Source organism: Lissotriton helveticus, chromosome 11 (assembly GCF_964261635.1).
Source record: "Lissotriton helveticus chromosome 11, aLisHel1.1, whole genome shotgun sequence".
Classification (NCBI taxonomy): Eukaryota; Metazoa; Chordata; class Amphibia; order Caudata; family Salamandridae; genus Lissotriton; species Lissotriton helveticus.
The window spans coordinates 1,165,346,417-1,165,418,505 of record NC_136072.1 but is presented as its reverse complement, the minus strand read 5'-3'; positions in this window follow the sequence as shown (position 1 = coordinate 1,165,418,505).

Sequence of the window (72,089 nt, the reverse complement as noted above, 5' to 3'; positions counted from 1 at the left end):
AGCGAGTTAAAAATAGCGGAGCGTCAGCAGGGCTTGTTCAGTTCCACAGAGGGCGTGCTGCCAAAGGCAAGCCCGCCTGCGGTCCATCCATGCCTGGACCGCACCCAGCGCGACAGACCCTGGTTCTTGAACCTTCCACCGATAGGACGCCAGCACCATCTTTGGACCGACCACCACTGTGCTAATTTCACCTTTACCAAACCCACCATAGACCACCGCACCCACCGCCCCCGTAATAACTGGAATTTGGTCACCAAAGAAAATCTCAGTGCCACCCTCAGTAGAACCACACTGGCGACATCCACAGATGCCAACACCGCAGCATATAACCTCCACCGATAGATCTCCAAATGCTCCAATGCGCTGGTGCCCCTCAAGGAAGCACCCAGCAAGCAACAATCCAAGAAAGCCAGTTAGTTCACTGCCACCCTCAGCAATTCCAGACACACCTATAGATGCCTCAAGAAGACATGGATGAACAACAAAACCCCCGGAAGCCCACGCAGACTTCAAAGCCGCCGTCACAGCACACCACCTCCTCCTCTAATCTACAGAGAAAAAAGCCCTCATGACAAAATCAATGCCAACACACACAACAGTTAATAACTCTTCACCATTGTCAAAGAGTTCACCAAACCCAAAAGTGAGACCACAGAAGTCCCACCCTTCCAAGACCTATGCAACAAACTCAGCACCTACTTCAACCACAACATCAAGCAGATCTATGACAGCATCCACACCCAAGACCTGCCCATGACCTCCTCCACCACCACACGTGACGACAACGCCCGCCAACAGATTCTGCTCATATGGACCCCAATCACTACAGACGACACTCTCAAGACCATGAAGAGCATTCACTAAGGAGCACTCTCGGACCCCTGCTTGCACCACATCTTCCACAGAACCGCTACCTCCATCGCCCCTGAATTATGCCACACCATCAAGTGCTCCATCGAGACCACACCTCCACCGATGACTGGAAGCACGGCGAGATCAATCCGCTGCTGAAGAAACTGTCCGCCGACTCAACAGACCTCAAGAATATCAGACTCATCTCCCTGTTCCCATTTCCAGCCAAGGTCATTGAGAAGGCCATTAACGCCCAACTCTTCGAGTTCATTCAAGCCAACCATGTCCTGGAATCCTCTTAATCCAGCTTCCAAAGCAATGCCATCACCAAGACCGCCCTCCTCACTGCCACAGATGACAGCCACTTCCTCCTCGACCGGGGAGAAGCAGCAGCTCTCATCCTTCTCGACCTCTAGGGCGCCTTTCAATACCGTCTTTCAACGCACCCAAAGCACGAGACTCCATGACACCAGCATCCACAACAAAGCACCGGACTGCTTCCGTTCCTTCCTCACTGGTACAAAACAGCATGTCAGACTACCACAGTTCCTCTCAGAACCCACAAAAATTGTCTACGGAGGCCCCCATGGCTCCTGCCAGAGACCCACCTTCTTCAACTTCTAAATGGCCCCACTTCCAGCCATAGTCGGGAACCAATGACTCAACATCGCCTCCTATGCGGACGACACCCAGCTGATCCTCTCCCTCACCATCAAGCCCACAATCGCCAGACTTCCATGATTTAATGAAGGCTGTTGCTACCTGGATGAGAAATAGCTGCATCAAGTCCTCATCCTGGAGCCCAACACCTCTGCTTGAGAAGACTCTTGGTGGCTCACCGTGTTAGAAGCCCCACAACACCACAGACCATGCACAAAACCTCAGCATCATACTTGACTTCTCGCTCACGATGAACCACCGGATCAAAGCTGTCTCCTCATCATGCTTCCGCCTTCTTCACCTACTTCGATAGACCTTCAGATGGATTCTCACTGAGGCCAGAAACACAGACACCCATGCACTCATCAGCAGCAGACTCAACTACGGCAACGCACTGTATGCAGGTATCACCAAGAAACTCCTCAGGAAACTACAGAACGTTCTGAACATCGCAGCCAGACTGGTCCTCAACATCCTTCGCCACAGCCATATCTTAGAACACCTGCGAGAGCAGCACTGGCGTAGTTACATTCAAGCTCCTAACACATGTCTACAAAGCTCTCCGTGACGCCGGACCAGCATACCTGAATCATCGCCTCTTATTCCACGTACCCACCAGACACCTCGCTGCGACAATCTTGACCTTGCCACTGTACTCCTGATCCGCAAGACCAGGACGGGAGGAAGATCCTTCTCCTACATTTCCGCCAAAACCTGGAACCTCTCCACCTCAGACTATAACCGTCATTGACCTAATTCATGAAGGATCTCTGGACCTGGCTCTTTGATAAAAAACTCTGCGCCCATCAGGACCTGCAGCCCCCCCCCCAGCACCTTGAGACCCTCACTGGTGAGTGGTCATGCTTAACAAACACTAATTGATTGATTAAAGACAGCGGATCCTTGCCTGACTTAGGGAGCACTGTGATGACAGCCTTGTTGAAAATCGGGCTAAGGCCCCCCATTCCCCCCTCCTCAGTGTAGGCCACCAAGAGAAAATGTGCCACATAGTCGGAGGTCCATTTATAAAATGTCAAAGGGAAGCTGTCCTCTCCAGGAGTCTTTCTGTAAGGAGTGGTGGAAATTGCCTGCATGACCGCCACTTAGGTTATTGTGTTTGAGAGCAGGGCCCTTTTGTCCTCATTCAATTGAGGGAAAGTAAGCACATCTAGGAAGCGGTGGATGCACGGTACGTTGGCAGGTGGACTTCAAAACTGAATTTGCCATTGAGTTATGGGACAAAATTTGGGCAAAAGTTCATTCCACCCCTCGTTATACTCAAACAGTATTTTTTTATTCACAATTGTTTTACACTTGATACATTGTTTAGAATGAAAGTTCTTCCATAGGACACCTGTTGATCATGACATATTTCAAATTGGCTCTTCTATGCACCTGCTATTTATATGCTCTACTATCTGACAATTTTGGGTTCAGGTCTGGCGTAAGATAACTGTTATTTGATTTTGGACGCCTTTTTTTCATTCATTAACATATTCTTAGGAGGGTGTCATGATCAGCAGCACCACGTACACCTATTGCTAAGTTTATTGATATGTTGATTGCAATTGTTATTTAAGTTATCACCTCAAACCGGATAGTTTGTAAAATATTTGTTTAAAAAGAAAAGAAACTGATTTCAATCCCATCGTGTTGGTGCCTGCTTTCGAATTCGGAGAGGCAGGACTGTATATATATATATATATATATATATATATATATTCACTGAAAAAACCATAGGTTATAGACCATATATAGTTAGGAATTAGCATTTAAAAAACCTTATTTTACTCACACAAAACCATTGAAATTCCATATATAGTTAGTTGCACTAACTATATATCGCGCACCCGCAATCCACTGCTGATCATGTCACATATTACATCATTCATGACATGGTCAGTGACATCACTGATGACATCACTGATGACATCTCAAATGACATCACTGATGACATCACTGATGACAACATCCAGTGACTGTATGTTTCTGTAAAGTTAAAATATGTCTTACATATTGAAGAATGAGTGGATGTATAAGTGTCTGGATGAAGGATTTAGTAGGTGCGTGACTGACTGTATGAGTGAGTGATTAAATGTGTCTCACTGAATGCATGGGTTAGTGACTAAACTGTCTTAATTTGTGCATTATTATGTCTGTTGTTCTGTAAACTGCTGCATGTGTTGATCATTAGCTATACGAGAGGCTATATGTGTTATTAATTGGTTGCCCAAGTATTTCTATGGGAGATTGAGTTTGTGTAGGGGTGGCTGGAAGGTGTGTGACTCTATGCATAGATGTGTGAGCAGTTTATTCACTAGGTGTATGAGTTCAAGAGTGCATGTGGAAACAGCTACATGGGCAGTTGACTGTGTGCATGAGTGTATTGATGAGTGAATGGATATCTCAATGCTACATGTCATAGTAAGTACATATGTAAAACACAGTACATGTGAGAGTTGGCATATATAAATAACTGTGCATGAGAGCCACTGAATGAGTGAGTAGTTGTATCGATCATTGTGAACTTGTATCAGGGATTGTATAAGAGAGTAAATATGTGTTAGTATATGTTTCAATAAGTAAGGTGTGTTTAACTGTATAGTTGAAGAAATGGAGGTGAGATTGTTTCTTTGCATGACTGACTGGGTGTGTGAGTAACTCCATGGATGAGTGGCAGTGTGTGAGTGTCTGTATACACTGAGTGTATCTAAGGTTATATTAGAGTCTGAAGAGGTTTATCGTATTAGCACAAGAATGATGTCAAATGAGATGTCATCAGTGATGTCATCAGTGATGTCATTTGAGATGTCATCAGTGATGTCATCAGTGATGTCACTGACCATGTCATGAATGATGTAATATGTGACATGATCAGCAGTGGATTGCGGGTGCGCGATATATAGTTAGTGCAACTAACTATATATGGAATTTCAATGGTTTTGTGTGAGTAAAATAAGGTTTTTTAAATGCTAATTCCTAACTATATATGGTCTATAACCTATGGTTTTTTCAGTGAATTTTCAAGGTTTTGTAAATGCTAATTCCTAACTATATATGGTCTATAACCTATGGTTTTTTCAGTGAATTTCAATGGTTTTTTAATAGCAAATATCATAAGCTGTCGAATGTCAAGTACGTGGTAAGTGAAAACATTTTCGTGTTTATGCACACTGATCTGCTTTGAATGGTGCCCCCCCCCCTCATTTCTATTAGGAGTACTCTCTCTTTGCAGATAGTGAAAGGTAGTTAACGCAGGCCTTTGCCCCCATTGTAATCCGTCGTGCCTGCTTCTCTCTCCATTTAATTGATTGTTATCCAAGTATTTACTGTTTTAGAATTAGTTCTCTTTGGTTCATTCTCTATTTACAAACAAACACAGAGTCGCAATACTCTGTTTAGTCTTTGCAGATAACGAAAAATCGTGTAAAAAAAAAGAAAAGGAATCGAGCAAAATCAGTAGGCCACTAATGGGATCTCTTTTTGACCTCGCTAAAATAGAAACATTAGGAACAACCCCTCATGACAAATACAAAACTAGTGAGATGAACTGAACTCCACACAATGATGGCTGCAAAACAGCTCGGCTCCGCCACCCACCCCGCCCAAAATAACGATAAAGAACGGCTGCCATGATTGGTTGCGGAATGACCACGACGGAGCTACGAAATGGTGCTGCTCTCATGCTAACCCCAGCTTCAGTCTGAAACATCCAGAAACACTGTAGACTACCAATTCGATCAGTTCCGGTAGCGCCCCAATGTAACCCGGTAGAGAAGAACTAGCCCTCCCCTCTTTGACTGATGGTTCTTGTTGCCTGTCCCTTCTGTTGTCATTTAACAGAACTATTTAGCCTGCTGAAAGGGGTTGTGTTCCGACCGCTGGTTGGTGGAGACATTTTGACTATATTCTGTACCTGCGTTGTCGCGTAATGCGTCATATGACGCGCCGCGTTAGGGCATCCGGAAGTCATCCGGGGCGCGCAGCGCGTAACGTAAGCATAACAAGTCATGTGACTTGTTAATAAAACTTTTCATTGGTTCATTTTACTTTTCTTATTGTAATGATGAAAGGCTTGGTCATATGACCTAAAAATTACGCTTTTCATTACTTCCGAACATTATTTTTTCTTAAATATATGTTATAATGTTCCAGGCTAATGTACTTTCCCGGAAATTTTACAACTGTCCTGCAAGTAAAATATATTCTTTTTTCGAGAAAAAGAGCGTTTCTTCGTCCCATGACGGAGCCGTTGAGCAAAAGAGGGTCGACCTGCTGTCTTAGTCGCCGATACGCCTGAATATGAGATTCTTATCGATCACTTTATGTTGCAGGAATAGAAAACACAACAGCCCTTGACCATTTATCTTTACTGCGTTCCTTCGTATTATACCTTTTACCCTTCATGTAATTGGTCTGCTTTATTTCACTTGCCTTTTAATGATTCTAAAACAGTCACTATTATTAAAAACTTTACCAATGTATATACTACTACCATGTTTTCTTTTAAAAACCTTTATTGTGAAAATTTCATTATACAAATACGAGCCTATAACCACGTGGGCCTGCCACAGAGCAAACTGTAATCGTATATGATGAATAGACATTTACACTGTAGAGGAACGTAACGGGCGGGCCATTAGGTTGCAAGAACTAAGGTGTCTAACAGTTACGGAATCGGTGGACGTACATTTTATAATTAAAATACGACAGGGCCAGTTACAATAAAATTATCTAGATATACATTTGCGGGCAAGTACCATGGGTGACGTTAATTCAAACTTTCAACAGTACAGTAATCAATAACACATCAGAACTTAATATCAATAGGGATGTCGAAATATTCAATCAATTCTCGTCCCCGCCCGCCATGTGCTTCAAAACTGCATACGTATCTCGTGATTTCAAGGTTCTGCAACCAGTACACAACAAGGAGTTACGAGTCCCATTTATTCCGGCGCCATTTTGGGCGAGGACGGGCAGGTCCAGGATATAGTCAAAATGTCTCTACCAACCATCGACTATGATGATGTTCATATGCTGTATTTATTAGAGTAACACTCATCTGTCCACATGAAATTAATTTGCCACAATCTAAACATGTCATTTTAATCTTTCCAAAGTTCTTCTAAATATTTGGGACCGTTTCCCTTGCCTCTGAAGCTCTCAGTGCCACTTCTTTGATGAATGTACTAGCAGGTCAGGGGTTCTCCTCCAAATCTCTCTTTTATGCAGCACTATAATTAATTGGTGCCACCTCTCCATATGACGATGCATGGTATAGTTACCACAACTATATTTTTTTTCGGTTCCTCTGGAGAGTTCATCGTGGCAGATGAAGCGTGTAACGTACCGGGCATTTACCTTTATTTGCATGTACAGGAAAGGAAAAAAAAATCGAGCGTCCGAGTTCTAAGGTGTCCCAGGGCCATTTTAGTGGACCAGGCCCAAATCCAAAGAACAGGCCGCCATTTTGAGAGTCCTCTTGCAGCCGCCTGTCGCTGTAGCATCAAGAGCAGCCGAAACTCAGCTGAATGGCAACTGAAACGGTAAAGGGGCGCCCCACTACAGCAGACGAGCCTCCACCTAGGAAGGCCCATTCACGCCGGCTCCCCCCCCCTTCGGGCACCCCACGCCGTTATTCGGAGCAGTATTGTAGGATGGCCACACCAGTGCGGCAACTTGCTAGACATCACCTCGGTGGTAACCGAATCTCAACGCCTTGTGGTGTCTCCTATTCAGAAAACATTGTTATGCTGCCTTCGCCCTATTCGCCGCAAGTGCGCACACAACTCAACTGCATAGCTTGCTAGACACCACCTCGGTGCCATCCGGATCTTGGAATGTCAGCACCTTTTGGTGTCTTCTCTTCAGAAAATATTGTTGCGCTGCCTTTGGCCCCATTCGCACATCGGTCCGCTACTGACGCCATCTCACAGGCTAATGGGGCGCCCCACGCCGAGTTTCAGCATTGTAGAATAACCACACCAGTACAGCAACTTGCTAGACATCACCTCGGTGCCATCCGGATCTCGGCGCCCCACTGCAGATGAAGTGCCTCTCAACTATGAAACCACCACGGTGACATCCGGATCTTGGCGCGTTTTGCTGCCTTCGGCCTATTCGCACATCGGTCCGCTACTGACGCCATCTCACAGGCTAATGGGGCGACCCACGCCGAGTTTCAGCATTGTAGGATGACCACACCAGTACAGCAACTTGCTAGACATCACCTCGGTGCCATCCGGATCTCGGCGCCCCACTGCAGATGAAGTGCCTCTCAACTATGAAACCACCACGGTGACACCCGGATCTTGGCGCGTTGTGCTGCCTTCGGCCTATTCGCACATCGGTCCGCTACTGACGCCATCTCACAGGCTAATGGGGCGACCCACGCCGAGTTTCAGCATTGTAGGATGACCACACCAACTTGCTAGACATCACCTCAGTGCCATCCGAATCTTGGCATCTCAACGCCTAGTGGTATCTTCCATACAAAAAATATTGTTACGCTGCCTTTGGCCCCATTCGCACATCAGTCCGCAACTTAGACATCACCTCGGTGCCATCCGGATCTTGGCATCTCAGCGCCTTGTGGTGTCAGTCAGAAAATATTGTTGCGCTGCCTTTGGCCCCATTCGCACATCGGTCCGCTACTGACGCCATCTCACAGGCCAACGGGGCGCCCCACGCCGACTTTCAACATTGTAGGATGGCCACAGAAGTGCGACAACTTACTAGACACCACCTCGGTGCCATCCGGATCTTGGCGCGTTGTGCTGCCTTCGGCCTATTCGCACATCGGTCCGCTACTGACGCAAACTCACAGGCCAACGGGGCGCCCCACGCCGACTTTCAGCATTGTAGGATGGCCACACCAGTGCTGCAACTTGCTGGACACCACCTCGGTGCCATCCGGATCTTGGCGCGTTGTATTGCCTTCGGCCTATTCGCACATCGGTCCGCTACTGACGCCGCCTCACGTGCCAACGTATTTTCTCCGCATTTTATACCCTATGCCGCATAACAGGTCATGTGACTTGTTTATAAAACTTTTCATTGGTTCATTTTACTTTTGGTTTCCTAATGATGGAAGGCTTGATCATATGACCTAAAAACAACACTTTTCATTGGATGAAAACTTTTTTTTTCCCCCAAACGATGAAAGCCCCACCTTGTTTCTGGATGTTTCAGACTAAACTGGCGTCAGCATGAGAGCACCACCATCTCGTAGCTCCGTCGTGGTCATTCCGCGAGCAATCATGGCAGCCGCTCCCCACCAGAAGCCTGCAGGAGTCGGGGCCCCCAAAACTTTTGATGAATTCTCAAGGCGGAGGGGACGCTTTCGAGAATGGGGTCCAAGACCTAGCAGACAAGCGTCCGATTTCCAAGGTGTCCCAGGGCCATTTCAGTGGACCACGCCCAAAAAGGAAAGAGCCTGCCGCCATTTTGAGAGTCCTGTGGCAGCCGCCTATCGCTGCACCGCAAGAGTGGGCGCAACTCAGCTGAATGGCGGATTTTGACACAGTGGACCAAAAGCGGACGGAATGGCAACTGAAACGGTAAAGGGGCGCCCCACTAAAACAGATGAGACTCCACCTGGAGAGGCCCGTTCACGCCGCCTCCCCCGGGGCGCCCCACGCCGTTATTCGGAGCAGCATTGTAGGATACCAAAACCAGTGCGGCAACTTACTGGACATCACCTTGGTGCCATCGTTCTGCTGCCTTGGAACTATTCGCACAACAGTTTGCTACTGATGACCCACCCCCCGCGACGCCCCACGCCGTTATTTGCTGGGTGGCAACTTACTAGACATCACTTTCGTGTCATCTAGATTTCGGCGCGTTCTGCTGCCTTGGAACTATTCGCACAACAGTTTGCTACTGATGACCCACCCCCCGCGACGCCCCACGCCGGAAATCTGGACGTTGTGCTGCGTTGGGACTATTCGCACAGCCGACCGCTACTTCGTTGTTTTTCCCTAAAAATGTTTATATGTTATTACTATTTTTGTTTTCTTGTATATATTTATAAATTATTAAAGTTTTATAATCTTACTACTTTGTCGGAGTGCTATATATTTTTAATGTGACACATAATTGTAAAAACTTTGATGTACAAAGAGTCATCCCTGGAATCTTCCGCTTCACGCTCGGTCCCCTCCCCAATCACAATACAGGATGGTTTTCAGATAATAGCAACGCTTCTGCTGTGACGGATCTCATCGAGTGTGGGCCTTGATCTACTATAACTCCTTTGAAGAGGGGTGATTCTTTACAGCTGTGGCCATAAACTACATCTGCAGGGCTAGCTGATAGCCTAGGACCGGCCTGGACAATCGGACACAGAGGAAAAGGAGTGTCAGAGGGTGCGGTAGTGAATAGGGCGAAAGGGAGGTGTCGGGCGGGCACAGGGTGTGATTCTCAGGGAAGAGCAGCGCAGATGGGGGGAGGTTTATTACCCATGCATAAGACAGAGAGCGGGGGTGACCACTGCCTGGGTGAGATGCTTGCGAGGGTGGGGAGCCATGCTAAGGATCGACAGCGTGCACAGAGTGGGTCTGGTCAAGGCATCTAAAATGGCTGCCGTGCACGACAAAAGTGTGGCATTTGAAAAAAGACAAGATGGCGCACACAATGTTTTTCAACAATTCCTGATTTCCTTCGAATCGAACGTTAACAGACGTTGGGGCATATTACCAAAGTTAAGCGATATTTATCCCTAACGATGCATTGCAAAGATTTTTTTACCGTCAGAAATTATCGGAGATAAACCTTGCTATTATCAAGGTTTATCGCAAATACGATAAAAAACGACCGCAATGCATTAATATCGCTGAAAACTCAGCGATATTCATGCATTACCGAGCTAATGCTCTTAGCCATGTTATCCACCTCCCATTGGATAACATGGCTAAGAACTGCTCAGGGCAGCTGTTACTTTTTGGAGATATTCGCGCTTATCTCGAATATTTCCAAAAGTTGATAATAGGAGATAGCGATGTTAGCGACTGTTTCCAGTCGCTAACATCTTGGCATGCCCACTTTGCATGTCATTAGTGATAAATATCACTCACATGCAAAGTGGGACCCAAGATGGTCGCTATCTCCTACTAGCCGTCGCTAACTGGTGTTAGCAACAGCTAGGTAATACAGATATAATTTTATCTCCGCGAAGCGGAGCGCTGTTACAGATATATATCTTGTTTTTGAACGTTAATTTCTCAAAATGCACTGAAGCACATATATTGAGACATAGCAAAGGCACATCGGGCTACCAGTCCCTAGGAGATAGCGATGTTAGCGACTGTTTCCAGTCGCTAACATCTTGGCATGCCCACTTTGCATGTCATTAGTGATAAATATCACTCACATGCAAAGTGGGACCCAAGATGGTCGCTATCTCCTACTAGCCGTCGCTAACTGGTGTTAGCAACAGCTAGGTAATACAGATATAATTTTATCTCCGCGAAGCGGAGCGCTGTTACAGATATATATCTTGTTTTTGAACGTTAATTTCTCAAAATGCACTGAAGCACATATATTGAGACATAGCAAAGGCACATCGGGCTACCAGTCCCTAATATTTTACCAAGTTTCGTGCAAATCCATTCAGCCGTTCGATTATTATTATTATTTTTTTTTTTTGCCCCGCGGGGCCCTTTTAAAACCTCCACATCAAACCTAGGGGGTCAGCGAGGATCTACTATGCCCCCTTATGGTCATTTGCCCCTTCGCTTTGGCCTCCTCTTGTCTCTCGATCCTACCGAGAGACAAGATGGCGGCCGCTACGTACTGTTTGGAATGTTTACAGACACCGGAGAGCCAATCAGCTTCGCTTCGCAAAGCTCCGTAACGCGAAAAGTACGCGAAGCGGTGCGCTGTTACAGATATATATCTTTTTTTGAACGTTAATTTCTCAAAATCCACTGAAGCACATATATTGAGACCTAGCAAAGGCACATCGGGCTACCAGTCCCTACAATTTTGCCAAGTTTCGTGCAAATCCATTCAGCCGTTCGATTATTATTATTATTTTTTTTTTTTGCCCCGCGGGGCCCTTTTAAAACCTCCACATCAAACCTAGGGGGTCAGCGAGGATCTACTATTCCCCCTTATGGTCATTTGCCCCTTCGCTTTGGCCTCCTCTTGTCTCTCGATCCTACCGAGAGACAAGATGGCGGCCGCTACGGACTGTTTGGAATGTTGACAGACGCCAGAGAACCAATCAGCTTCGCTTCACAAAGCTCCGTTGCGCGAAAAGTACGCGTCCTGGGCCGCTGCCCGGTCCGCTGTTACAGATATATATCTTTTTTTAAACGTTAATTTCTCAAAATCCACTGGAGCACATATATTGAGACCTACAAAAGGCACATCGGGCTACCAGTCCCTACAATTTTGCCAAGTTTCGTGCAAATCCATTCAGCCGTTCGGGCTAAAAGTGAGGCCAACCGCCCTATGGAAAACTCAATGTTAAAAACACGTTTTGGGACCCCCCTTTTTTCTCGGCCCCCACTGGACGAACCCCCCCCAAATTTTCAAGGGCTGCTCAGAAACAAAATGTGCCATTTTCCTGAAAATTTCAGCCAATTCCGTCCACAAACGCCAAAGTTATTAGACATAGAATTTTCAAAAAACCCATAGAGAAAAAATCCTAACTATATATACCTACTGGCGACCGCCAGTAGGTAATATATATATATATATATATATATATATATCCACTGTTAGCTGCGCCCCTTCTGAACCTCAAGGACCCGTGAAGAGTGGCGCGAACCCCGGCGGAGCACACGGCACAATAATCCTTTGTAATCCACAACAAGTAGTCGCGCTCTCAGGATACACAGACCACAGCAAAATCGGAGTTCGAAGAAAAGTTGTTTAATTCACAACGCGTTTCGCCACACACGATGGCGTGATCAAGCCATCGTGTGTGCCGAAACGCGTTGTTAATGTGTAGGAACTGGGGCCACCAGTTCCCCAGGGGTAGCCTGGCACGAGCAGGTAGGCACCCGAAAGCTTAGGTGTTAAGTGACTACACAGCACACACAACCATCGAGACAATAAAGGCACCCGCAATGACTGACGCCACTCCAGTGAGTTTGATTAAAAATCAAATAACTTTTATCTAAGCTCAAGGTTCAGGAGTGGAAAATCACAGTATCAGTTACTCATCAAAACATTTCATTGGAGGGGAGAAAAGGGAGCAGTTCAATATCCAATTTAACATGTTGCAATAACATTTCATTAGAGAATTAGCATTTCATTAGATAACAATGAACATTTCATGAAAGAATTAGCATGGACAACCAGCTCATCAGGCATGGATGAGCAATCCTATAGCAAGAGTCCACAGGTCTTCCGGTAAGTAACCTGTTCAGAAGGTAAATCATTTAACGTCTCACCAAGCAAGGGTGAACTTTACATAAAACTCTTTAGCAGGAATAAACTTTCCGAATAAACATAAGAAATCAATTCATAGACAACATCTCATTACAAGAGAACAAGCATCTCATTAGATAAGGATAAAGGTACTTATGCAAGAGTAAAACATTTCCTTCAGCAGGAATAAGCAGTGCATTAAAGGATAAAACATTTCATTAAATGTCGAACATTTCATTAGCCCGTAGTAAGCAGTACCTTAGATAACTGTAGACCTGGAGTCAACAACTTCCTTTGCAGGCCTAAACAGTTTAGGGAGAATCAGCCAACCTCTCATTAGGTACAGCCCAAACATTTCCTAATCAGGAGTAAATAGGTCATTAGAAAGTAAAACATGTCCTCAATCAGAGGGCACACTTCATAAGGTAAACATGACCATTTCATCATCAATGCAGCACATTTCAATAATCATTTCCCTGCAGGAGTAAAGGGTGTGATTCTCTAACCGCCACAGCATAACGCAATAACCCTGTCAGGAAAGAAAACAGCGTTTCTCTACACAACAGTAAACATGTCAGTAGGTAACTGTAGGCTTCCTTTAGCATCTCATTAATCCGGAATAAACCATGCCTAAGGTGAGAAGGAGCATGTCGTTAGGTAAAATTAACACTTTCACTAGGCAAGAATCACCAATTCATCCAGCCAGAATAATCCTGACATGAGGTCATTTGAGACAAGTCATAACAGTGCCTACAGTAACATGGGCATCTCAGTAATACATGTGGCCTGTCACAATACCCAGTTCATTAGATAGTTGAACGTTGCACTGCTTCAGCAATAAACATTTCAGGGAGGGGCTAAGGCCCTTGGGAACACTGCATTAGGCAAGCACATATAACACTTCACTATGCAGGCGTACATCAGGTCACTGAAGACCCAGCAACCCCTCACTCGGTGGAGCACCCATTTCATTATAGCCCCACAGGCATTTAGTCAACTGTTCTTTCAAGCAGATCAAATACGTGGAGGCCTAAATAAGCCTGGAACCTTACCCCAAGCAGGTGTTAACTTATCCCGCCCCAGGTCCAGGAGCCTTCCGGAGTCTTAGTCCAGTTCAGGGGGGACTCTCTGGGGGCTAATTAGGGCCAGCAGGGCCCAACTTCAACTTACTCCCGAGGAGGGGCGAACTCAGGGCCTCCCCGGAGTTACCTGGCTTCTTCGGGCCTACATGGCCCCTTGCGCAGATTCTCAGGCGAGGTGGGGGGCCCCCGAAGGTGTTTACGGTGCCGGGGGGAGGGCTCCTACTCTCCCTGGAGCCCTCCGGCAGTGTCAGCAGGCCTCGGATATGGTGGGCCAGTCAGGGGAGGCCCGCGCGATGCAGGCACTCTCCCCGGGCCTCCCTTCAGCTCCAGGGCAGCTCCGGCTCTCTTCTCGGAGCCCTTCGATGTCTCCTCCGGTCCTGGGCCTTCCTTTGCCTCCTCGGGCCCGGGAACCAATAGCCGGCCTGGATTAGGGGTATGTGGCGCCGGCCGCCAATCACAGCGCGGCCGGCGAGGGAGTGCAGACTGGGAAACCAGCCAGTGTGGGCCGAGGCGGGGCGCGGCCTCGAGACCCAATCGGGATGCGGGTTTGGCGGGGGCGGGGCTTGATGCGCCCCCGTCACGTGAGGGTTGAGGCCGGCTTCGGGCCTAGTCCGGCCCTCAAGGCGCAGCACGGCCTGTCTGGAATTCGCGGCGGCCCTCTCCTGGTCCTTGGGGCCGCCGCAGGGACTCTCCACGTTCGGGCAAGGGCCGCGGCGGTAAATCAGGGCCCTGGGCGCACCGGGTGATAGCGCCTCACACGACCACTCTCCTGGGCCGGGCGCAGCCCACAGCAACACGGCGGCGGCCCTCTTCTGGCACCGAGGGCCGCCGGGGCACACAACAGCTCTCCGATGCCGCGACTGGGACCTTGGGAAGGCGGCAAGGGCCGCGGCGTTAAGTGCTTCTGCAGCGCCTCGGCAGGGGGCACACAGCGCCTGAGGCCAATTGGCCCTTAGCAGTAATAGTGCTAGGAATGCCACAGCACCCCTGACAGTGCAGCGCTTGGGGGCAATTTCACAGCGCTTAGAGGCACAACAATACTAGCAGTCCACAGCGCTTCTCAGGGGCACCATAGGAGAGCGCTGATTAGGCAGGACAGTCAGATTTGCAGATCAGAGGAGACAGGACAGGCCACCCGACAGTGGCAGATCAGCAAAGGGGGTCCAGGTGGAGTCAGAGAGCGCAGGGGGTGACACAGCGCAAATACCTGGTTGTTCCCCCAGTAGTCCTGTGGTGATTAGAAGGTCTTCTTGGCGCTTGATGGTTTTTGCGCCCTTGTAAATATCAGTTTCTTGTTTTCTTGAAGGGGGGTTGAGTTGGGGGCTTGTCAGCAGGTCACTGTAGATGGTCCCTGGGTTCCCCTCTCGCCGGGCCAGATCAGTGGGTTAGTTCAGGGCACCTCACTCAACTTAAGAGACAGCACCTAGGCCCTGTCACTCTCAGTGGCATAAGTCCCTGACTAGGCCCTACCGCCTAAATCTCCTGCGTGGGTCCCACAGGTCAGTGATACCCCAACTGACTGGAAAGTTTTCCTCCCTTTCCTTTTATAGGCCCAGGTCAGGTGACCACCCTCTAAGGCGGGAAAACTAAGCTCCGCCCCTATTCTAGAAGGTGCCAGGAGCTTCCCTACTCTAACCGTGGGCTGGCAAGGCAGGCTGGAATGGCAACAATGTTTGGAGTCCCTGCCAGCTCCTGGCAACTAGACCACACTGCAGTAACAGGGGCCTATGTTAGCCATGTTGAGGGTAGAGGGAACCTGCACCTAGCATGGATTTTAACATTACCCAGGGCATTTTAACCTCACAGGGCCTATACAACTACATTACAAGGGGGGACTTCCTGAATTCGGGGAAGCAAAAAAGCGAAAAAAATTCTGGGAAAAGGGCCAAGTCCAACAGAATGAAACAACTTTTCTTCCAACTCCGATTTTGCTGTGGTATGTGTATCCTGAGAGCGCGATTACTTGTTGTGGATTACAAAGGATATATATATATGTGTGTGTGTGTGTGTGTGTGTGTGTGTGTGTGTGTGTGTGTGTATATATACATATATCGTTTGGGGTTTTCCCCGAGGGAAAGTTTCCTTCGTGCACTCTCAAGCTAGTATGAATAATATCCAAACAATATCTGTGGTTAAGAGATTTATTAACAGCAAGCCAGCAGCATTCTCCTTACGCGTTTCAGCCTCACCAGAGACCTTGCACACAGGACTGTTAGCGAACATATATATGTCACATTTCAGTAAACGGTGGAGCTGCTGGGACGCCGTAGTCCACCTGGTGGTGCCGGTGCCTGCCATGGTAGGAGCAACCATCAAACATAAATACCAACAAACCATTCCTGCATTCCAGAATGATAAAAGCGGCACACCAAGTGAAGAGCACAACGTTTATTGTGCAAAACAAGCCAAGGTTGATCACCACGTATAACAAGAGATCTCATAAGTTTAGACAGATTCTAAAACAACATTGGAGTTTACTAATGACTGACCCGGTGATTGTTAATACAGTAGGGAACACAGTAGGCTGCTGCACTTTTACTTTTTAATGAGGATCTGGACTCTGATAAATTGGGCACTAAAACGAATATCACCTCCAGCATCCAGGAGTCGTCATTGAAACAGAACTTGGCACTACTTGAGAAATTAGCAAAAATGCTAACTGAGCAAGTGGTGGAAAGTTACTTCCGTAACCAATTATGTAGAAGTGGGAAGGGTGCAAAGAGACTTGGGAGTTTCAATTGTTCCTACATATGAGAATCCGAATCCTGACCTTTTAAAAGAATGGGCAGTTTATATGGCTAAAACTTGCAAAGGGATCCTGGAACTCTTGACCAAAATGCTAAAATGGATTTGAAAAACAGCCAGACAAGAACTAATAAAGGTGAGATCAGAATTTGACAAATATATGGATGACAATACTGTGATTGAATTTTTAAAAGCCCTCGAAGTTCGTTTGAAAACATATGAGGATACTATAAAATCCAAAAAGCAATGAAAATTCTTGGTTGACAAGAAAGATTATGCTGATGGCCAAATCCTAACCTGTACCAAAAGATTCCATTGGGCACAAAGAGGTTGTATCCACAGGCTCCAGCTCAGATTTGAGTTCAGACGCAGAAGGGTCGGCAATCCCATCAGGTTTAGGCCCGCTGACCTTAATCCACGAATTCCAACTAATAAAACAAAAAAAGAAGGAACAAATACCAAATGACCCAAGGGTAACAAAGGGAAAGGGACAAGGAAGAGGAAGAGGTAATTGAAAAGCAAAATGATCTGAGAAAAACAGAGAATAACCAACAGAAGGGGCGGAAGGACCACAAAACCGAGGATGTGCTTAGCAAAGGGACCTGACACTGAGGACGACAAAACTATGGTTAACCTTTCATTCTGATCCCCCACATCGGAGGAGGAATCATTGCTAACACTTGGTCTATGTTCTTGTTATACCCATGATATGAATTATATGGACCTTAGGATCGATTTGTTTCTGTACATTAGGAAATTGAAACTCATGAAATTACAGAAAATGATAATGGTCTCATTAGATGTATGTTTCTTGTATACGTGCATTGACCAGAATAAGGGTGTCGATGCTTGCATGCATTTTTTTTAGGGTAGGCCAATATCCATGCTAGATCACACAAATATGTTGCAGACCATGATGATGTATTGTCTAGAACAAATATTTTTCTATTAGAAAAAAACACTGTATAGATAGAAGACAGAGACAGCTATGGGCACTTGCTTTGCTCCCAGCCTGACAAATCTTTTTCCGGGGTGTTGGGAAGAGCAGGTGGTGTTGGTTGAGACCAAAGAAAAAAATACACTGAACACGTCCCTATTTGGATAAGGTATATTGATGATTCATTCCTGATTTGGCATGTGAATAAGAACTTAGAAGTAGAATTTATCAATGCTTTAGCTACCAATGATTTGAATTTGAGTTTCACTCAAAGTATAAGTAGAACCTACTGTGCATTTTTGGATGTAGCTTTTACCGTCTCTAACAACAACCAACATACTTCACTTTTTAGAAAGGATATAGCCGGCAACAGTACACTGCATGCAAAGAGTCATCATCCTGCTCCACTCATTCATAGCATACCCTATCATGAGTTTCTTAGAGCACGACGCAACTGCAAAATAGATCATACTTTCAATAAGGAACAGGATGCTATGATACACAGATGTTCCTTTCACACACCTCAACTTACTTTTGCTGGAACACTACTTGGTCCTATTACCTGTCTCTATGACGGCACTATGTACACATATATTACCTACTGACAATAGCTATATAGTTAGGAACAAAGTTTTCATAGGAAAAGCATTTTTTATTTATAAATATATTAATCTGTATGTGTACATTTATATAATCTACTGATTATAGCCATAAAGTTAGGACCAACTTTTCCTGGGAAAATATTTTTTGTTTTGACAGTAACTTTGGCGCCGCTTCACGAATCTTAGAATAAAATCCAAAAATCTTCCCCTTTTGAAAGTTTCGGCTGAACCATCAAGTGGGGTCCGGGGAAAAAAGAGGGCTCCCAAAACGTATTTTATCCATGTTATGTCTATGAAGCTTTTTCCTTTTTTGAACACTGGAGCCGGTACCGCCTAATGGAATTACACAAAATTTTGCAGAATTCTATATGTTGTTCCAGAAAGCGTGCGTTTTGTGATTTGGTGTAAATCCTTACAGTAGTTTTAGAGACATTTTAGTTGAAAAAATATAGATATCTGGAAGCCCAAAGTCGTACTGAAACCCTACTGAAATTTGATTGGCTGTCAACACTTCAAATCAGGAAGTGTTGGCAGCCATCTAATGATTCAGTTGAACTCAGTCACAGAAAAAAAGCGCAAATATGAAAAGGGGGCAGGGTAGAAACACCCTGATCCCCAAGGACTTTTTGGAAAAAAACAAAGCCAGGGCTCCCATGTTTAGTTATTTATTGGCCCAAGGGTGGGCCAGGTCCTGGGGGCATTATGCAAAAACAGGAGGGGGGCTCAAGAGCCACCCCTCCTGGTGGTTATTGTGCCCCAGGTACTACCACCTTCCAAGTGCTTCTTTACAAATGAATACAGGGGAGGCCCATACGGACTCCCCTGCTGCCCCAAGTATTACCCCCTCCCTGCGGCTTATTTCTTTTAAATCGGGGGGCCTCTTGAAGTCCTCAGCCAAAGAGACCACCACCTCTTCAGTGCTTAATGCTAAAACACATCAGGGGGGCTTATGGACCCCCCGCAGCCCTGGGGGCAGCCACCTCCAAATGATTTAATAAAAAACATGCTGGGGGACCACAACACCCCCTTCCATTGCTTAGGGGAGCACTTCAGGAAACATGAAGAAAGGAGGGGGCTATGAGACTCCCCTCTTGGAGCCATACAAGGTCCTGGGGACACCCGCCACCCCCCCAGGGCTGGCTACTGCTACCTCCCGAGGTGCCCACCCTCGGGAGGTAGCGGTTTGCTATGGATTGGCGGGAGCATTACTGCGCTCACCAAGCCATAACAAACTCAACGAATGTATGACGTTACAGCGCATGCTTTTACCACGCATGCTGTTACAACGCAGGTTTTACTACGCATACCATTACAACGCATTACACTTGGGGGTTCTGGATAGTGAATAGTTTAATTTACTATTCCAACTCCAGTCCCCGTGGACACTAGGGAAGGTGTTGGATAGTAAATTAAACTTATTCATTATCCTAGAGCGCCCCCCAGTGTAATGCGTTGTAATGGTATGCGTAGTAAAACCTGCGTTGTAACAGCACTGCGTGGTAAAAGTTGCGTTGTAAAGGATGTATACCAACTCAACTCTTCTAAAAATGCTCTCACTTACTAGAAGCGGAGCAGACTTGCTTTTGGACAGAGGGAGCTGCATGTTCCCCAGCTACCACTTTTCAATAGCAATGCCAGCTCCTGCAGAATGTGGGGAGCTAGCTGGGACCGTGAGGGCCTTCAGGCTTCCCCTGCCATACCCAATGTGAGAAACGGGGTGCCCTGGGTTGGACCAGGGCACACAGTCTTGTGGTCAGGCCCGGGGGATGGGGTCCCTACGGCCAAAGTAGGTCTGGGAGGAGGACGAGCAGCCCTTCTCCCATGTCTTAAAAAATAAATAAAGGGCAGACCCCGGGGATGGGGTCCTTAGGGCCTAATTTGGCCCAGGGAAGAAGTCTTTGTTAAAAAAGAAAATATTAAAAAAAATGAAAAAGCTGTGCCCTGGGGGATGGGGTCCCCTGGGTTGCAATCAGCCCAGGATGGGGGGACAGACAGCCTCCCTCCCCACACTAAAAATACTTGGCCCTGAGGGCCAAAATCGGCCCAGGGAATGGTGTCCACACAGCCTTCTTCCCTTATAAATTAAAAGAAAGACAAAAACATGAACAATCTACAGGCACTAAGCCAGATGCCCTGAACTCTTTCTGTACCACTCTGCAATCGGTAACATAGATACTTGAGCTAACTATAACTTAGGCCCCCACACCGCACTGTTTATGACCTCACATATTACAACACTCATGACATGGTCATTAACATCACTGATGACATCTCAAATTGCATCACTGATGACATCATCTGCAGAACCACTCACATACCTACATGCACCTACAACCTATCGTACCCCCACTCACACAAATGCTTAACCACTGATATACCCTCTCACAGACCTATTCCAGTACTTACACACCCACTCATTCCTCCAACGTGCCACTCACACACCCAATCACTCACATAACCATTCACGCACCAAGCCAATCATACATCCAGTTACTCAACCATACAGCTACTCACACACCCACTTATTTACCTACAAAGTCTCACACACACCCACTCAACCAATCATCCTCTCAACACAGCCACTCACTCACATATACACACCCTCACACACTCACACTACCACTTACATACCCATTCAAACATCCATACACACACACCACACATCTCCCTACTCACTCATGCAGCCATTCACACAGACACTCACTCTCCAATACAGCCACTCACACACCCACTCACTTAATGAAACACCCAATCAAACAGCCACTCACTCACACATACAGCCCCTTACACACCCAGACACTCACTCATACAGCCATGCAGACACTCATTAACTCACCCATACAGTCACTATGCACCCACTTACCCAGCCATAGAGCCACACAAACTGCCATTCACCCACCCATACAGCCACTGACATGCCCACTCACTCACCAATACAGCATCTCACTAACCCAGATTGCTATTCACACACCCACTTATACACCCATAAAGCCACTCCTACACCCATACGCACAAGGATACAAACAATCACACATCCACTCTCATGATATATTTTAAAAGTTGTATCACTCATTAGAGGTACATCTAGAATACTACCTTAACTTTGTAGTACTTAAGTACAGATGCTTAACAATCATAAACTCTTACAAAATACATACAATCACTGGATGGTAACATCAGTGATGCCATCAGTGATGTCATTTGAGATGTCATCAGTGATGTCACCAGTGATGTCACTGACCATGCCATCAGTGATGTAATATTAAGGTCCTAAGCAGTACATTGTGGGGGTTTCATTTATAGTTAGCTCAGTTAACTATGACTGCCAAATTTCACTGGTTTTGTACGAGTGAATTCTGAGCCTACCTACAACGTTCCTGTAACCTTTCTTTTGTTTGGTTATAAAAATATATAATTGTATATATATTCACTGAAAAAACAAAGATATATATAGGAATTCATTATTTTATTTATTTTACACTGTTTCATATGGGGTGTTAGTGTAATAGACTGGCTGGAGCAAAATTAATCCTTTGTTGTCACTATTATTGCTAAAGTAGGATTAGAAATGTAGAATACAAATTGTCATGCCCTTAGATGGAGCTGTGTTTGTATTAGTATGTCTCATCTAAACCTCTCCTTATATTCCCCTTAGCCCACCCATTTTGTATAAATTATTCCCCATTTTCCCAGTACCCTGGCTTGTATCTCCCATATTTACTGCTATATCCTGTATGCACATGTAGATGTACCTACATACAGAAAGCGGCGTGGCCCGTGCAAGTTAGAGAGGTGGGGTGGTGCGACCGGGTGGGTGAGATTTCGACAGACGACAACAGGGAAAAATTAATTATCTATATAATTTGTCCTCATTGACTTCTGTCGAATCCCCCCCGACCCGGCCCCACCACCCCACTGCTCTCACCTGCATGGGCCACAGCTGCACAGAAAGGAAGGAAGTGAAAGAAGAAGCAGAATTGGAACTACTTCACACACATCTTGTAGTGCCTGAAGTAGTATTAGGTACTGCAAAATGCCTTAAGTGCATCAGGACTAGAGTCTCTGACAAGATAACAATGGCAGATATTCCCTATAGTGCGACTAGGGAATGTGTCTCTTTTCCAAGCAATCTTTTGGCCAATCAGGAGCTGTTGCTGAGTTACAGCTCTCTTGCAGAGCTGGACACTGAAGTGATGGTAGACGCAGGCAGCACATTCTTTCTTCAGATGACTGAGTCCATGACAACCTTTGGTGCAGATATTGTTTCTTGCAGGCAGACATATTGAACTTATACCAACCAGTGGAACACACAGAGACCCTCTCTCCACTACTTTTAATGTTCCATTCAGGAAGAGAGAAGAATGCCCAGTCATGTAGGGGGACGAAGGGAAGACAGCAACAAGCAAAGGCTAAAGCAACCTCAAACTGAATCACAACATAGGGCTACACTACACACACACACAATCACAAGCACACACACATATATGCATGCAAACAGAAGCACACACAAACTCTCTCACACAAACCTTGCACTTAGAATTGGAAGTGAGAGATAACATTCATGTTAGACTGCAGGGATTCACCAGGAAGGGAGAGTGGGGCACTTCCCCACCTGATACAGAGGCAAAAATGTCAGTAGATTGACATGCAAGGGTCAGCAAGAAGCAATTTATTTATTTATTTATAGTCTTGTATCGCGCTTGAATCAGCCCCGAAGGGGTATCTCCGCGCGTGGCTTCTGAATGAGTAATGCAAAACTATAAGTCGGAAAGGGCAAAGGGGAGGCTAAATTAGTCCTGTGTAAATAAGTAGGTCTTTAGTTTCTTCCTAAAGTTCAGAAGGTGAGGAATTTGTCTTAGCTGGGGAGGGAGTGAGTTCCACAGCATTGGACCTTTAAGGGAATGTCTACAGATGCCCTTAAGGAGACCCATTTCTTGGGGCTATACCCATATGTGGGAATTCCGTCAAAGGGATAACTATGCACGCACACAAACACCCATGCACGCCCACGCACACACGCACACACACACACACACACACACACACACACACACACACACATATGTTTGCATATGCATACATAAACATGCACACACACATTCACACATTCATTTTCTTTGCAGATGGGGTGGCAGGTGAGAGGTAGCTTTCATGTCAGACTGCAGTGATTCAGTAGGAATGGCCAATGGGCCACTTCTCTTCTTGGTACACAGGTAAAAGGACTCATGCATGAACATGTAGTGGAGACAAAAAGATAGCAACAACCAAGGTCTACAGCTCAAATTTGACTCATACTTGGTGCTACACTCATGTGGACTTCCGGTCAGAGTGCATTACACACACACAAACACAACCACACACACACACACGCGCGGACACACACACACCCACACACACACACACACACACACACACACACACACACACACACACACAACCACACACACACACACACAACCACAGACACACACACACACATACACGCACACACCCACACACACACACACACACATGAGGTCCTGTCAGAATTCAGGAATTCACCAAGTAGGACCAGTGGGCTACATTCCTACCTGGCGGGCAAGTAAATAGTCCTGTATTCCATGAACATCATTCAGCTGTCAACAGCTGTCAGTGTTGTCAAGGTTTTGGACACAGAGACAGTAGTTACTTATTGAAATAAGGGTCGCTTCAGCACAGTCAAGTGGAGATGTAAAACATAAAACAAGTGGAGTGAGGATTCAATTCCCTTGCACGGGACAAAATATTAAGTCCACCAAAACTATAGGAATCAAGAGCACGGTGGTACAAGGTGACTGCGCCATGGACTTTCAGCACTACATGGTGTGAGCCCTATAGTGCACAAACCTTGTCTGTAATTAGCTGGCGCATGCTCTTAAACATCATTTTGAATGATATAGGAATGCATGAATTAAATTATGGAGCATATCGACCAAATAGATATAGAGGTATCCACATAAAAATATAAATAAATAGAAAAGGGCAGGAATCGGAAACATGAATACAAAAATTATACATATTTTTAATTTCCTTCGGAATCTCCAAGCTACTCTAACGGAAAAGTTCTAAATTAACTACAAACGTTCAATAAAGTTTCCCAATAATTCTAGATAGCAAATACCGATTCTGTATTTAGTCTGAAACCCAAATTGCAATTTCGTAATGTGTTACCAAAATCACAGTTTGGGTTTTCCATATTTAACAGTGCCATTTTACAGTAGCAAAATTCAAATTTGAACTTTGTGACCGTCAAATCGCTTTGTACATCGGGCCCCACATTCTGTCTGAGACATGTGTAATAAGCTACAGCGTTCCTATTGGTCCGGTAACCATTTGGCTATATATTTCTGACCAGTCTTGGCCAGTAGGGGTTGTAGACTAGGCCTGGGCAGTAAATTCCGTTCCGCTCTCGGAATTTGCGGAATCTGGGTAATTTCGTGTTCTGCGGAGAACGCGAAAGTGCCCAAAATTCTGCGTTCTGCGACTTCGTGAAATTTTTTGCTTGTTCGCGTTCTCAAAATGCATGTTCACAAGATATTTTCCCCCGAGCATGCAAACAGCGATTGCGAACAGGGAAAAAGCATCGCGAACAAGCAAATCCTCCTGTTTGCGGAATTTATGTGTGTTCGCGGAGATTTTGGACCGTTTTGCGAAGGTTTGCGTAACGCAATTACGCGAATTACGCCCACCCCTATTGTAGACATGGGTGTATGGTTGGAAGGCAGAGAGAGCCCAACATGTGGCTTCTGTATGGGTGGTTTCATTCACTTCCTTTCCAAAGTTTGGGCACTTGTTACAGAATGATGAAACAGGTTAAAGATATCTGTGATGATGCTAGTGAGGGGACACATCATCTGGGGATTTAATAGACAGGAGTGATTTAAAAATGTGTATCTTGCTGATTAAGAAGAATAGAATTAATCAGAGAGGTATCTGTACTTTTTATAACAGAGGAGCTGAAGTAGACAACTGTGTCAGTTGAAGAATTCATGTCATCTTTAATTGGCTTAATCATATTAATAAAGCAATCAGACAACCTATCACAGAATTACTGAGAGGTGGTAGGAGAAGTAGTTAGACAGCAAGGATTAGACAAATATTTCATGACTTAACGTCTTAGAGGTATTAGATGCAAATGAAATAAAAGAATCAAATTAACTTGTTCCAGTTCTTTTCAAGCGTTCTTGAGAGTCATTTCGCTGACATTTGTAGGGGAGCGAGGTGTCTTCCTTATATGATCTTCATCATGTTCTTTCCAACTGCCAAAGTTTGAGTCTTTACTAAGCCACAAACAGCCCACTATGCATGGTTGTTATGTTATGTTATGTTATGCTAAAATTAATTTCTTGAGCGCACGTTCACCAGGCGGTTTCTTGGCACTATGAAGAGGACCGAGCGCCATGCTGAACAGAAAGTGAGTGTCAGTTGTACGCATGGGAGAAAAGCCAGGTTTTGAGAAGTTTCCTAAATTGGGTATAGGAGTCCGCCGTGCGCAGGTAGGGGGGAAGGGTGTTTCTTCGGTTTAAAAGAGTGGGACACCAGTAAGTTCTTATTAGAAGAACGAAGGTTGCGAGAGGGAAGATACCGCTGGATGTTTAGGGCAATAAAAGCAGGGCCACGTCGTGACAGGGCTTTGTGAATGGTGCAGCCCAACTTGAACAGGCAGCACTGGGGAATGGGTTGCCAGTGAAGGCTTTTCAGCAATGGTTTCACGTGGGAGTGCTTAGGCTGTCCAAGAATGAGTCTGGCCGCCTGATTCTGAGCACGTTGCAGGCGGAGTGCTTGGTAGGCAGGAATACCCATGTAGAGGGAGTTGGCGTAATCGATAAGTGCGATGACCAGTGCAAGAACCACCACGGTCAAGGCTTCGATGGAGAGGAACCTGCTGATTTTCCTAATTTTGCGCAGATGAAAAAAGCATGCTGAGACCACCGAACTGACCTGGACCTTTATGGTAAGATCGCAACTGATCATAATCCCCAGGCTTTTTACTGACGAAGACGGGGCAGGGGGGATCCCTAATGAAATGGGTCAAAAGTTCGAATTCCACGGGTTGTGTGGCTTAGTAAAAGAAAATTATGCATGGCATCAAAATTTCCCAAAATAATGAACTTGTCGTTATTAGCTGCTAATAAACATGCAAATTCAGCAAAAAGTTTTCAAAACAAAGCTGGATCTTCAGCTGGTCTGTAAATAGTCAGTAAATATGTTGAGCTTAAGCTGAAATCGATATCCTAAGATCAATTGCTTTATTAAACTCAATTAAATGATCAATTCTAAGCTTTAGAGAGGTCTTAAAAATCACTGCGACCCAAACCCCTTCACAACTGATCCCACCTTTGTGGATTATACTATATCTTTGGGGGATGACAGCTACAATATCTGTGTAGGAGGCCTCATTCATCCAGGTTTCAGTTAAAATGGACACATTTACTTCAATATCGAGTAGTAACATTCAAAGTTCATCTGCTTGATTTGACAATGACTTGGGGCCATAGTTATGTGCTGTATTTAGAAGAATATGATGCATTCCTGTACTCGTCTCTGCACCGGCGCAGTTTTGGCAGACTGGTTCCGATGCAGACACTCGTGCATCATGGTGCAAGGGTGCCTGTGTTGCATGCAGGATTATTGTTGTGCAGGAAGGGGCACCTTCCTGCATAGTAACAACTCTGGGAGACATTCCTGTTTCAATGTGTGCTGCAAAAGGCAGCACACATGGAAAGAGGAAGAACACAAGGAGAAATGGAGATAATTCTCCTTGTGATGCCTCCCCATGAGAATGTGTAAGTTTTTGCCGCATCCTTAGGTTTGCAAGCTGGGGACGCGTGAAAATCTATAGGAGTTGCGCAGGAACACCAATGCAAACCCCATAAAATTCCTTAAGGCTCGACCGCCTGAAAGTAGCACAAACAGGTGCAGAAATGTTTTCCTTAGGCACACCTTCGGCACACCAGCGGCACATCCACACATTGCCGCTAGCCAGTGATGTATGTGATCACAACGCATGCTTTTACTATGCATGCCTTTACAAAGTAGGATTTACAACGCAAGTCATTACAACGACTTGCGTTGGGGGGTGCTGGATAGTGGAATAGTTTAATTTACTATTCCAACTCCAGTCCCCGTGGATAGTAGGGAAGGTTTTGGATAGTAAATTAAACTATTCCCTATCCTACAGCGCCCTCCAGCGCAAGTCGTTGTAATGACTTGCATTGTAAATCCTGCGTTGTAATGGTAGTGCGTTGTAAAAGTTGCGTTGTGATGGATGTTTCCCCTAGCTAGGCTTGCACATGCTCTGAGTGAGTGATCTACAGCTGGGACACTGACCTGGTAGAAATGGCCAAGAGGCTATTTGGAGACATGTCTTATAAGAGGCTGAGGCTGTTTTGGTTCTTTGCTATCTTGAACTATATACTTGTTATTTCCAACATGTTTAGGGGTTGATGCTCAGCCTGTCAGAAAGAGCTTAGGGAATGGAAAAGGGACACTTCACCTGAGAAGCTGCCAGAGTGACTCTTTTAAGTGTACTTGTTATTTAACAGAATAACACTCCACATGCTGAACAGAGTTAAAAAGCTGGAGGTGGTTAAAACTCTGTGCAAGACTTTCTGCACTAAAAAATTATGAAGACCAACAATATACCGTCAAAATTAACCCTCTGACTGCTGAACAGATTGAGGTTGCCAAACTTACACTTATTGGGCAGACAAGAGTACCAGCCTCCAAAGGTCAGTAAAACTGGGAAGACTGACCCACTGCTTAGTGGGCAGAGTGAAAGAGACTGCCTGTTACACTCACACAGATGAGTAATGCGTCATGTGCCCTATAAGTGTAAAATAAATACTTTCTTAATTGCTACAATAATAACAATTACATTATATTTCCATAATAAATAAACAGTTTACTAATTGCCTCCTGCAAGTAAATAGAGCAGCAGCAAGCTCTTATTACAGCACTAACACTTCACAGAATAATAGCACAAAAGCTAATTATGTCTCTAATCAGCAGTTACTTGTAATTTAGAAAGGCTGCTCTGGAATTTCCCTGGGATTATATTGAATATTAGCTGCCAACTCACTGCCTGTGAGACCCCATCACTACAGTCCTTTAAAAAGAATCCTTCTCGCCCTACATCAGTGTCTTCCTATCTGTTCAAAGCTACTGCTCAGTCAGCCTGTGCATATATATATATATATGTGTGCTTGATGTAGAGTTTGGCAGAGGGGTACTCCTTTCGTTGGATTACAAGTGGAGTATATATGAGATAATGTACCCCCTTCCGTACATTAGAAGCATATTACAAGTCACAGCGGAGTTCTGCGGCCATATAAAAGCAATGAGGAAAAAGTCCAAGTTCCTTTATAAGGTCACGAAACTCTGAGGTGTCTTGCAATATTCTTATACAGTACAGTACAGCAGGCAGTACTTTATTCCTTATAATACCTTGCCGCACCATCACCCTTAAAATAAACATTTTAAATCCTTAATGTGTCACTTTTTTCAATGAATGAGGTAGGATGTTTTCAAACATTAGGAATAAAATTTGACTCTCTAGTACAAAATTAAATGTACCAAAAAGCAGTTACATATTGTCTGCAAAAGATATCAGAATCAGTTTAATACAAGTCAGGTGTTAAACAATGCTGTTGCTCAGAGTTTGTAGAAACATGCCAATAGCTTCTATGTTTCATATAATTATCCAAAGTGTGGAAAAATGAGCTAAAGGTTGCCATATATATCTCCTTTCTGCTTAACACTGTTTATTTAGTAACACAGAGGATAATAAGAAGACAACTCTATGTTTTGTTTTCGTTTTTAGAACTGCAGCTTTAATTCTGCTCTATGACCTGCCTTTCCCCTTGTCTGGTGGCTCTGGCAGCAGGTACTGTGATGTCAGAACTCGACTGTTATATGTTATTACAGTTGAGCCGTTATTTTACTGCTTTATTGCAGTTATTACAGGCAACAACGTGCATTACAATTTGCTTGTAAAAAGGAAATTGCAGACAGGCTTTTATACAGGGATTGCAGACTCCCTGGTATTATTTCATAATGCACTTGTAACAAGGACATGATATGGTTCACAATTGTGATTGACTACTGTCCACCAAACATTAAATGAGGCCCTTGGTCTGGTTTTCATGTTCCTTTCCTATTCTTTAACTCCTCTCTTTCTCTCCTTCTCTCTCCTACCTCTCACTCAAAACAGTACCCCACCCAACTCAATCGATGGCTCATCCAATGGTTTGCATCCCCAATTGAGGTCATAAACCATTGATGTATCACTCACTATCCTCTATCGCTATCTCCCTTTATATTTCTCACTTCTGCCTTTCCCACACTCTGCCTCTGTCAGTCTTTGTCTCACTCTTTCTCTTCCGACATCACTGTCTTTCCATGTACATCTATCACTCTCTCATTGTATCTATGCTTTAAACTCTTACAGGCACATGCATCATTGTTGGCTTTTGCGATTTCTTAATTGCGATTTTTAAGGAATCGCAATTATGAAATCGCAAAAGCCTATGCATGAAGAAATCGCTGAAAAATTTGCGATTTCTAAACATTCCTTAATTGCGACTCGCAAATTGCGAGTCGCAATTAAGGAATACCTCCACATTCATTCCTATGGGCCTAGAGGCCCATAGGAATCAATGGGAAGACATTCTCAATTTGCGATTAGCAATTAGTGAATCGCAAATTGAAAATGCGATTTCAAGGGTGCAGGGGTGTCCAAAGGACACCCAGTTGAACCCCTGAAATTAATCTGTACACATGTGTTGTGCACAACATGAGACTTTGAAAGATGCACAAATGTGCATTTTTCAAAGTTTTCGCAAATTACCATGAGGTTCAACCTCATGGTAATTTGCTCCCCCTAATTGCGAAATTGCTATTTTTAAAACTTTCATGCATTGCATTTAAGGAATCGCAAAATGCGATTCCTTAAATGCAATCGCAATTTGAGAACTTGCAAATATTTGCGAATTCTCTAATTGCGAGGGCCTTCACCCTTTGATGCATCCCGAAAGCTGATTTTGCGATCGCAAACGGACGATTTTTGCGATTTGCACCATTTGCGATCGCAAAAAGCTTTGATGCACATGCCTGTTACTCTCTCTATATATCTCTCTCTCACTTACTCTCTCTCCCTGTCAAGTGCTTGCGTGTCCCTTTCACTATCTAACACTCTCTATCTCTCATCTGTTTTTAATCCATACGTACCTAGTGATGCAGCAGTCACACACCCTGCAAGTGACTAAGTGACTTATTTATAATGCCCTTTTGCAATCACAATCCCTGCAAACAGCAAAATCAGAGGGTCTGTAATCACAAAATGGCTTTCATTTAAGTACAGTAGGTCTTTTAGATGTCAAAAAATGATTTCCAATTCTTGAAAGGACTTCTGTGAGCCTTTTTGAATCACAAATAGGACAGGGAATGAGAGGGATCTCCCATACGGTTTCTGTGCTACGTTTAATTGAAGGAAGAGAGCAAGACAGTGCCACCTCTACTGAGATGTAGCGCTGCTCCTTTCTTCCCAGGACTTACTTACTTACCTACTTTCATGCCTACTGACATACAGGGCAGCAACGTAGGACCTCTACTTCTGCCTGTCTTGCACAAGTTTCTTCATGGTACCCCAGCTATGGTTGTGGGTCTTCATTTATGTTTCCGCACTTTGACTCCAGGTCTTCTTTTGCCTGCCTCTCTTCCGTTTGCCTTCAGAGCTCCAGTGGAGAGCTGTTTTTGTGAATGTCGTGTTCTTGTCTGATAGTGTGTACTATGCATCTGCATCTTTTGGTGTCCAAGACTAGGTAATCCGCATAGTAAAGGTCCTCCACTTTAAGAAGGTTCATCTGATGCCTCTGGGTTGGTCTTCTGCCGATGACTAAGTTGAAGAGCAAAGCTGACTTCATGCATCCCTGTCTCACACCAGTCTTGATTTCCAAGCTATACTCAGTATCTCCCACACTGGGTATCTTAAAGACTCTCAGTATATGCCAGAGGCTCTCCTGGTGGAAACTGTCAAAAACTTTCCCAAAGTCAATGAAGTTGATGTCTCTGCCACTCCGTGCACTGTGCTATGATGTTGCGTAGAGTAAGGATATGATCAACACACCCTCTGCCATTGCGGAAACCAACTTGCTCTTTTCTAAACTGCTTCTCTACAGCATCAGAAATGCGCTATATGATGCTTGTCACCAGGATTTCAATCAGCATTGATAGAAGTGTGATTTCACACCAGTTGTTATTGTTGGTCGATGCTCCCTGCTTGGGAATATTGATGATGATGCTTTGGTGCCGCTTATCTAGTATTTTCTTTTCCCATGAATCTGATGTAAACTGTGGATGGAGGATCTTGTCTGATGTTTCAAGGTCTGCCTTGAACATTTTTGCATTCAATTGGCATGGCTATGAGCTTTCCATTCTTGAGAGAACACATGGCATTGACAAGTCCTTCTTTCTGTTGTAAGGCAGTGTTGACATCCAAGTCTGTCTCTGCTTCTTTGATGTCCATTTTGCTTGTTGCCACTGGTCAGGGTCAAGACTTCTTTCAGCCCTGCATGCTTCCTGCTCTTTCTCTGTTATCTTCCCAAGAGCTGGTGAACAATCAGACTGCCTACCATCTCCCACCCCACACACACACCTTTGCTCTGTAGTGTAAAGGTATGTGTCTATGAAAGATTGTGTAGTGGAAGGGCACATTTTCGAAAGAAAAACTCTCTGCTCAGACAAACTTTAAAGATGTTTCTGCTGTTTATATTTGCTGAACAGTGCAGCACACATGCAAAACTTAGAAACAGTTGGAGAAGTGAAAACATTTCTCCTTTTTACACCTTCCTTGGGAAGTTGTATGTTTGAGCGCAGAGAGTTTTTTTGTAGAAAGGGATCTGCATATAAATCTGTGCATGAAAGTGTGGGAATGTGCCTTTCATATATCCCCATGACACAAAGGAACCCAAAGCAGTGCAAAGGGGTACTTTCCAATAATTGTAGGCAAAGTTCCAAAACAAATTACTGCAAAGTAAATATTTTTGCATTGGTTTGATACCATTTTGTGACTTTGCACCAGCACAAAGTAATGACAAATCTGGCTCGAGGTCTCTTTAAGATATAATAAAGTCAGCAAAGATGTCTTAAGAGTGAATGGATGATGGTCCACCTCTAAAGAAGGCATCATACTCATTTGGCAGTAAACCCGGCCCAAGAGATGCAACTTGAGATTAAATAATGGATTCTCCATCTAGAAAGCTGAAGACGCTCACATGACAATATCTGCATCCCCCTGCCTGGTGCTTCTTATGTTTTGAATCTTTTCCTGTTCATTGCCTCATGGCTGAGATCAAACAGGAGCTCTGAGAAGTGCTGTGCTCATCTTCCAACTGCAGTGAAGTTCTACCTGTAGAAACAAAATCCTCAATCAGCTCATGCAGGAGAGAGGACCATGGCCAAGAATACACAAGAGACCTTTATATACCTCTTACTTTGCAGCAGTGGAAATCAAAAGCAAGCTGACCTCTTAGATGCTAAAATCCTCAACCAGATGCATTGACGTTCTTCCTGTAGAAAGAGCAGTAGCTGCCCCAGCTGTGCCTAGAGAGCTTTCTGCATCAACCATTGCACACGGATGTATGACGGTACTACTCGTACCGTTACAACGCGTCCCTTTATGACGCAGTTTTAACAACGCAAGTCGTTACACGGACTTGCATTGGGGGTGCGCTGATAGTGAATAGTTTAATTTACTATTCCAACACCAGTCCACGTGGATAGTAGGGAAGGTGTTGGATAGTAAATTAAACTATCCCCATCCTAGAGCGCCCTCCAGCGAAAGTCATTGTAACGACTTTCGTTGTTAAAACTGCGTCGTAACGGTACCGCGTTGTAGCGGTTCCGTTGTAAAGGATGTGTCCCATTGCACACATGTGGCTATTGGGATTCTCTCTATCTGTCAGGGTTCTCATGAAGGACAATTCATCCGTTCCCTTGACCATTTATTTAGTATGTAAGGGAAGACACACAAGACATTATCAGCAGTAGAACAATTCAGTGCACTGACCTGGAGATGAGATGGCATGATCAGATCCTTAAGTTGGCAACAGCTGAGCACTGAAATCACAGCTCTTGTGGTTTTCCCCTCAAAAGCCAAACAATATTTAATGAAATTGTGAAGTGGGTGCACGGTGTTCGGAGCAGGGCACTTCACTGAAGAAATCACCTCAGAAAGTGTAGTTTGGCTACAAATGAAGTGGGTGCACTACGTTCGGAGTGGCGCACTTCACATAAGAAATCATCTAAGGAACCGTAGTTTGGCTATGAGTGAAGTGGGTGGACTATGTGCGGAGCGGCGCACTTCACTGAAGAAATCCCCTGAGGAAGAGTAGTTTGGCTGTGTGTGCACAATACCCTCAGCTAATTTGTTACGATTAGTGGCGTCCGGCTCATTGTGTCGGGATTAGAGAGTAGCTGTTAATGAGGCACTCACTTGCACTCCAGGTTGTTCTACCTTGGTGATGATAATTCCCCAGGGAAAACAACCTTTACATCACGGTCCTTAGACAACGCGGTCGTTAGAATGACCGCGTTGTTACAACATGATGCCATTACTACACTAGTCATTATGTCAACTTGCAGTAGATGGGGCTCTAACATAAGGAATAGTAAAATGTACTATTCCAACACCTTCCCTACTGTTGCTTAGGCTGGAGTTGGAATAGAAAATTATACATTCCTAATGTTACAGCGCCATCTACTGCAAGTCGATGTAATGACTTGCATAGTAATGGCATTGCGTTGTAACAAAGCGGTCGTTGTAACACCGCACTGTTACCTACAGCGTAGTAAAAGCACGCATTGTAACATGCTATATTCTTCCCCAGGTGCCTTGGGAGCTAACAGCGTAACAGTTATGGACAGAAAACACACTGTCAATCTGAACACCCCCAGGGGGAAAGGGGAAGGGGAGGAGAAGAGAGAGACAAGAGATATGAAGATGCCAGAGGTCTTCGCAGAGCCAAGGGAGACACCTCTGGAAAGGTCTGGGACGTTCTGGAACTCCAGATTATGACTTGTGGTGTTGGCATAACCTTGTTCAAGAAAACTGGGGCCTATTATCAAGAACGGCGTTAAAACTTATTGCCAGTTTAGCGGCAGAAAACTGCTGCTAAAGCGATGATAATGGGCTTGATAATATGCCAATATTTAAATGGGAACTACCAATAGAAAAACATGCTCTGAATATGTGTTGTCAATTGCACATGTATCTATTCTGAAGGAATATACCTGAGCCCTTCAATAATTGACTCCCGTCCTTGCGCATTGCACGTTTCACAATAATAAAACAACATTACAAAGAGAATAGAAAATAAACAAGAATTCTACACTGGGTATAACTGACAAGGCCTGTTATTATGGAGAGTCAATATGTCTTTGCATAACAAGATTCATAGTGTCTGTTTTCTTCGGTATTACGGTTGGAAGGCACCGCACTTACTTATTAGTTCAGTAAAATAAATGTTATGCCTTGAGTTCGTTTATACTGCCCAAAAGATTGTGCTCAACTTGTCAAAAGTCTTTTCCAAAGCGCGCTCCTTAAAAGGAATAAAAGTTCCTCTCACCTGGTGCTCAGGTGGGCTCTTAGGCCTAGGTGCACCGGGCAATAGAAGCTGCTTTCGCCCACCCAGCAGGGTGTGGAACCCTGGGCACTTATAAGGAGGTTTGGGGAGATAAACACACAACCGGCCCTCTACTGGTTGGTGGGGGAGTGTCGGAGTAGTGGAATGTGGGTGCAACCCTGCGGTAGACCACATACCCCATGCACAGACATTAATTTAACATCTGAAGGAGTATCTATGGAACACTATGACAAACTGTATTATGTTTGATGGTTAGTCGTTTACTAAATACGATTTTCTTTCCATTCCACGTAGTGCATTGGTGGGTACACGGATGTTTATTCCCAGCATGGCTTTGAAGCGCGCCCGGGTTGCCAAGGACACCCCAACCACCCAAGAAGAGTTTTGGTCATTCAGTGAACTGTGGAAGGTCACAAAGATGTGCAGCATAGAGTGGGCCCTCCAAAAGTTGATGCAAGATTCAGAAGAGTGGTCTCAAAAGGCTGACCCCCTTACCTAAGTGGCAGAGGAAGGTCCCGGTTCGATGCAAGGAAGCCTTTCAGGAACCTTTTATGCAGGGCACACAAGCACAGGCAGTCTTGTCAGGTGAGACTGTGAAAGTGGACCGCCCCCTGGTGGGTCCAGGCGCAAACCAAGCTCCCAGCACACAGGGGCAGGTAGCGTGTAGCAGTCAAAGCCGGCAGACAAATGGGGTTCACCGTAGGTGGTGGACCCCTCACAAAACGCCACAACTACTGCAGTGAAGTCAGCACTCCCTCTCCTGAAGTCAGAACAACACAGGTTGGCGTGGCAGCCGGGGCACTGCCCAGTGGGAAAACCCCAACATGTTTAATAGCTAAGCAAGGCATCGGGGTAGCACAGGTATGGGTGCAATCAGGTGGGGTGGCGCAAACACCCCTTGTAGTTGCTTCCAGATCACAAGCCCATACTAGTAGTAATTTGGTCATTTCTGGTCCGGTACTAGATACAGTATCAGCCCCATCAGCAGTACCAACATTGCAGTCCCCTCTTACCATTAGCCCAATGCTTTTTTGGTTCCACAGCCCCTGCATTAGCTCCATCTGCAGATATTATGTGGCATGTGCCAGCGGAAACAAGGGAGAAGATTTTCAAAGGGGAGTACATAGATGATTTTGATCTTATTAACGTGGGCGTGAACCCAGGCAAGAGCAGGGCAGGTAAGGAGGGGAAGCTCAAACAAAAGAAAGCATGAGTGGACTGGTCCATTAAGAATTGGGTTACGGGTTTGCTATTTATGCAGCTATATGCAGCTATCATGGTGGAGATGTTTCCTGCTTCTGCCGCACGACAGAGGGCTGGAGGGGGTTACTGGCCTTACCAAGGATCCCAAGGTGCGATGGGCGGTGAAAGGTTGGGAACGTTTAGCCCAGGGGGCTAAGGAAAATAGGAGATCTATTGATCTAGATTGTCCTCTATTTTGGGAATACTACCCCAGGTATGTGCACCACCTTATGAGGCACACCTGTTAAGCCTAGCATATTCACTTGCTTTCTTTGGGGCATTCAGAATCTCAAAGCTAACACCTTCAACAAACGGAGACAGAGGTGTGGAAGTCAATTTATCTGATGTCGTATCACAGGACATGTTGCAGGTCAGGGTAAGGAGAGCCAAGACAGACCTGTTGGGAAAGGGAGAATGGGTGCACCTGCGTGCTGCTCCGGGGGCAACTTATTGTCCGGTAACACTGATGCAGACATTCCTTCATATGAGACCCAGGTGTGGGGATTTTAGGCTTTTATTACACGCAGATGGTTCCCGCTGACCAGATTCCAGTTCACACGCTCGTGTAAGCGCTCTTTGACTTTGCTGGGTGAAGATACGTCCCAATTCACGTCACATTCCTTTCGCATTGGGGCTGCCACAATGGCAGCCTCAATAGGGTTATCGCTGTGTGTGATAAAAAGAGTAGGCAGATGAAAGTCATCTTGCTTTGAGCTCTATGTCAGGCCTCATTTGGCTTAAATCCGGGAGAGGGATTGTTCAGCACTAATCCTTTTTTCCCGAGGGCGTGTTAAAATCTGGATTATAGCGTAAACATTATCGGCGCCATCTTGTCCTTTTCAGATCCATACGTGCGCGTAAGCAGCAACCATTTTGATTGCCATGGCCTCTCTGCCCACTCCCGATAGCCAGCGTCTCTCTCTCTCTCCCTCACTCCCCAGCCTCGCAAGCATCCCCGACAGCCCCCGGTCTTTCCTGCTTGGGTCATAAATGCACCTCCAGCGCGACCCTGCCTCCGAGCCACATCCCGTGCTGAACCCCCCTCACTCTTTCATCTCATTCATAGAACAGGCCCTTTTGATAACCTCTTCCTCCCTGCCCGATTGTCCGGCCTGACCCCAGGCCATCACTTAGCTCAGCAGATGCAGTTTATTGCCCCCTACAGTAGGACCTCGCCCCACATCAAAGGAGCGGGGATTAATCAATGCCTTCACCCCCCCTAGATCCGACCGATCGCCCACATTCCTGTTCCCAGCGGAATGTCCAGCTGCGCGATAGCCATCATGCTGTGATTTGGGTGGGGACCTCTACTGTAGATATGTGTGAGAACGGGCCTGAACCGGGGATTCCAAAGATGCCTTTTTGAACTTCAAAGCAATACCACGGATGTCATAAATGTAATAAATTCACAATAAAGATGCGGATTGCGCACTCCTCTCTTTAATCCCAAATTGAAAAGGTGTGGTGTGCTCCAGGGATATCACTCCCCGACATCAGAAGTGTAGTAATCAAATTAATGTCTGTGGCACTTAACATAAGTGCCAACTCCTTGGGCACAACCTTTTAGAACATATTTCTCTTGGTTTTTCCAAAATAAAGAAGTTTTTCCACATAAACTTTTGTTTCAGATTCTTCTTCTCATTTATTTCATGTTGTCTTCACATGAAAACGATTTTTCTCAAATGATTATAATCAACAAATTTCATGCTTTAAAGTTGATACAACACATATAGGTACATCACTACCCAATGCATTTCGGACGGTCTGTCCTTCATCAGGGGTATTCTGTGAACAAAAATGAACATTCTATGTATCAAATCCTCCGAAAGAATGCCTACTTGAACATATGTACAGCATAAATGCAACAAATTTCTTTAAAAGTGCTTCTAAATTGTTTTTTCACATCCCAAATCATATTCAGTAGTTGTTCAATGTGTTCTGTATGATGCCCGAATGTTTATCTAAGATGGCGAATGAAAAACTTAGTTGTGTGTCTAAGATAGAATATATAGTTTCAACCACTTAACCATTAAGGTGATCTCCCAGCGTGATTATGCGCAAAAAGTGACGAACTTAACACGAGTCTCTAAAGGAAAACAATGGCATGCATCCGTGCGTACTCTTTTTAAAAACTTACTTGTGAGGTAGTATAGACCCATGCATCTACTTCATTCGCCCCTCGCTATCGAGATTCAAAAACACCGTGGTATATACGGAAGTGAAATCATCCGTGTATTGCTGACATCAAAAACGGACTCTGTAAACGGCGGCCATCTTGTAGTGGTGTAAATCCCGGATCGGATCAAAATATGACAAAAACGTGGTGTATACATAATGAGTGATGTGACTAACGAGTGATTTGAAAAAAAGTGAATTAATTGAGTGAAGGTGTTAATCTTGGGGTGAAAAATCAGTATGGTATACTGTGTTCTCAAACATACATTTTATCCCACAAATGTCTCTCAAAGATAACATAGAAACTCCATCCGGTCATTTAAACCAAAAGGTTTGGAAGATTGCAGAAATTTAATCCAGTGATTTTCGCGTTTCAATAAAAAGTTATTATTGTCTCTGTCATCACGCTTTTCCACAACCTCTACAGCAGCAAATCTGAGTTGGCTGACGTTGTGTTTGTTTTCCTTGAAGTGTAAAGCTAGAGCAGATTTCGTGTTCTCAGTTCTTATATTACTCTTATGTTCATTAATGCGTGTCTTCAGTTTACGTGATGTTTTTCCAGTGTAAATCAGTCCGCATGGGCATTTGATTATGTAAATTACATTTTCTGTGTCACATGTAGCATTCAATCTTAAGTTGATGTTAGTGCCCTTCATTGGATGTTTCATCGATGGCCCTTTTATCAGGTTATTGCAGTTTTTGCAGTTCAGACATGGTTGGTTGCCTTTAAAGGTAACAAAAGAACTTGTTTTGGGTTTCTTGATGATTTCTTTCAAATTGTTCGCCCTGGTGTACGCAAATAGTGGTTGGTCTTTAAAAATTTGATTGAAATCCTGTTCAGTGCTGACAATTGGCCAATGTTTCAATATTGAGGTTTTGTATGCTTTTGAAACAACTGAAAATTTTGAGACAACTACAGGTCTCTTCATTTCCTCTTTTCTTTTGACCGCTAAAGCGTCTAGTCGGGTGGTCTTATCACATCGTTCCTTTGTATTGATTAGAATTGATTGAGGGTAACCTCGTTGTCTGAAACGTTCCATCATATTAGTAGCTTGTTCTTCATATTTGTCTGCATCAGATACTATTCTCTTGACCCTAAGTAGTTGGGAGAATGGAAGATGGTTCTTGAGAGGTTTTTGATGAAATGACGTATAATGTAGTATGTTATTTTTGTCTGTCTCCTTTCTGTATATGTTGGTTTCCAAATGATTGTCTACTCTTGTGACACTCACGTCTAGGAAAGTGATTGTGTTTTGGCTCCTTTCAACGGTAAATTGTATCCGATCATTGATGTGATTGAGTTGTGTTAATGCTGTTTCCAAAGATGTTTGGTCGCCTTGCCATAGAACGAATATATCATCAATATATCTCAAGAACATCCTGGCATGTGTATCCCAAGGATGACGGTTCAAGATGTGATTCTCTTCAAAATGTTTCATAAATGCGTTCGCATAGGCCGGCGCCGCACAGTTGCCCATGGAAGTTCCGGACAGCTGTGCGTAACACTGGCCCTCCCATGAGAAATAACTTTGATACAAAGTGAAATGCATCAATTGCAAGATGAAAAGCTGGAAATCTATATCTAAATCAGAATTTAGTAAAATGTTCTCAACAGCTTCCAAGCCAAGATCATGTGGTATGCTGGTATATAACGCTTTCACGTCAATGGAGCATAACCAGATAGGTTCATTGTCCTCAAAAGTGATGCCATTTATCTGATGTAAAAAATGTGTCGTATCCTTTACATAAGTGCGAGATAGTTGAATCAAAGGTTGTAGGTATTTGTCAATCAGTTTGCCAGTATTCTCATGGATGCTACCCCGAGTTGAAACGATTGGTCTAAATGGTGGGTGTCTTGGATCTTTGTGAATTTTCGGTAGCATATACATGCTAGGGGTTCTTGGATTGCTTGGAGTCAAATATTGTTTGGTTTTTTGATTGATAACACCATTCGCATGTGATGTGGTGAGGATGTTCACCAGTATTTCCATGTATTGTTGAGTTGGATTTTGTTGCATCGGACTATAAGTGTTGGTATCCGAAAGATGCTCTTGTACTCGTTCTCGATAGTAGGTGGTGTCCATCAGGACCAGGGCACCCCCTTTGTCTGCAGACTGATATGTGATCTCCTCTCTTTTGGCTAAATTATTGAGAATCGAATATTCCTTGTTGGATATGTTAATCGATTTTTCCTCCTTGTATACTTGAAATTCGAGATGTCATTTTTTACTAGATTCTCAAATATATCCAGAGATTTGTGGCTCACAGGTGCCATAAACGTACTTCTATGTTATCTTTGAGAGACATTTGTGGGATAAAATGTATGTTTGAGAACACAGTATACCATACTGATTTTTCACCCCAAGATTAACACCTTCACTCAATTAATTCACTTTTTTTCAAATCACTCGTTAGTCACATCACTCATTATGTATACACCACGTTTTTGTCATATTTTGATCCGATCCGGGATTTACACCACTACAAGATGGCCGCCGTTTACAGAGTCCGTTTTTGATGTCAGCAATACACGGATGATTTCACTTCCGTATATACCACGGTGTTTTTGAATCTCGATAGCGAGGGGCGAATGAAGTAGATGCATGGGTCTATACTACCTCACAAGTAAGTTTTTAAAAAGAGTACGCACGGATGCATGCCATTGTTTTCCTTTAGAGAGTCGTGTTAAGTTCGTCACTTTTTGCGTATAATCACGCTGGGAGATCACCTTAATGGTTAAGTGGTTGAAACTATATATTCTATCTTAGACACACAACTAAGTTTTTCATTCGCCATCTTAGATAAACATTCGGGCATCATACAGAACACATTGAACAACTACTGAATATGATTTGGGATGTGAAAAAACAATTTAGAAGCACTTTTAAAGAAATTTGTTGCATTTATGCTGTACATATGTTCAAGTAGGCATTCTTTCGGAGGATTTGATACATAGAATGTTCATTTTTGTTCACAGAATACCCCTGATGAAGGACAAACCGTCCGAAATGCATTGGGTAGTGATGTACCTATATGTGTTGTATCAACTTTAAAGCATGAAATTTGTTGATTACAATCATTTGAGAAAAATCGTTTTCATGTGAAGACAACATGAAATAAATGAGAAGAAGAATCTGAAACAAAAGTTTATGTGGAAAAACTTCTTTATTTTGGAAAAACCAAGAGAAATATGTTCTAAAAGGTTGTGCCCAAGGAGTTGGCACTTATGTTAAGTGCCACAGACATTAATTTGATTACTACACTTCTGATGTCGGGGAGTGATATCCCTGGAGCACACCACACCTTTTCAATTTGGGATTAAAGAGAGGAGTGCGCAATCCGCATCTTTATTGTGAATCTATTTACCCTGACTTGGATTACTGCACCCCACACAAAAAACATGGCCTATGATGATATAACGGCGTTAACAGATTTGAAAGCGGATACTTTTGCCTTCAATGCTGAAGACATTGACAAAATCTATGCACTAATCCCCGAGGTGTCTACTCCGCAAGTCTTTACTAGGAACAAGGAAAGTTGCATTAAACAATTACTATATTTGACAAAAAAGGAGATCAGCCAAAGGCTACATGCCAGCACTTTAATTCGCTATCACCGAGCCCAACGGATTCCAAGGGGTCTCCGAATCCCGCTAAAACCACTGCTCTGCAGGAACAGCTCGAAATTTGTTGATAGATGGTATGCCATTTTAAACAAATGTTCGTTAGATCTTATATTACTGATTGTGGATGAATTATCAAGAGCCATTGAAGAACTCAATAAGGATATAGAACAAAACAAACAAGAACTTTCTGAAATGCTAACGAAGGATGAACTGACCAAGATACTAGATGATATTTCAATTCAACTTGACAGACACACAAAAGAAATAAACGAGCGCAAGATACGCAAGTATCGTAGGGACACCATTGATTACAAGCTGGGGGTACTCCTGGGCTGAGGTCTATGCCAGGAGACGCCAGAACAGACCGCAAAAGTCTAACACAGGAACAGAGACATCTTCTTCGGAGGAAGACACACGCATAGACACAAGACGGACAAACACACAAGAGCCCTCTACAAGTGCGGAATCATCCAATCTCACTGCGGTCCCTTTTTTAGAGGAAGGAGAAGGACAAAAAGAAGACCTAGGAGGAGCCAGACAAAAAGAAAAGGAAAAGGAAAAAGAGACGGAAAGGGATCTCAGGAATACGACACTCAGCAAGAGAGTGGAGAAACCGAAGAAGAAACAAACCTAGTTGTGAACATTTCATCTTATACTCTGTCAGAACAAGAAATGAAGGTATTACAAAGAGGCACCTCATTCATTCCAACTAGCCATACCAACGAACTAGAGCTTGAAATTAGTCTGTTCAAATTTATGCGCACCTTGCGCTTACGGCATTTTTTTAAAAACATTGCACCAATGACAGATAGTAATCAAATTGATCAACTGAAAGGTTTACGTACAAGAAGTACGTTTATGGCACCTGTGAGCCACAAATCTCTGGATATCTTTGAGAATCTAGTAAAAAATGACATCTCGAATTTCAAGTATACAAGGAGGAAAAAATCGATTAACATATCCAACAAGGAATATTCGATTCTCAATAATTTAGCCAAAAGAGAGGAGATCACATATCAGTCTGCAGACAAAGGGGGTGCCCTGGTCCTGATGGACACCACCTACTATCGAGAACGAGTACAAGAGCATCTTTCGGATACCAACACTTATAGTCCGATGCAACAAAATCCAACTCGACAATACATGGAAATACTGGTGAACATCCTCACCACATCACATGCGAATGGTGTTATCAATCAAAAAACCAAACAATATTTGACTCCAAGCAATCCAAGAACCCCTAGCATGTATATGCTACCGAAAATTCACAAAGATCCAAGACACCCACCATTTAGACCAATCGTTTCAACTCGGATTAGCATCCATGAGAATACTGGCAAACTGATTGACAAATACCTACAACCTTTGATTCAACTATCTCGCACTTATGTAAAGGATATTATTATTATTATTATTAAAGGCAATTTGTATGGCGCAACTAAGCCCAATGGGCGTCAAGGCGCATAACCAAACAGTAACAGCTGTTAAAAATACCACTATGCAGCTGTACAACTATTATAGTTATACAACTATTGCAGCTATACAGCTATTGTACAGCTATTGCGGGTAAGCCTTGACGAAATACCAGGTTTTAAGGGCCTTTTTAAAAGAGGAGAGAGAGGACTGTGTCTTGATATCTTGGGGGAGAGAATTCCACAGCTTAGGTGCAACAATTGAAAATGCCCTATCTCCCCATCGTACTCTTTTGGCTCTAGGGACAACCAGCAGATTTAGCTCAGCAGATCTAAGCGCTCTCCCCGGCTGGTAGGGAGTAAGCAAGGCGCTTAACGGATGCGTAGATCTTTCTGATAGAGCTCTATAGGCTAAACAGAGAATTTTAAAGGAAATCCTCAATTGAATAGGGAGCCAGTGAAGGGTCCTTCTGGCCATAGTGGCAGATGAAGTCTTTGGGAGTGCTAGGACAAAACGGGCCGCAGCATTTTGGACAATTTGTAGTCGCTGGGTGAGCCCTTTGTTGGCATCTGCATATAATACATTGCAGTAATCCAACCTCGAGCCCACCAGTGCTACTACTATCTGCTTCCGTGCTGGGAGAGAGAGATAATGAAGAATTCTCCTGAGTATTTTTATAACTCCCCAGCAGGTAGCGACCGTGCGATTAACCTGTAGGGTCATAGACAGCGAGGTGTCGAAGATAACGCCGAGATTCCTGGCTGACTGGGAAGGAGATGGACAAGTTCCCAGCGTAGACGGCCACCACTCAGTAGACCAAATATCCTGGTCCTTGCCAAAGACCAGGATCTCTGTTTTATCGCCGTTCAACTTCAGAAAATTCTGAAGCATCCAGTCAGACACCGTCTGCATACAGGTTCTGAAGTTGGCGGCAGATGTAGATACTGAGTGGGCTAATGACACCATAATTTGAGTGTCATCGGCGTATGACACCACTTCCATCCCCTGAGATTTTACTAACCTCGCAAGGGGTGCAACATAAATGTTAAATATGGTCGGACTCAAGGCCGACCCTTGGGGCACCCCACATTGCAAGGATTTGACAGGGGATAGAAATTCGCCGAGTTTGACTCTCTGCTCTCTATGTTGTAGAAAAGAGTGCAGGAGGTTAAGAGCCACACCTGAGATCCCTGCCTCCTTCAACCGAGATGTTAAGATAGAAGGAGACAGGGTATCAAATGCTGCGGTAAGGTCCAAAAGGACAAGTACCGTAGTATGTCCAGCATCTACCTTCATACGGATATTATTTACCACCATGGTCAGCGCAGACTCCGTACTATGGACTTTACGAAAGCCATGTTGGGACCTATCAAGATACCCAGATGAGTCTAGAAAAGTGGAAAGATGACAATTAAGATAAGACTCTAGTATTTTTGCGGGAGCGGGTAACAGCGAAATAGGTCTGAAATTTTTCAGCTGTTCCGGGTCCAGCGTGGGTTTCTTGAGTAATGGCTTAACTATCGCCCTTTTCCACACTAAGGGGAAGATACCTTGGGTGATGGATCCATTCATCACCTCTAGCAGAGGTGGCAACAAAGTGGCTCTGCAATCCTTCAGGATTTTCAGAGGACATGGATCCAGAGGGGATGAGGATTTAATCCTATCAAGAATATTATCAAGTTTTTCCAAAGTAAGGGGCGGAAAATCCGTTAAGGTGTTAACATGGTCAGTCGACCAGGCTTCCAGACTCTTCAAATTTTGATAAGAGGAAGCATCCATCCTAATTCTTTGCATTTCCAGAGCCGTATAGATATCATCAATCTTCTTATAGAAGAACTCTGATATATTATTACAAAGCTCCTGTGAGCCAACTACTGGATCCGGAACCTGAAGAGTACAAAGTGAGTCCACGATCTTAAATATCTCACTAGAGGAAGTAAGAGAGGTAGTGAGATTGGTGAAATATAGCTGTTTTTCTTTAATGACCGAGGACTTATAGTCAGCTAGCAATTTCTTATGTAGTTCCCTATCCTGTGGATCCCAGTTTTTTCTCCATTTCCTCTCTTGTCTTCTGCATCCCTGTCGTAGAGATCTAAGAGATTCCGTAAACCAGGGAGCAGTAGGTTTACGGCGCGCGGAGTATCTATAGGACAAGGGAGATAGCTCATCCACCGCCCTGGAGATCGAATCAGAAAATAGTTTGGCTCCTTTGTCCACATCCCCTGAGGCAGAGTAGCTGCCCTTGTGTATAAATGGTGCAACAGCATCATTCGTAAAATTTTTGAAGCTCCTCTTTGGCCCTCTAGTGAAGGTGCAAGGGTCGGTCTTTCCTTCCAAATAATAAGTCATCTGAAAAGGAATGGCAAGATGATCAGACCATACTAAAGATATCGGCGTGTCTACAGATAGTCTGTCATCATTAGTAAAGACTCCGTCCAGGATGTGGCCCGCCCTATGTGTAGGAGTCTTTACAAGTTGGATACAATCACAGGCCGCCAGCGCATCCACCAGCCTGGTGGAATCATGGTCCTCCAAATTATCCAAATGGAAATTAAAGTCTCCAAGAATGGACAGGCGAGGGTTACCGAAATATGGTTCAAGGATTCTAAAAAGATCCTCGATGAACGATACTCTGGAACCGGGGGGTCTATATAAAAGGATTCCAGAAAAAGAGACTGAAGGAGCGCATACTATAGAAAAATGTAGGGCCTCAAAGGAATCAGAGACTACAGTCAGAGGTTTAATCGTACATTGCAGATCAATTCTGCAAAGGATGGCCAGTCCACCACCTCTACGTCTAAATCTATCATATCGGAACAAGTTATACCCTTCAGGAATAGCCATTAAGAGATCGTGACCAGAGGACTCAGAAGCCCAAGTTTCAGTAACAAACATCCACTCCGGCTTCCTATCTGTCACAAACTCATGAAAGGCGATATTATTCTTAATAATGGATCTAGCATTAATCAAAAATCCATTCCTTATTATTGGACTCTTAGGGGAGCTAAAACTGCTCATATGAGCTGATGAAGGAAGCGTAGGGGGTAGAACAGCAGAGTCACACGTATGACAGCAAGAGGAGTGTCGAATACCATCCGGAGAAAATTTATGGGTACAGGGTAAAATCTCAGGCTTAAAGGCTAGTAGCTCTGACATAGAATAATAAAAAGGTACCTCAGATTGGAGGGACGCAGGGCCAGAGTCCAGCCCGTCCTCAGCGCGGACGGGCGCAGACGGGCTGAACTCTGGCGTAACTCCGGCGTTAGTCCGGCGGTCCCGCTGCGCGTGTCCGCTGCGCGTCAGCGTGACCTCCATTTAAAAGCGTCTAGCGTCCTCTTGACGACTAGAACGCGCTGTAAGCCCCGACCGCCCCAATATGGCCGCCACCAGTGAATCCACACCGGGAAATGGATCAGGATAGAGGTCCGCCCAACAGCGGTGAGTTTAGCATTTTAACGTGCAAGCAATGAGGGCAGGTAGGGATAGGGCCAAAAATAAGTGTCAGCTCTATAAAGACTAAATAAAACAAAGGAAGGTTTAAAATGCGCGAGTGGCCGCTCTTCGATCAGAGACCACCCGCAATGCGTCCATAAAATACTATGTAGCTATGACACATTTTTTACATCAGATAAATGGCATCACTTTTGAGGACAATGAACCTATCTGGTTATGCTCCATTGACGTGAAAGCGTTATATACCAGCATACCACATGATCTTGGCATGGAAGCTGTTGAGAACATTTTACTAAATTCTGATTTAGATATAGATTTCCAGCTTTTCATCTTGCTATTGATGCATTTCACTTTGTATCAAAGTTATTTCTCATGGGAGGGCCAGTGTTACGCACAGCTGTCCGGAACTTCCATGGGCAACTGTGCGGCGCCGGTCTATGCGAACGCATTTATGAAACATTTTGAAGAGAATCACATCTTGAGCCGTCATCCTTGGGATACACATGCCAGGATGTTCTTGAGATATATTGATGATATATTCGTTCTATGGCAAGGCGACCAAACATCTTTGGAAACAGCATTAACACAACTCAATCACATCAATGATCGGATACAATTTACCGTTGAAAGGAGCCAAAACACAATCACTTTCCTAGACCTGAGTGTCACAAGAGTAGACAATCATTTGGAAACCAACATATACAGAAAGGAGACAGACAAAAATAACATACTACATTATACGTAATTTCATCAAAAACCTCTCAAGAACCATCTTCCATTCTCCCAACTACTTAGGGTCAAGAGAATAGTATCTGATGCAGACAAATATGAAGAACAAGCTACTAATATGATGGAACGTTTCAGACAACGAGGTTACCCTCAATCAATTCTAATCAATACAAAGGAACGATGTGATAAGATCACCCGACTCGACGCTTTAGCGGTCAAAAGAAAAGAGGAAATGAAAAGACCTGTAGTTGTCTCAAAATTTTCAGTTGTTTCAAAAGCATACAAAACCTCAATATTGAAACATTGGCCAATTGTCAGCACTGAACAGGATTTCAATCAAATTTTTAAAGACCAACCACTGTTTGCGTACACCAGGGCGAACAATTTGAAAGAAATCATCAAGAAACCCAAAACAAGTTCTTTTGTTACCTTTAAAGGCAACCAACCATGTCTGAACTGCAAAAACTGCAATAACCTGATAAAAGGGCCATCGATGAAACATCCAATGAAGGGCACTAACATCAATTTAAGATTGAATGCTACATGTGACACAGAAAATGTAATTTACATAATCAAATGCCCATGCGGACTGATTTACACTGGAAAAACATCACGTAAACTGAAGACACGCATTAATGAACATAAGAGTAATATAAGAACTGAGAACACGAAATCTGCTCTAGCTTTACACTTCAAGGAAAACAAACACAACGTCAGCCAACTCAGATTTGCTGCTGTAGAGGTTGTGGAAAAGCGTGATGACAGAGACAATAATAACTTTTTATTGAAACGCGAAAATCACTGGATTAAATTTCTGCAATCTTCCAAACCTTTTGGTTTAAATGACCGGATGGAGTTTCTATGTTATCTTTGAGAGACATTTGTGGGATAAAATGTATGTTTGAGAACACAGTATAAAGTAGAAGTGAAACTAGAAGGCATCTAGTTTCATCCCTTTGAGGCACACATGTTTGTTGTCTTAACCCAATGGAAAAAAGACTTCCACTCCGTTCTTTGTGTATTACGTATATGACTTTTTAATGAGTTAAGTTTTCTCTTCTGTTTATCAATTTCATTACATTTACATGCATTTCAGGCAATGTCTTTTCGTGGTATCCAATGCATTTCGGGCATTGAGTTCATGCCCTTCATCAGGGAATCGACACTGTGAACATAATGGGGTAACAATTACAATGTTGTTTATGGTGACCGTAAAACATACTCTCTGCTAGAAACTTCATTAAGTGGTGACTATACATTGTGAAAACATTAAATGTCCAGTGATATCAAATGGGGTTCTGCATGTATGTGCAATATGGTTCAAAAACATAACAAGCAAACATTATAAGGCAAAAGAAAATGGCGTGTCACTCACAAGCCTTTCCTCATGAGTTTTGGTTACATTTGTAAAACAATATAAAGGGCCAGGTTAGCGGTGTATTGTGAGCATTACGGGAAAGCGTTGGAGGGGCATTCAGCTTGTCAGCTGATGAGGACTAACCTGAGGTGCTGGTATGGCGTGTTCAAATCCGTGAATGGACTTCTGAAGCGTCAGCACGGGCGGGCTCCAGCTGCGCTTTAGTGTTTTGAAACAGTTCCGGTCATGTGACCGTGAACATAGTCGACAGACTATCGGGGACGTCGGTTCGTACGTGAAGTGTGGGTCGTGGTGGCCAGAATCGGGGTTTGGTACATGTGTTAGAAAAAAAAAAATTGTTGGGGTTGTGATTACGAATAGCTGGAAAAATTTGGGTGGAAAGGCTAATAAATGTCCAAAGAAAAATCAGACTAGGGTATCCGGTGGGGTTAGAACCCTGGGTTTGCCGGTTGTGCTGGTGGACTGCTCTGAGGGTGGAGCTGTCAGGAGCTGGATGGTGTTGACATGAGGGTAAGTAAGTGTGTGTTGGTGTAGTGTCTGGTGGTTGTTAGATCTCACACAGTATTTACAAGGTTCAGTCATCGGAGCAATATTTACAGATAACATGACAGTTCGATTCTTTCATTTAAACCTGTCGGTTTTTGGGTAGAAAGTTTATGAATCCAAAAGTTCTCTCTTTTGAGGAGGTGTTTAGTGTTGTCTCTCCCCTCAATTTTCTGAACAGTCTCTAATATGACAAACTTGATTTGAGAAATGTTATGATGTTCTTCTACAAAGTGTGCTGACAAGGCTGACTTTGTATTCTTCAATCGTATGTTGGATTTATGTTCTGTTAGACGCACTTTGATTCGACGTTCTGTCTTGCCCACGTACATCTTTCCACATGGACATCTTCTGCCATAGATCAAGTTACTGGTGTCGCATGTAGCATTTACCTTGAGTTTGATAGAATGACCTTGCATTGGGTGGTTGATGGTGTTTCCTCTGATTATGCTGTTACAATTGCCGCAATTGAGGCAAGGTTTTGTTCCTGAGTATGTTGTTGTTTCTAGAGGTCTGTTTTGTAAAATTTCGCCAAAATTCTTAGCTCTGGTAAATGCAAATAATGGTGGTGAGTTGAAAGATTGTTTGAAATCGGGTTCCATGTTCAATATTGGCCAGTGTTTCAAGATCACTTTTTTGTATTTCTTGCTGGCTGTGGAAAATTTTGAGACTACTACCGTTCGTGTCTGTTCCGTTTTATCTCTGGATGTTAGAAGTTTTGTTCTGTCGATTTCATTAATCCTCGCTTTGGTTTCTTCCATTAGTGTTTGAGGGTACCCTCTGTTGATAAATTTGTTTAAAGTTTCATTAAGTCTTGTGTTGAGGGAATGTTCCTCAGAGGTGATTCTTTTCACTCTGACCATCTGTGAAAACGGCAAATTTCGTATCAAGTTAGGTTCTTGGAAACTTGAGAACAGTAGCATATTATTTCTGTCTGTGGGTTTGACATATAAATCCGTGGAAAATCCGTGTGGAGTTATGGTAACTTTGACGTCCAGAAAATTCACCGTGGTGTCAGATATGTCCCAGGTGAGTTGGATTCGTTGGTCTATTTTGTTAAATTTTGTCAGTTCGGTTAGCAGTTTCTCCTCCGAGTTTGTCCAGATGATGAATAGATCATCGATGTATCTGATGATCATTTTTAAATTGTCCATCCATTCTTTTTTGGTCAAGATATGTTTGTTTTCGTACCACTGCATAAAGATATTGGCATACACGGGTGCCGCGGAATTGCCCATAGCCATTCCGGTCAGTTGTTGGTACCAAGATTCGTTGACTTTGAAATAGCTTTGGTATAGAGTAAAGTACATGAGTTCCATTAAAAAGGTCTGAAAGTCGTGATCAAGTTCTGTGTTCATAAGTGCTGCTTCCATGGCTTCTATCCCCATGTTGTGGGGTATGCTGGTGTAAAGGCTACGAACGTCTGCTGTGCACAGTATGATTTTATCGTTTGGGTCCCATGGCACTTGTTGCAGTTTCAGCAGGAATTGTGAGGTATCTTTAACATAGGTCTGCATGGCTTGTACTGTTGGTTGTAGGAATTTGTCTATTAACTGTCCAATTGGTTCATGTAGGCTCCCACGTGTGGATACTATGGGTCTCATTGGTGGATCCATGGTGTTTTTATGTATCTTCGGTACCATCCGTAAGGTGGGACTTTTGGGGTTAGAAGATATGAGAAAATTTCTTGTCCTGTCTGTGATAGTGCCTTGTTTGTGGGCTCTATCAATGATTGTCCGTAATGTTTTGGAGTATTCCAGTGTGGGGTTGTTATCCAATTTGCTATATGTGTTAGTGTCATTGATGTGTTCCATCACTTTAGTTTCGTACATGGTTTTGTTCATGATGACAATTGCACCTCCTTTGTCTGCTTTAGTGAAAATGATATTGTCGTTAGATGCAAGTTTGTGTAATGTGTCGAGGTCTTTTTGCGTTGTATTTCTGCTTTTGGGTTTGGGATGTTTGAACTTGTTTAAGTCTTGTTTGACTATGTTTTCAAATAGGTCCAGTGTTTTATGGCTTATGGGTGCTTGAAAGGTGCTTGGTGGTCTTAACCCTATTAGTTGGTCCTTCTCTTGTTGTGGTCGTTCCGGCAGTACGTTATCAAAAAAGTGTCTTAGTCTTAATTTACGCATTAGCTTGAAAAAACTCACTTCAAGTTCCAAATTGTCTGTAGATGTCGTCGGTACAAAGGATGTTCCCTTTTGGAGTAGTCCTAGTTCGTATGTGTTAAGGTGATGGTCACTTATGTTGATAACTAGTTGTTCTGTGTCTGGTTCTTTTTGGTTCGCTTCTCTTTCTCCTTGTCTTTGAGCGTACCTGTCGTACTCCGTGTATTTGGTGGATCTCTCTCCTTTTCCTTTTCTTTTCCCTCTCCGGGGTCTCCTTTTTGGGCTTGGCCCTGTTCTAAAAAAGGATTGGTTTCAGTTGTAGCGCTAGTGGTGGGTTGTTCGGCTAAATCTTTGTTTTGTGTTTGTTGGGTCGGTTGTGTCCTGCGTGGTCTTTGACTAGTATCGCTACCGGTTGATGAGGTATCAGTGTTGGAGTGATATGGACGGTTCCTCCTTTTCTGGGCATTGATGTCTGCCCACGTGTAGACTTCTCCAAGTCTGTAATCAAGGGTATCCCTCTTAAATTTATGAATTTTGCGTTCATTGATCTCTCTTGAGTGTCTGTCTATTTGGTTTTTTATATCGTCCAAAGTTGTTTTTAATTCGTCTTCTGTCATCATTTTAGATAATCTAATTAATGAGAACACAGTATACCATACTGATTTTTCACCCCAAGATTAACACCTTCACTCAATTAATTCACTTTTTTTCAAATCACTCGTTAGTCACATCACTCATTATGTATACACCACGTTTTTGTCATATTTTGATCCGATCCGGGATTTACACCACTACAAGATGGCCGCCGTTTACAGAGTCCGTTTTTGATGTCAGCAATACACGGATGATTTCACTTCCGTATATACCACGGTGTTTTTGAATCTCGATAGCGAGGGGCGAATGAAGTAGATGCATGGGTCTATACTACCTCACAAGTAAGTTTTTAAAAAGAGTACGCACGGATGCATGCCATTGTTTTCCTTTAGAGATTCGTGTTAAGTTCGTCACTTTTTGCGCATAATCACGCTGGGAGATCACCTTAATGGTTAAGTGGTTGAAACTATATATTCTATCTTAGACACACAACTAAGTTTTTCATTCGCCATCTTAGATAAACATTCGGGCATCATACAGAACACATTGAACAACTACTGAATATGATTTGGGATGTGAAAAAACAATTTAGAAGCACTTTTAAAGAAATGTGTTGCATTTATGCTGTACATATGTTCAAGTAGGCATTCTTTCGGAGGATTTGATACATAGAATGTTCATTTTTGTTCACAGAATACCCCTGATGAAGGACAGACCGTCCGAAATGCATTGGGTAGTGATGTACCTATATGTGTTGTATCAACTTTAAAGCATGAAATTTGTTGATTATAATCATTTGAGAAAAATCGTTTTCATGTGAAGACAACATGAAATAAATGAGAAGAAGAATCTGAAACAAAAGTTTATGTGGAAAAACTTCTTTATTTTGGAAAAACCAAGAGAAATATGTTCTAAAAGGTTGTGCCCAAGGAGTTGGCACTTATGTTAAGTGCCACAGACATTAAATAAATGTAATAAAGCCATAAACATGTGTATAAGAGGCCAGGCCTCAGAGATGCGGTTAGAGCACCTCGAGAAGATACCCTGTTGTCTGATTTGACGTGTTCTGCTCCGTCGGAATAAAACTTCTGTTTCCTGCCTTCCAGTCTCCAGCGCCTGCCTCTTTATTTGGTAACCGTGAGTTGGGTGAGAGGCGGCTAACGCCGGGCAAACCTTGGAAAGGGGTAATCGACCTGATCTGCCTGACCCTTTTTCCTCAATTGGCGACCCAAACATGGGGCCCATCAGCGACATGTGGATCCAGTGGGAGAGGTCCTGACGATGGAGTGAACGACTGCAACGATCGGGAAGTGCACCTGCCCGATAGACCCTCGTCTGGCAGCCGATCATCCGAACTTCACTAGTTCCGAGCAGACCTCTCTCGAGTGATCTACGGTCCTGACTGGGAACCATCAGGAGTGCCACGACAGAAGATAGAGGACGATCGGGCGCTGGAATCGGAAGACAGGAAACTGTCCATGCGGTCCGGGTAAGGTCGTGTAACACGACAAACTGTGAAATATTTGATTGATTGATTGGAAAATACTAGTATTACTCTCCGAATTGTTGGTTCTCTTGGAAATTCTCTGTCTGCAAACGGAGAGGAATAGAAAGTATTCTCTCTTCCTTTGCAGGTAGTGAAGGGTAGGTAACGCAGGCTTTTGCCCCCGTTGTAATCCGTCGTGCCTATCTTTCTCCCCCACTGATTGATTGTTTACCCGAACATTGTTTGTTTGAGGATTGTTTTCTCGAGAATTCTCTGTCTACAAACGGGGAAGGATAAAAGTATTCTGTCCTCCTTTGCAGATAGTGAAGAATAGGTAATGCAGGCCTTTGCCCCCGTTGTAACCCGTCGTGCCTATTTCTTTCTCGCCACTGATTGTTTGATTGAACGGACATTAATTGTTCGATATTGGTTCTTTGGAGGTATTCTCTGCTTACAAATAACATGGAATAGAGATATTCTGTCTGGTCTTTGTAAGCAGTGAAAGGATAGGTAGTGCAGACTTTTGTCCCCATTGTAACCCGTCATGCCTATCTTCTCCCCATTGTTAAGTAGCTGGTTCAGCCCGGACCGCTTATTAGAGGTGGATCATCCGGCTCCTCTGGAGGGCACGCCTAATAAGGATATGTTTTTAAAGTATGGACTAGTCGCCGTAGCTTATAGTAAGTTATGGCATAAATATACTAAAAAGGATCGGGAAAGTCAGTGGCCACTGATAGGATCCTTCGATGACGCAAGAATAAGCGTGCTGGAAACAGCCCTTTGTAACAATAAAACAACGCCCACTATGCTTGATAGTTTCGGCATGTGGCGCAAGGAGACCGAACAACGAAAGAAAAGAAGCGAAGTCAGACTAGAGAAAGAATTGCGAAAAGCAGCTCATTTAGCCGCGAGCAAGTTGAAAGAAGAGATAAAGGAAAGAGAGGGAGCTAGACTGAAGCAAGAATCCGAGACATCGAGCCAATGTCCCGTTAGAACACCCTCTACGCTTTACCCTGAGCTACCTTCGAAGCAGCAAACGAACGATGATCTACTACTAGGTCCCCCGATCATCTACATGCCCCCTCCATACGCCCCTTCCCAACCCTTAGTGCAACGCGCGCAGCCCCCTAACACAGATGAGAGCAGTGCCAGAGCCTTGGTCCTCATGGCCTCTGCGCCGGCCGAGCCCCTTGTACTCAGCGCAGCGCAAGCAGCAACATTAGATGAACCCAAAACTAAGAAGAAAGACTCTGCTAGGCTCCATCGATTGAGTAAGGATGAACGAGCAGGGATTGATAAGATCGAAAAGACGCTAGTAGAACGGAAAGAAAACGAAGATTACGTGACAGATATATGCAATACATATGCTGATAACCACAAACGACACTTTGTTGCACGTTTCTGTTACCACACCCTTAACGCCTATGAAGACCGGTATCGTAACAAAGGTCCTGAAAGCCTAACAACTCTGTATAGAAAAGTCGACATTGGAGAGCAGGGCGAGGGTGATGTGACGGACCTCTTCCCGCGCACGCTTGAAGTCTTCCGCCACCTCACTGAACAGAGATTAGAGGCTGACACCACGGCCCCTCAAACCTCAAACCGAGAGAACTGACACCATGATGCCAATAAGAGAAGCGGCCCCTTATTGGGTCCCCTCACGAGGACAGGGAACACACGACGATATTAACCACCAAGATGCGAAAGGGAGGGTAGTGTACAACTGGGTCTACCAACCCTGGGATCGGCAAGACATCCTGACTTTCCGAAAGTCCTTGCCCGATCTACGAAAGAACCCCACTGCCTTCTACACAGAATTAGGTACCGCCTTGGGTTCGACGATTATGACCCTAGCGGACATCGACTTGTTTTTCGGGCTATGTCTGCCAGCTGATGTGTGGAAGCAAATCCGGAAAGTCGACCACCTTGAGCTGTTCGGACATACCTGGTCACAACTCGATGGCATAGACAAACAGCGAGAGCCCGGACAGAAACCCTTGAAATCGATTCTAGACCTGCCAGACAAAATAGTACTAAAACTGAAAACCATAGTACCAGAAAAGAAGGTGGACTGGTCGGTAGTAACGGCCTGCTGCCAGAAACCACAGGAAGACGCCTCAGAATATTTCTCCCGGTTCGAAACGGTGTTCTCTGATTACAGTGGCCAGGACATGACCTCTGCGACCGGACATTGCAAACACAACAGTGATGGACAGAATGTGGATCAATGTCACACATTTACCCCAGTCCAAAGATCTGGGCCCAAATCCATCGTTTTTCCACTCCACACCACCCTGGGTTAGACAATGGCGATATGCAAATCAGCGCTGACCCTGTGCCCCATGGGAACAGTCCAGTCCGAACTACAAAAGCCATGTCCTTCCTAGAACGGAAACAAGCATCCGAGGACCGGCCCGGTTTCGAGGTAACACCTCTCGTCAGCCCGGCTAGCTTGATTCCAGTGGTGTGGAGTGCCTGGGACTCACGTCTGAGCATCCCCAGTACACTTAGAGCGGTAATTGCAAACACAACAGTGATGGACAGAATGTGGATCAATGTCACACATTCACCCCAGTCCAAAGATCTGGGCCCCAATCCATCGTTTTTCCACTCCACACCACCCTGGGTTAGACAATGGCGATATGCAAATCAGCGCTGACCCTGTGCCCCATGGGAACAGTCCAGTCCGAACTACAAAAGCCATGTCCTTCCCAGAACGGAAACAAGCATCCGAGGACCGGCCCGGTTTCGAGGTAACACCTCTCGTCAGCCCCGCTAGCTTGATTCCAGTGGTGTGGAGTGCCTGGGACTCACGTCTGAGCATCCCCAGTACACTTAGAGCGGTAATTGCAAACACAACAGTGATGGACAGAATGTGGATCAATGTCACACATTCACCCCAGTCCAAAGATCTGGGCCCAAATCCATCGTTTTTCCACTCCACACCACCCTGGGTTAGACAATGGCGATATGCAAATCAGCGCTGACCCTGTGCCCCATGGGAACAGTCCAGTCCGAACTACAAAAGCCATGTCCTTCCCAGAACGGAAACAAGCATCCGAGGACCGGCCCGGTTTCGAGGTAACACCTCTCGTCAGCCCGGCTAGCTTGATTCCAGTGGTGTGGAGTGCCTGGGACTCACGTCTGAGCATCCCCAGTACACTTAGAGCGGTAATTGCAAACACAACAGTGATGGACAGAATGTGGATCAATGTCACACATTCACCCCAGTCCAAAGATCTGGGCCCAAATCCATCGTTTTTCCACTCCACACCACCCTGGGTTAGACAATGGCGATATGCAAATCAGCGCTGACCCTGTGCCCCATGGGAACAGTCCAGTCCAAACTACAAAAGCCATGTCCTTCCCAGAACGGAAACAAGCATCCGAGGACTGGCCCGGTTTCGAGGTAACACCTCTCGTCAGCCCGGCTAGCTTGATTCCAGTGGTGTGGAGTGCCTGGGGTCAGCGCTGATTTGCATATCGCCATTGTCTAACCCAGGGTGGTGTGGAGTGGAAAAACGATGGATTTGGGCCCAGATCTTTGGACTGGGGTGAATGTGTGACATTGATCCACATTCTGTCCATCATTGTTGTGTTTGCAGTTACCGCTCTAAGTGTACTGGGGATGCTCAGACGTGAGTCCCAGGCACTCCACACCACTGGAATCAAGCTAGCCGGGCTGATGAGAGGTGTTACCTCGAAACCGGGCCGGTCCTCGGATGCTTGTTTCCGTTCTGGGAAGGACATGGCTTTTGTAGTTCGGACTGGACTGTTCCCATGGGGCACAGGGTCAGCGCTGATTTGCATATCGCCATTGTCTAACCCAGGGTGGTGTGGAGTGGAAAAACGATGGATTTGGGCCCAGATCTTTGGACTGGGGTGAATGTGTGACATTGATCCACATTCTGTCCATCATTGTTGTGTTTGCAGTTACCGCTCTAAGTGTACTGGGATGCTCAGACCATGAGTCCCAGGCACTCCACACCACTGGAATCAAGCTAGCCGGGCTGATGAGAGGTGTTACCTCGAAACCGGGCCGGTCCTCGGATGCTTGTTTCCGTTCTGGGAAGGACATGGCTTTTGTAGTTCGGACTGGACTGTTCCCATGGGGCACAGGGTCAGCGCTGATTTGCATATCGCCATTGTCTAACCCAGGGTGGTGTGGAGTGGAAAAACGATGGATTTGGGCCCAGATCTTTGGACTGGGGTGAATGTGTGACATTGATCCACATTCTGTCCATCATTGTTGTGTTTGCAGTTACCGCTCTAAGAGTACTGGGGATGCTCAGACGTGAGTCCCAGGCACTCCACACCACTGGAATCAAGCTAGCCGGGCTGATGAGAGGTGTTACCTCGAAACCGGGCCGGTCCTCGGATGCTTGTTTCCGTTCTGGGAAGGACATGGCTTTTGTAGTTCGGACTGGACTGTTCCCATGGGGCACAGGGTCAGCGCTGATTTGCATATCGCCATTGTCTAACCCAGGGTGGTGTGGAGTGGAAAAACAATGGATTTGGGCCCAGATCTTTGGACTGGGGTGAATGTGTGACATTGATCCACATTCTGTCCATCATTGTTGTGTTTGCAGTTACCGCTCTAAGTGTACTGGGGATGCTCAGACGTGAGTCCCAGGCACTCCACACCACTGGAATCAAGCTAGCCGGGCTGATGAGAGGTGTTACCTCGAAACCGGGCCGGTCCTCGGATGCTTGTTTCCATTCTGGGAAGGACATGGCTTTTGTAGTTCGGACTGGACTGTTCCCATGGGGCACAGGGTCAGCGCTGATTTGCATATCGCCATTGTCTAACCCAGGGTGGTGTGGAGTGGAAAAACGATGGATTTGGGCCCAGATCTTTGGACTGGGGTGAATGTGTGACATTGATCCACATTCTGTCCATCATTGTTGTGTTTGCAGTTACCACTCTAAGTGTACTGGGGATGCTCAGACGTGAGTCCCAGGCACTCCACACCACTGGAATCAAGCTAGCCGGGCTGATGAGAGGTGTTACCTCGAAACCGGGCCGGTCCTCGGATGCTTGTTTCCGTTCTGGGAAGGACTTGGCTTTTGTAGTTCGGACTGGACTGTTCCCATGGGGCACAGGGTCAGCGCTGATTTGCATATCGCCATTGTCTAACCCAGGGTGGTGTGGAGTGGAAAAACGATGGATTTGGGCCCAGATCTTTGGACTGGGGTGAATGTGCGACATTGATCCACATTCTGTCCATCATTGTTGTGTTTGCAGTTACCGCTCTGCGACCGGACATCACTTGTTTGTCCAGAACTTTGTAAAAGGCCTGACACCAGAAGTCTCGCAAAAACTGCAGACTAGTGAAAGTAGTTGGGCTGCCTCCAAACCCGCAGCTATCCTTCAGATGGCTCAATACTACGAACGGCAAAAGAACGATAGGGCGACTGAGAAAAAGAAAAAGGACTTGAAAGAACGAGTGATGATTGCTCAATTGCAAGGAGTGACGACAGGAAGGGTACAGTATAGAGGAAACTACCAGTCGAATGCTCATAGAAATCCACCCCCTAGAGACCGCACACCCGCACCCGGCGCTCCACGAACAGACCTCGATGAGAACCAGTGTGCGTTTTGCAAAGGATATGGGCATTGGAAGTCCCAGTGCCCGGTCCTGCTAGAAATGTACAAAAATAGGGACGCAAAAGACGTAGCGGGTGGGCCGAAAAATAGAGGACAGGGACGAGGGCACACAAACGACGCCAGAAATGACAGATCAGGCAGACCGAACACTTTTGACCACCCCCGACAGAACCAATGCCAGCAGACTGACTGTGACGATGCCCGCGACTTTGCATAGGACTGCCTAGGACAAGGGAGGGATCCAGTCGAGCTCTATGTTGACCAGCAAGGTCCTTATGTCACCGCTAAGGTCCTAGGTACGAAGTCTCCATTTCTGGTAGACACTGGCGCGACACGTAGTGCGTTATCTAAACGACTGATTCCAAGGGCACCCTTGTCTGGCTCACGCATAACATCAATAGGCTTTGATGGAACGCCCTCCACTAACCCCTTATCCGCCCCGGTTTCCTTCGACTTGGACAGTAACCCCACTGACACGACGTTTCTGCTTTCCTCCAACACCCCCGATGCCATTTTGGGACTTGACTTACTGAAGCATTTCCGAGCTACTATCAGGTGTTCACAGGACGGAGTTCGAGTCATTCTGTACGATAACCCGACTTTGCTCAGACCTCATCCCGCACGACACATGTTCTCCATCTCTGACGCTGACGCATCCTTACTTGACTCTCTACCTCTGTATCTGTGGGCTAAAACTGACGCTGACGTAGGACAAATGATGATCGACCCCGTGCACATAACTGTTCGCCAAGATGCGATACTCCCAAAACTCCCACAGTATCGGATATCGCCCGAAGGTGAGAAGGCATTGGTAATGATAATCCAGTCCCTGGTAGAGCCAGGAGTGGTAGAGGAAGTAGTCAGCAATATTTGCAACAGCCCTATCCTACCCATTGTAAAGAAGCAGGGCGAGGGAGATGAGAAAGCGTTCCGCTTCATCATCGTCCTTCGAGAGGTCAACAAGGTAGTTGTACCTCAGTACCCCGTAGTCTCAGATATCACCACCATTCTGACCCTGATTCCTTCCACAGCCACCACCTTCACTGTAATAGACCTCAAGAACGCTTTCTTCTCCATCCCCATCCACCCAGACAGCCGCAACTTTTTCGGCTCCACGTTAAAATCCCGCTCATATAGATTTTGTAGAGCTCCCCAAGGTTACACAGAAAGTCCCAGCATCTATAGCCAGGCCCTCAAGAGACAGCTGGACGCCGTTCAGCTACCGGAGGGAGTGGTGTTGATACAGTACGTCGATTACATCCTTTTGGCGGCCGACACCACTCCACTTGCAGTCACAGCCACCATCCAACTCTTTCACTTCCTTGCGGAAAATGGCCACAAGGTCTCCAAGAAGAAGTTGCAATTCTGCCAACCCCAGGTCACCTACCTAGGCCACCTCTTGTCCAAAGACGGGAGAAAGCTTACACCCGATCGAATTCAGGCCATTCTAGAAACCCCTGTCCCAAAGACCCAGAAACAAGTCCGCTCCCTGGTAGGCCTCACCTCCTTCTGCCGGCAGTGGTTGCCAAATTTCAGCCTCATAGTAAAGCCACTGCTTTCCCTACTAGCCAAAGATGTCCCCTTCCCACTCCCTTGGACCCCCGAATGCCAATCTTCCTTCAAAGAACTTTGAGACGCCCTTTGTTCTGCACCAGTCCTAGGAACCCCCGATTACACCAAACCCTTCTCCCTCTACACTCACGAAAGGGAGGGGTGCGCTTTGTCTGTCCTGACTCAAACTATTGGCCCCAAGCAACGACCATGTGCCTATTTCTCTGCCACCCTTGACCCCGTAGCGAGAGCCTTGCCTGCCTGCCTTCGAGCTGTAGCTGCCGCTGCTGTCGCTATCCGACAAAGTGAGGGGATCGTGCTATCGAATTCCCTCACGGTATTAGTGCCCCATGCAGTTGACACCCTCCTGAACCAGACTAAGACGCAACACCTGACTAGCGCACGACTGACTGTATACGAACTGACTCTGCTTGCACCCCACATCACGCTGAAAAGATGCACCACACTGAACCCAGCCACCTTGTTGCCTCTGCCCGAAAATGACCCAAATGTCCCCCCTATACATGACTGTGTGACCCTCACAGACGAACAGACTAGGAGTAGAGTTGACCTCCGAGACACCCCCTTCACAGACCCTGACGGAGAGCTATGGGTAGACGGCTCTTGCATCAAACTCTCCGACGGCACCACCTCAGCTGCCTATGCAGTAACGACAGCCCGAACAGTAATTGAGACAGCCCGCATCACACAACGATCCGCACAGGCGGCAGAACTGATTGCCCTCACACGAGCATGTATTATAGGGACAGTCAGTACGCCTTCGGAGTGGTTCACCATTTTGGACTCTTGTGGAGAGAAAGGGGATTCCTGACGTCCCACGGCACGCCCATCCTCCACGGAGATCTAGTCTCCGCCCTGATTGAAGCAGTTCTCCTCCCCAAACGATTAGCCGTAATCAAATGCCAGGCACACAAGAAGGTGACAGACTTAGTCGGACAGGGAAACGCACTGGCCGACATCACTGCCCGAACCACAGCTGAGAATAGGACGACGACACGCATGTATGTGACCAGGTCACAAGCAGAAAAATGGACTGACGCTAGGGAAACGATCAGAGACATCCAGATGGCCAGCTCACCACACGAATTGACTGAATGGGCACGGGTGGGATTGAAAGACGATGAAGGTTGCTGGCGGACAAAAGACACAAACAAATGGTTGCTGCCTGACTCGTACCTGATCCCCATACTGACTATGGCTCACTCCTCTGCACACATAGGATCTGCCCCCATGATCGAACTCATCTCCAAGGTCTGGCACAACGACAAAATCCCCGACTCAGCCAGACGCCTGGTCCAGCAATGCCTTATCTGCCTGCAGCACAACCCTGGGAAAGGAACTGTGGTACCCCGGGGAGGGTTTGGGGTCCCCAACCATCCCTTCGAGGTCCTCCAGATGGACTACATCCAACTAGAAAGATGCCAAAGCCTCAAGTATGTATTAGTCATTGTGTGTGCCTTCAGCAAATGGGTAGAAGCCTATCCAACCCGTGATAACACTGCCATGACCATGCCAAGGTACTACTGAAAGAGTTTTTCCCTCGCTACGGTCTTTGTCGAATTCTATGGAGCGACAACGGCCCCCACTTCATAGCTGAAGTTATCCAACTAATCTTGAAAGGGTTGGGTGTAAAACAGAGGTTTCATGCAGTTTTTCACCCCCAATCTGCCGGCTTAGTTGAGCGACACAACGCCACACTGAAACTAAAACTGTCGAAGATAGTGGCCACCACAGGACTTAAATGGCCAGATGCCCTCCCACTAGCATTGCTATCGATGCGCTCCACCCCCACTAAGCATCATTTGACCCCCTACGAGGTTGTATTTGGGCGACCGATGAACCTCTGGACTGCCCCTAAACCGACCTCCATTCACGACGTCCCGGATGTCCTACTGTCTGATTACTTGTGCAAATTGACTAAAACGTTGTCTGTCATTCATCAGCAGGTGCAGCAGGCCATCCCCGATGCTTCCAGGGGTCCGGGTCACGATATCCAACCGGGGGATTACGTGCTGATCCGAAATTTCCAACGGGCAAAGAGTCTGGAACCCCGGTGGACGGGCCCCTGGCAAGTACTGATCACCACCCGGACGGCTCTTCGAGTGGAGGGGAAACGACACTGGCTGCACGCACACCACTGTAAGAAGGTCTCCTCGACCCTGGCCACGACAGAAAACGTCAGCACCCAAGAAGAGCTCCTGAACAAAGACCGGCCATCACTGAACTGTTATCCTGATACCGAGCCACTCGAACTTGCAAAATTCTCTGATCCCACTGTGCCCTCCAGGGAAGGGTATTTCCTGCGTCGAAAGGAGGGAGCTTCGGCTAAGTAGACCACAGACTAAGTTGAATCTCTGAACGGTAGCCTAAACACAACCAAGGGTTACCCGGAGAGAAGCTAAACGAAGTCTGCGGTTCTGCCCACTACCGAGCACCTCGAAGATGATGGAAGCGCCAGATAAGAAGATAATGGAAGCGCCAGATAGGAAAATGATGGGAGCAACCGGAAATACCCACTATAGGAACCCAAAGACTGACAGTATGCACAAATCAAAGACAATTGCCCTTTTTATTGTCCTCCTCTTTTGCCTCCTCCTCATGACTTCCTTCTGGATCGTGGAAGAGAGCGCACCCGCTCATCAGATATTGCTGACCACAGCACAGCCAACCACTATAAAAGAGCATCACCTGATCACCCTTTCACCTCAGCTCCGAGAAAGGCGTAAAGAGTTCTGGAACAATTCCTTCGTGCAACTGTTGCACCAACACAACCTTGCCGCCAACGCCACAAACTGCTGGATCTGCGGGTTCCATCCTAAAATAGTTACTAAGTTAGCTTCAACAGGAAGCTCTAATAGATAAAACAAAGCAGGTGCTCGATTTTATCTATTAGAGCTTCCTGTTGAAGCTAATTTAGTAACTATTTTAGGATGGCGCTGGCAGCTTGCCGGCGCCATCGTAAAATAATTACAACAGGCCAGGCTGGTGTGCTGTCTCTTCATCTGCTGCTCTGATGGGGCCCAGACCCTTTGGAACCCCCGCCCACACACTCGCGCTGTGCACCGTCCTCCCGCCATTGACCCACAATGATGGACAGCTCAACCAAGGGACCCCTGCGCCCCTCAGGGCGATCGCATAGTAACACACACATGGTCGCTGGAACTAGTTGAAGCTCAAATGCAGTGAATCATTCACCAGCCAAAAAACAATCGTGAGCGTTGTCAAGGCTGGGCAGGTGTGCCTTCTTCCCAAATCTACCGTCGAAATCAGCTGTGATGCTGGATAGAGGCCTATGCATCCTTGACTTTCACGAGCACAATCCCAGTGCTGTTCCTGTGACCAGGAGCTTCTGTATCTTCATCTACTGGTCTGATCGGTCTCTGACCTTTTATACAGACAAGAGGCATGTGCACTCGCATGGAAGCCCCGCCCATTTGTCCCCGCCCACACACTCGCTGTGTGCACCGTCTTCCCGCCATTGACCCACAATGATGGACAGCTCAACCAAGGGACCCCTGCGCCCCTCGGGGTGATCGCACAGTAGTATCTTCATCTGCTGGTCTGATCGGTCGCATGGAAGCCCCGCCCAAATCCACCGGTCGGCAATCCGCAAAATTCGCGGATTTTGAGGATCCACGATCCGCAAATCCGCAAATCCGTGAATCGTGGATCCGCAAAATCCGCCCATGCTTAAAGCTGGGCCATGCTAGCACAGCGAGCACAGTGGGAGTCATTACAAATTTTGTGTCTTGATGGTTAATGCCATGACTGTAATGTATATACAATCATTTGCCTAAATGTATCCTTTGAAATACGGCCTCTTCTTCCTTTCATAAGTTAAGTAGTGAACAAAGTGTGTTTTACCTATGCCTGAATAAATGATAAAGGGCCATATGTATCAAACTCTGATTTTGCAATTCTAAAATTACGATTTTTTGCGAATCGCTATTTGAGAATCGCAAAATGCTATGTATGCAGGATTTGCAAATAATTTTGCGAATCCTACATATTCATTAATTGCGAATTGCAAATTGCGATTCGCAATTAAGGAATACTTCCCCAATAATTCCTATGGGCCTAGAGGCCCATACGAATGAATGGGAAGACATTCTCAATTTGCGATTCTCAATTAGAGAATTGTAAATTCAGAATGCAATTTCAAGGGTGCAGGGTGTCAAAAGGACACCCTGTTGCACCCCTGAAATCTGCATGTGTGCACATGTGGCACACATATTTGCCCTAGGGGCATGAATGTGCTCCACTTGGCACTTTGAAAAATGCAAAAAAGTGCATTTTTCATAGAAATTGCAAATTACCACCAACTTGAAGTTGGTGGTAATTTGCGATTCCTTAGGGCCAAAATGCACTTTAAGGGGCGATTATGATGGCGGACCGACCTGAGTCCGTCCGCCACCATAGAGTAGGAGGGAACCTCCGCATGGTATGCGGAGTTCTCTCCTGTGCAATTAGGATGTGACCGCCACCCTGGCAGTCACATCCTCTATTTTTAACATTGAGGCGGGTTCTGCTTGAAGCAGCACCCGCCGCAATGTTAAAAATGAAAGTTGTGGGGGAGGAGCTATGCTAGCAACCAAGATGCCCGCATAAGCTCCCGGCTCCGTCTACCTCCGTCGCTGGCGGACCTATCCTGAAACTCATCCTGACCTCCCACCCGACTCCCGTGTGTCTGAATCGTTGCTGAGCCCAGGGGGGCAATCCGGAGCTTTTATCGCTCTTATTGACGAAGTTACACCGTCTTTTATTTTCGGGCCTACTCCAGTGTGTTAGCCGGGGCCTCGAGTACTGACCCAGCCGGGTTTCAGTTTAACAACATCGGCCGCGGGTACCTGGCGGAGTCCGGTCTCATCGGAGTGAAACTTATCCTTGATCCTGGTGGTGGTCTTTGGTCCCGGCGAATACTAGACGGACGGCGACGAGACGTGATTGCTACGGTGGGTGGGGGGCCAGGTCCCGGGACCCTGTTGCATCCCTTGGGGACCGCGGGTGGGGCCCCCTCTCGCGGAAACGGTGTAAAGAGCCCCAAGCCTGTAAGTCGCCCGCCGCCTCCGTCCATCCCGCTCCTATCTGTTTCCCCGGAGTAGCCGGCCTCCGGGGTTGAGGACCCGCTTTGTTATCGTGCAAGCGGAGATGGATCGGACGATGTGTGGACCAACACTGGGGACCGTAATGGCTGCCATCGGGGCTCTTCACCTGCAAATGGAGGCTGCTCTCCACAAATTGTCTGTAAGCATCGAGACTGTGTGTTTGAGACCGGACTCCAGCCCTGTGTCAGACCTGCAGCATACGGTGACCCCCGCGAAGCTTGATCTAACTCGAGAGGAGAACCCCGAACATAATCTAAACCTGGTGCCATTTGCCTATGCACGACTACAGTTGTACGTTAGCGGAGCACCTGAACAACTAGCAAGATCGGCAGAGTCATTGCCCGCGCAGGACTCATTTCTTCCTTCGCTTCTGGAGACTTCCATTAATACTTTTTGGACTGACTTTCGTGTATCTGGTAGACTTCGAGACTTAAAATTTTTTACCCTTTCAGGATATATTGATCTCCTTTTTCTACAACGTTCTGGCTCTTTTGCTACTATGTCGGTCCTACTGGATGGAGTTTGTCAAATGGATCGTAAGGGCCAGGGCTGAATTTGACTGTCGGAGTTCGGTACAGTGACTTTCTTTTGGCTCTGCTGGGTTGTATTCATGAGCGTAGGGGCCAGATAGCAGTCTGATTGTCTGGGTTTGGTACAATGGCTATGTTCGAAAAGGGATTTGTCGCCTCTGTTGTGCCGGGGGTTGGGCAGGAAGGTCTTTTCTCTTTCTGTGGCTCCCCTATCTGTTGGTTTATTAGTTTGCTTTAATTCGCTTAGTACGACGGTAGGGGATGTCTGCTTTTGGCGGGGGGAGGGGAGTCCGGGAGCCCGTATCGTATTGTATGATATTTCCTCCTCCATCTTTTCCCTTCCTTGGGGTTTAGTTTAGTGGGCGAAAGGCACGCTGCTAGTGGGGTTAGGTCGTAGCCATCTGCAGGGGTGCAGGGTGGGGGGCGGAGGGTTTTTTTTTCCCTTTATTTTGTTCTATGGCCTTTCTTTTTCCCTTTTCCCTTCTTCACAAGAGATGTGGCATATTCTCCTGAGCCTTTTGTTCCTCATATCCGGGTGTCGAGTGTCCGATCGTCATATTCTGTGTCCTGGGTGGGCGGGCTCCGATGATGTTTGCTTAAGGTTATCTGTACCGTATTGTTCTGCCCCAGCTCTATGCTGGTATTGATGACTTTCAGATGCTTATAATTGTTGTGTATTTCCTCAATTCATTTGCCCGTTCACCACTACAATATGTTCCACCAAATGATACCCGATATGTACATTTCTACTCTTGTGTTATACTCAATAAAAATATATATATTAAAAAAAAATGAAAGTTGTGCATTTGCATGCACAAAGCGGCAGGCACCGCGCGGTGCCTGCCGCTCTGTGCATGCAAATGCAGGGGGGTACCATAGGTACCCCCCATGTGCACCCCCCACCCCCCTGCACCCCTGGGGGCCCGCAACGGGCCCCCAAACAAGACTCCATATGCCTTTGCACGGCAGACATGCCGCCGTGTATAGGCATTGAAATTCAGACATCCTAATATGGCTGGCGGTGTCTGAGCGACACCGCCACCATATTAGGCCTTTTCCGCCGCGGTTGTAAGCCAACCGCGGCGGAAAAGCAGCGGACCGAAACCAGGACCCACCGGCCATCCTAATGTGGCGGTGGGTCTTTGGTGGGTCCGCAGAGGATTTTCCGAATCCTCCGGGCCGGCGGTGAATTCCGCCGGCCCAGAGGATGCGGAAAATCCTCCATCATAATGAGCCCCTTAATGTGCTTCTTACATTGCGTTTAAGGAATAGCAATTTGCGATTCTTTAAATGCAATTGCAAAATAGTAAGTAAGTAAGTAAGTATTTTTATTGTTTTAGGTTTAATTAAAACCATTACAAAAGTACATTGATAGCTCATGCCTTCAGATAAAAGATTGTAAGAAAGATATGTTATTTTTTAAAACAAGAGAACTTTGATAAAAACAATTTGGTGCGGGTGTGTGGTCATAGTGTGATGTCTTGGCCAATTTTCAACTAGTCCGGTCTGGTTCCGTCTTCCAGATTTTTTAGTTTCAGTTCCAGACATTTCAAGAATTTGACCAACTTCCCGTTTAATGGGGGAAACCCTGGGTCGAAACAAACAAGAACCGCTTGTCTACGTGTGCGGATTTTTTGTTCATTGAAGGCAGTTTTTAACAGGGCTACTCTTTCCACTTTCAGCCTTGGGCAGATGCATAGTAGGTGTTCAAGGTCTTTATATTCTGCCCCGCACAGCCTGCATTTTGTCCCACAGTCCCTTCTCAGCCATGGTTGCAGATGCGGAATAGAGGGTAGAATTCCTAGCCTATATTTTAAGAAGGCTTCTTTTGATTTCCTGCCGTACTCCAGACCAAAGTATGCCTGTAGCCCAGGCGATTTGTATGTGGACAGAGTCATCCATGCGTGTCGCCTTTGTGAAAAGGTCGCTTTATCTTCCAAGTGTGATTGACTTTTTATGCTCTTGTTTACAACACGCTTGAATTGCACATGCGGTAAAGGAGTTTCCCATAGTTCTTTAAGACCTGTGACAGTCAGGGATTCCTCTAGGAAAGTTTTCGCCGGCAATTGAAGAGAGCTGCTTAAGTCTAGCCATAGCAGATGGTTAAGTGAATTTACTGGCGAGTTCTTTATTTTCTGCCAGCACTTTATGTATGAGCCTCTTCTTGCAAGGTTTTGGGAGGTCAGTCCAAACTCTAGCCGGATCTGGGCTTGTGAGGTGTAGGTTGGCAGGTTAAAGAGAAGTCGGTAGGCCTTTGCAATGGTTGTGTCCAGCAGTTTCACGTCTATGCCTTTTAGAGCCTCACTGCCGTATGTAATAGATGACTCTAGCTTAACTTGTGCCACACGGAGCAGTGGGAGAAGAGTGGGACCATTCAGATTAGACTTTAGCTGTTTGAGCGTGGTAGCTATCAGCATCCCTTTCCTCCTGATTGCCTCTAGTTGGTTCGAGAAGCGTCCTCCTTTGTCGAACAATATTCCGAGGTATTTATATTCTGAACAGTTTCCGACAACCTTTGTACCAAGGAACCAAGTATGCAGCTTTTTGTTCCCATTTATAGACAGAACTTTGGTCTTGTCAAGATTTATTTCTAACAGGTTTGCTTCGGCATATCCGTGTAGTGCATTGATGAGGTTTTGGAGACCTACTTTGGTGTGGCTGACCAGGACCACGTCATCTGCGTAGGATATACTAGGCAGCGCTTTGCCCCCCAAACGTGCGGCGTACCCATTGCAGGTTTCTAGGGCGGGTGGTAAATCGGCTGTAAATAAGTTGAAAAGGGTCGGTGCTAAGACGCACCCTTGCTTTAGGCTGTTGGTGGTCGGAATGCGCCTGGAAAGGTGTGTGCCGTTGCCGAGTTTTACTTGGACCCACGTGTTGGTGTGCAGTTTTGTCAAAAGGTGCAATAGGGGATCAGAGATCCCCCAGGAGGCCAATTTTCTCCAGAGGTAACCCAAGTTAACGTTATCGAACGCCGCCTTAAAGTCAACAAAGCAAAGGTGAAGAGCCTGTTTATTCACCCTTGCTTTGTCGATAAGTTGCGAAATTGCCAGAAAGTTTGTCGTTGTTCCCGTTTCTCTGCTGAAACCAGTTTGACTCGGTGGAATTTTATTGTGGTGTGTTGCCCATTCGCACAGGTGGGTCAGTAGGAGCCCCGCAAAATATTTAGCCTCAATATCCAGGAGTGCTATCAGCCGGTAATTTTTTGGCAGCGTTCTGTCCCCCGCCTTATAAATTGGTGAAATGATTGAACCCCTCCATGACGTGTAAAGAGGGGTCAGCGTTTCTGCCCAGTATTCAGGCTCAAGTTTGAAGAGGGCCGGAGGAATCCCGTTTGGCCCTGCTGCACCGTCCTTCATTCCCTTCGCAATAAGCTTAACCAGAGCCAATGAGATTCCAGGTTCGGATTCTAACCAAGTTGCTATTGTTTGTAACGGTTGGCCCTCTGGGACTTCCTGGGGCTTACTTATAGTGGCGACCTGCTGGTTAAAATGCGAGTCTAAGAAGGATTCCCATGAAGATTTGGTGATGTGGGACGTTATTCCGCAGTTTTTTGGATTCATGATTTTGTTTATTGTTGACCAAAACTGGGCGCTATTGTTGCCCTTTGAGTCGTATGAAGTTTTGCCCAGAGGTCCTCTTCATTGGATCTTTTGACTGTCCATTTCAGTTTTTTTAGGTCCGTCCGAACCTTCTGAAGTTTTGCAAGAAGGACCTTGTCCCCCGGGCTTTTTCTTAGCATTCTTAGCTGTCTGTTGATCTCTTTTTTGTGAGTTTTTAGGGCTGATTTCTGGGAGCTTGAGATCTTCGTTAGGGCACCAGAGCCAGCAGATGAGCTGTGCCGTACGATAGAGGAGTATTGATTTGCAAAATCAGCCGCAAATTGTTCCCAGCCTGCTACAGGATTGCCTGAGGGGTAGTTTAAGCTGTTTAGTTGGTGTTTTGAAGCTTGTAGTACCTCCGGCGTGTTGGCGACTGAGGTTTTGATCCGTTTAAAATCTATGGTGTGGTTAGCATGTGGGCCTGTTTGATTTAAAAGTATTAGGTCCGGGGTGGCGCAAAGACAGACTTCCTGAGGGCGATGGTCACTGTCTCCCTTGTCCCCTAGATTAAAGCCCAAGATGTTGTGAAAAAGAGGAAGAGAGACCAACGTATAATCAATTGTCGAGGTTACCTTGCCTGAGTTGAACGTGGCCGTGGGTGGAGAATCTTCAGGAAATCTTCCATTTAGGACCCTCAAGCCCATGTGTTCCAAGTCTTCCAACAGGTCCTTTGCCGACTTGGCGGTTTTCCCTTGGCTGCTCCAAGTTTGATTTGGGATGTTCCAATGGTAGGACTGGGTCTGAATTTCACTGTTCAAGGATGACCCTAGAATACATTGGTTGAAGTCACCAGAAACAATTAAGTAGGGTGTAGTTTGCGTTATCAAGACATGATGTAGATGGTCCATTAAACGCTTTGCCTCTTGTTTTTTCTTTTTTGGGTTAATGTAGGTGTTGATCAGCTGGACCTCTTTCTTGTTTCCCCCAAGATTTAATACCAACTCAACAGTATTTATGGATGGAGAATTGGAGGTGAGCACCTGTACATTACCACCAGTTGAGATTTTAGTGTAAGTTGCTAGGCCACCTGCCAACCGACCAAACTTACTTCTCCTTGTGGCTGGGGAATGGTGGCAGGTGTAGCCCTCTAAGTGAACCGGCTTCTCCAGCCATGTTTCCTGGAAGAGAATGATGTCAAACGATTTCAGGTATTGTAAGAAGTCGGTGTCCGCTGCTTTATTGTTAAGGCCGTTTAAGTTCCACAAACATAACTTCAAACGTGGTGTAGCCGGGCACAGGCCTGACTCCGTTAAGTGTCCTTGTCAATGGCGGTTATATGATGTATTGCATATTCTGAAGAGTCGGTCTTCTACCGTGCTGTGGGGATTTTGCAGTCAATGAGCTGTTTTTAAACCCTGATGCCTGGCATGTTGTTGGAGATCAACCCAATGCGCCTTTCAGCACCGACCTTGTTTTCGAAGTTGTTGTAGGTACTCCCTCCTTAGGTCTCTCAAGCAGGGGCAGAGGGTATCCGATGTTGTGATGAAGGGCAGATTTAATCCCCCATTTTTTGAGGAGATTTTGCTCTTCTAAGATTTTACTAGCGATTTCGGATGAAATCCATGTTGCTTTTGTTGCTTCATTACCATGTGGTCTGTCAGATTCTACAAATTCTATAGAGAGAAGGTCGGCTGAGGATAGGTTATTTAATGCTGGTATTGTCCTGAGTAATCGTAAGAGGTTGCCTCTATTCAGAATATCAAAAGAGCCGTTTGAATCGTACTCTGGGGTGAAGAGAACAATGGTAGGCGTCTTGCTTGGATCAGTCACCTGAACGGTTGGCAGGTGGGGATGACTTTGGGTCCCTAGCTCGCTATTGTCAGGCTGGGATAAGTTTCCTGGGCGAGTACCCCCGAAGGAAAAATTCTTAAAAACGGGAGCAGATGGAGCTGAAGGGGCGCTCGCTATGGTGGAGTATAGCTGAGTTTGGGGGCACGGAGGTGCTGTTGTCCTGCGTTCTTGAGCACGGGGTCCTTCCCGGTAGGTGCTGATGGGACCTACT